Consider the following 72,089-nt stretch of genomic DNA (forward strand, 5'->3'; position numbering starts at 1 on the left):
AGCTTTAAAGATATGATCTATTCTCTGGGACACAAGACCAGCAGTGCTTTCAGGTTCTTTATGTTCACCTCTCATATTATAAAATGGGCTCTTCACAGTCTGGGTTGTGTCAGTTGTAAAAACTAGATCTGCTGATAAAGTAAAGCTCAGTAGCTCAGTTGTAAAGCAGCACAAAATTATAAAATTAAAATTAGGCCACCGTACGAATGTACAAATTTCCCCCTGGGGACAATAAAGAATGAATCTGGATTTGATTTGTTGTTGTAGCAATGCTATAATGACCATAAATAATTATTTCTCAGTCTCTTTATTAGATCACAATCAAGAAATACAGGAAATGTTTATGCTGTATTAAAACAACAGAAAAGAAAACAGCTTCTATAGGCTAAAGTTTGGAAGTATTCAGACCCCTCTTACACTTGAGCAATAGCAGGAACCTGGCTCTCTTAAACCTAAATAGAATCGAACCTTAATTCATAATTAATAATTAATGTTAAATGTTGTGTACATATCTCCTGTATTTTCTGTTTGTATGATGGCGGTGGCCTAAGGCTTTTGCACAGTACTCTATATTAGGCATGAAAATATTGCAGAGCTACAAATCCATCTATAAATACATACAAGTCAAAATGTTTTACAAGTAAACTGTTGAGAATCCAGTGACGCTGACTTATATTATACTGACCCTGAAAAGTCAGCAACAGCCCACAGTGCCAGCTAGTGGTTATTAAATGCTCAACTAGAAAGAGAGTCCTACCAGAAACATGGGAGGAAATGTTTAGTGTGTGTGAGTATGTGAGACTTACCTGTAAAAGGGTCTGCCAGGTAAACCCAGGGGGTCTATAAAGGCTCGCTCTAGATACATGAGCTGATCATTTATTATGCGCACCTGTAGAGTACTGAGACACACACACACACACACACACACACACACACACACACACACACACACACACACACACACCAAATGCCATGAGACCTCCAACTGCCTTTTTTTTTTTTTTTTTTTTTTTACACATTGCATATTTCAGCTTTTGTTTGGACACTTGAAATTAATGAAATGTCACACATACTCTCCTCTGTTGAGGTTTTCCAGGCGCTCATGAAATTCCCTGGATGCAACAGTGAAGTTCGCCACTGCAGAAAACAAGGAGTCTGAAAATAAAGGGAAAGATTTTTTTGCAAAAGTGACCGGTTTGGCTTATTCCTTTATTTTCAGCTACATTTGAAAGTTTGAATTCACTGTACATTATGTGAAATGTGTGCTTAATTAGACTGTGTTTCAAATAAAAAATAGTTTATCATCTCATATAAAAGCATGATTGGATCTATTTCACCACATGGCATAAGCACTTGCATAATCTTTGGTTCATTATCTGAGCACGCAGTGACCAAAACAAACTTACCAAATGACACCTTGTAATTCTTCATCTTCTCTGGATGCACCTGTGCCAGCTGTGCGATGTTCTGCGCATACTTCCCGAGTGAGACTGCGTACTGGTTGGCATCAAGGGGAAGGAGCTGGGAATCTGCCAGTAGGAAGATGAGCCCACCTCTCACCTGGGCCACCGCCCGAAGTCTCCTGAAGGACGGGTCGTAAAACTTGTTCACGATTTCAAAGGTTTCATACACGCTGTGGTAGACTGGATAACTGCTGTATCGCTCTGTTTTCTGAACACACACACACACACACACACACACACACACACACACACACACACACACACACACACACACACACACACACACACACACACACACACCATCTAAGTTAAGACAAACTCACATGTGAAAATGTAAATAGCACACATTACACTCACATATTTCAGGCCATCTGCATCCAGAAACACACAGATCAAGAATTTGTTGCAAGTGAAAAGTAGAAACAGACAAAAATATGCATACAGACACACCACCATGTATGTTACTGCTAACAACATTACCTTGTTCTTGGTGTACCTGGCTCGGCCCGCAGCAATTCCCAGACGGATGAAATAAGCTTCAAAATCACTGCCTGACCCCAGTTTATTGATCCTATAGCAGAGCAGAGTGGAGGGCAGACCGAGTCAGTGATATATTTCATTTATTCCCTGATTGTTTAATTGATCTCTTAAGACAGATCTGCAAATGTGTCAGTCAAAACTATTTTAAAACCCAACACTTTATTTTGCACAGAAGCTGCTTGACAACATTCAAAATGCATTTTTTAGGTTTATGTCCTATTTTACCCAAGACATGAAAATATACCATAGTAATAATGATTTAAATGTATTTTATTGAAACTGAAAATTACAAGAACTTAATGAAACCATAAAAATAAATCCTCATAACTACTTATAAAACTATTTATATAACATGACAATCTTATTAAAACTATTAACTATTAATTTAACAAAAAGCCAAAAGCACCTTGTAGCACCTATACAAAACAATACCATTTTAAAATATTTTAATTTTTGTGCATTTTGGGCCACTTTGGGAAAAGTAATCAAATTTTTGGGTAAAAGACATTTGGTTGTTTTTCTTTGCAGCTGTCAAATGTATTGTGTTGAATTGTATTCTGGTCAGGATGAAAACAAATAAAAATAAATGTCTGAAGTAGCAGAAAAACTGGAATTACTTTTCTGTAATATTCATACTTTCAGAGTTATCCAGCGAGCCCCATTGGACCCCTTGGCGGGCCGGTTCTGGCCCACGGGCCATATGTTTGAGACGCCTGGTCTAGAGTGTGGCTGTTTCTTCACATTTGCTCCGAAGTACTAGCCGTACTCAACTGTGACTCGTCTTTCTGACCGTAGTCTGTTAGTTCAGCTTCTTTTACTTTTGGGTCTTTAAATTGTTCAGAGAGTGTGAGAGTTTGTCATGTTTTTGTCTCTTCATTAGTCGCCCAGCTGGTAACTGATCAATGTTACTAAGCAACTGATATGAAACACTAGCTCTGTATTAGTGTGCGTCTGACCTGAAACTTGTGTGTTTTATAATTGGGAGGCTTTTGTAACCTGCCTGGGTGCGTCGCGGTCATTTGTCCAGTTGTCTCTCTTATGCCAACTGTCATAAAGAGAAACTCCTTCCTCTCCTTCTTCTGGACTGGATATCTACACATTTACACACACACACACACACACACACACACACACACACACACACACACACACACACACACACACACACACACACACACACACACACACACACACACACACACACACACACACACACACACACACACACACACACAGAAGGAAAGAGAAAGAGAGGGCATTAGGATGAATGGAGACTTCGGATGTATTGATGCTTTGTGTGTATTCACACCTGCACACCTGCTTGGTGAGGTCGTACACCATTGTGTGCAGAGATGGAGTGCAGTCGACCCTCAGTGTGTACATACCTGCAATTCAAATGAACACACACATACACACACACACGCACATACACACACACAAACAACCACGTGTAAAAGCCATATAACAACCCAATTCAGACTCAACATTGTTGTTAATTTGTAAATTGACACAAACATGCATACACTCACCCTCTATGGAAGAGTCTGCATTGATGTAGGCTACAGCTCTGTCCTGCAGTAGCTTGGCATTATCCTGTTGAGAAGGATGACGTGTTTTCAGTGTATGTCAATGTGTGTGTGTGTGTGTGTGTGTGTGTGTGTGTGAGTGTGTGTGTGTGTGTGTGTGTGTGTGTGTGTGTGTGTGTGTGTGTGTGTGTGTGTGTGTGTGTGTGTGTGTGTGTGTGTGTGTGTGTGGTATGGTATGCGTCATACCTCTGCCCATTCTGTAGATCCCAGCAAACCAAACTCCTCTGCATCCCAGCTGGCAAATATGATAGTCCTCCTCGGCCTCCACCCTGCACACGCACACACATGCACACGCACACACACAGTCATTATTCCACCATTATTCACTCATTCACTTGTTGAAAGAAACCCACCTTTACTGAGCAACAAGCCAGCACTCCTGACAGACACACGCACGCACGCACGCACGCACGCACGCACGCACGCACTCACACACAGACAGTCATTATTCCACCATTATTTACTCATTCACTTGTTGAAAGAAACCCACCTTTACTGAGCAACCTGCCAGCACTCCTGACAGTTTCGTGGAGCACCGCAGCACCAGACATGGGATCAATTGCTCCAAACACCCAGGCGTCCCGGTGCCCTCCCAGAATTACATACCTGTCTGCACACACCGAGAAACAAAAACAGATGTTGATAGGGGAGTTAGAGAAAATTTATGAAGATATACTGCATCTCCTAAATTTATATCAGTAGATGTTCATTCTCTACAATGTCGCCAGACACACAGTTCTCAAAATACAGGTTTACAACAGAGCAAACAAAGTCTGTCTTCAAACAATAATTAGGTGCCAAAATTAACATTGAAACAGGTTTAGTTGCTGTAGTCATTCCTCTTGTTCACACTGGCATTTAGAGGATCCCTTTCAAATGTGATTATAATGTAAGTGATGGTGGACAAAATACACAGTTCTCATTTTGAGCCATAATGTACAAAAACATGTACATGTTAGTCAAATAAAGTGGATATCTCACACAGTTACAATCTTTTTGGTAAAAAAAAATGTCGCTCTTTGTGTCTCGACGGTGTGTTTTCCTATTCAGCTGCAGTGAATTTGGCTTTTAAAAAGACTGTAATGCTGAAAGATGGCTTGAATAATTTGAACAGCTTCATATTAGCTTCAGATAAAGAGGACTGTGGATTCTGTCCCCCATCACTTACATTAAAAGTGCTTTATGAAGGGATCTTCTAATGGCCAGAGCAGGAGGAATGACTGCAGCAAGAGAAAATTGTGATCTATCCTTTTCTTGTTCACATTATGTCCATTAGGGTTGCATTACCTGGCTCTAGAGCTCCTCTAATCCTTCCAATGACGTTGTAGATCCTGGTTACCTGATTGTTAGTGTAGATATTCATGCGAACCGTTCTGGGACAAACAAATTAAGAGAGGAGTGATACATACAGGGGACGGAGAGACACAGACACAAATAGGATATATGTGAAGAGAAGAGAGTAAAAGCATAACAGGAATTCCACCGAAACACACTGTCAATGTCATGTGTTGTTTAGGTTGTTGTTGCTCCAGAAACCCAACTGTTCAAAAGCACTAATGACCCCGTTAGCTGTTGTTGCATATGAGTGCATACTACAAGCTTTATTTGTTCAGCTTCTATGGGCTTGCTTGTATGTGTATGTATGTTTCTCACACACAGTTAGTACAAGGGCCCTCTTTGTACTTTGTTTGGCTGCATTCCACTGGGCCATTAAAGCAGAACAAGAGAAAAGGAGCAAAAAGAAAAAAAAAAGGAGGAGAGACAAAATACAAAAAGGCTGAAACACAGTGAAGACATTAGTGGAGCGGCAGAGAAGCGACAGATAGGAGACAGAAGAAGCACTTACTGGTTCTTGAAGTTTTCGGTAAAGCCTGGGCCAATCCTATAGGAGATGTTAAGAGCTCCTTTCCAGTTGTTGGGGGGCATCTGTCCTCCCATGTTCCTGTTGAATGGTGAATAATGCACATATTCTATTAATAATACAGTGTAAAAATCAGCTGCTGCATTGAAAGACCCCAATGACATTTTGAGCTCTTTTCCCTAAATTCCGGAATTCAAATAAAAATGTTCCAAGCACTTCTAAGGAAGATTTTGTGTTGAAAGAGAAAGAATAAGAAAAAGAAAAAAGTTGTACTTAAGCAGGTTTATTGCATCATGGTAGCCAATGGGATGTACAGGAATGCTGGGAAGCCCCACTCCATCCTCAAGTTTGGATCTGTAAGTATATTCTGCCAGAGAATAGACGTTAGAGAGACTCACACACATGCATACACACTAACACATGTTCTAATACTGTTTTTGTTGTTGTTTTTTTAGAAACATACACACCTTTGGCGGGATACCCAGGTGTGAGTGGGTCTCCTGCTCCATTTAGGTTAAGAACGTTTCCTCTCTGAGCTCCTCCACCAGGCAGGTTCCAGCCATCAGGGTACGGCTACACACACACACACACACACACACACACACACACACACACACACACACACACACACACACACACACACACACACACAAGATGAAAAAATGAAACTCAACTTCAAAAATGTCTCCAGTAGGATCTCTTATGTCAGCAGTGATTTATGTTATTCTTTGTTTATACAGTAGCACAACCTGTATCTATAGCAACCACAATGCAATCTGATGGTATTTTTGTGCTTTGCATATCTCATACAAGTGGTAAAGATTGCCTAAAAAGTTAAATGGGTTGAATAGATTTTGTTTTTGACCAGATATCATGACACAAAGTGACCTCTAGGGTTGAGCAGACCTACAAAGGGTTAAGGCTTTATTGTAAAATCTCTTTACAGTCATAAGCTGGAAGTGGTCTAGCCAAGGCAATAAAGTAAAATTTGGGCATCTGGACCATTAATTAATAGTTGTTAATCATAGATACTGTACTGCATTAACAGTGCCAGTTACATGAACAGGCACACACATGAACACAACCATATTTTGGTTCCAGTCCTGCAGAATACTGTACCTTGACTCCTGCAGCACTGTAATCTGCTGGATCGGAGAACATTATGATTCCTATTGCTCCGGCTAACATAGCGTTCTTCACCTGGTGGAGAAAGAGAGGGAAAGAAGGCATTGTATCATGGTGATTATATGCAGTGTGCGTGTTTTATTGTACCTTTTGTCTGCGCAGATGCTGACGTGTCATGACAATTCATCACAATACAATACTGCTGACTGGCATGAAACGTGAGAAGACTTTGAGGTGAGATAAATTACACACCACTACTACAGAGCTTTGATCAAAGCTGACACCTGCCTTAGTGAGTCAGAAGTTGAGGTTCACCAGAATTTTAGTGTAACATCCTGAACCTGGCTTTTCAGTATGAAGTCACATTTAACCACAGGTATACTTTAATAATTCTTTTACCAGCGACTGACAGCAAGTCTTTAACTTGGTTTGCAGGTGCAGTTACCAAGACTTTTCTTACCTTATTGCCTCTGAATATCTTCCCATATCTGACGATGACAATTTTCCCAGTAACATTGATTCCCATCTGCCTCTCCAACTGAAAAAAGTCTTCAGTGCGACCGTAGTTCACATACACCAAATCTCCCTAGAGCGAGACACAGAAAGTAGAGACGTCCTACTGATTGTGCTTATATTTGATATCCAGGATTGCCTCTTTCACTTCGGCTAAAAGCAGCAACACTGTATCAGTATAATCATGATATTGTTGATTGTGTGTGTGCACCTCAGGTTGTCCTTTAGGAGAGAAGGCACTGTATGGAGGTACGATGTTAGGAACATCCTCATAACCTTCAGGAACGGGCTCAGCTAAGGAAGTGTTTACAACCTGAGGAAAGAAGATGACATCAGAGGATGACGTCAAAAGAAAGGAGATTAAATTAGATGTGATGGCACTTCGATGTCCATGGTAAACAATTTGACTCACTGGTTAACAAAATCATAATCTAAATGTCTTATATAACAAAAAAATGTAGTCGATTATTTACAGGCACCAGTTGATCCTGGTCAGCTTTTGAATGACTCTCAGTATCTACTGTGCATGTAGTGTATAGTAATACTGTATTAGCTGGAATATACATCTTTATGGTGTTTAACGTCCTTAATACATTCGAGCAGCATGACGTATTTGACATAGGAGGGCTCAGATGTTTTTGTTGATTACATGTCTTTTGTATTTGATCCCTTCTATAAGCGTCTAGGGTTTTTTAAAAATGAAACTTGCACCATTTGTTTTTTCTTTTTTTTCTTCTTTTTTTTGTGCTTTTTTTTACTGTGCAAATAAATGAATAAATAAAATATTTTCCCACAATTGAGGCCATGCAATAAAGTGTGATCTGTCTTCTCATGTTTGCTTCTGTGCTGTATCATTATCTCTACTCATAAGACACACACACACACACACACACACACACACACACACACACACACACACACACACACACACACACACACACACACACACACACACACACACACACACACACACACACACACACACACACACACATACAGGTTTATCTTGCAACAAAACTATAAAAGGGACCTTGGACTTGAATGAGCTGTCTTGCAGTTTTTGCAGCAGGGACAAACTGGGGTTAGGGAGAAAAATACTCTGGAGTTTGGACTGAATTAGTGTTATTGTACATGTACGTGAGAAAGTGTGGTGGGAAAGGTAAATGCGATGAATGGAGTAGTTCATCAGAGTGCTTGCGGTGCTAAAAAAAGAGATAAGGATCACAAACTGTTAGGGCAATCATTAAACTAAAACATATTTCTAAATTGGTTACCTGCTGGGAATACATGTACAACACATAGTAATTTTAAATAATGGTAGCTGTAATGTGAACCAGTTCATAATATTGTTATTTGCACAGGGTATGACTGCCATCCTAAGGCTATAATAGATGGGAGCAAACTGTAATAATATATTTGCACCAGTAACAAGTACAGAAAACATGTATTTGACCTAACTGTTGAAATCATACCTGGCCAAAAGAAAGCCTGCCCGATAATGTGTTTATTTGCTGTGTGCAGTTTTTTTTCCATGCATGTGATGTTTTAGCTTGTGCTGTGTGTACACTGTACCTCATGGCCTAGTGCATCTACTATGGAGATATAATTGGGCTGTGATTTGTTGGGATAGGACAACAGGACGTCATAGGGCACCAACTCCACTGAGTCCAACCCAAACTCCTGCCACTCTTTTTTGAACTGCTCTGCATATTTCAGGTTCTGCTCTGTGCCGGCCAGGTGGGGGAGTCTTGTAAATTTCCTGTGAGGAGAACATCAGCGGTTAGTGTTGAGGAGGTAGCAGTCACTGACCCTAAACTAAATGTGGTTAAAAAGGTCTTGACAGCAATCATTTTGACTAACAGAATTAACTGGAGAAACGGATGCTTTTACTGAATAGTTACAACTTGTAAAGCTGCAGCCATCTTAAAAGTATTTTTGTTCATAATTGGTTTTCCCGATTAGATTTAAAAAGCAAGCTGATTAAAAGCAAAAACAGAGCATACATGCAAAGTAATCATACTTCGCACAAGTGTAACATTAACGATGCATGGCTCTGTTTTTTTTAAAGTGTCCACACAGCAAAAGCACTTTACACCTGATGCCTTTGCCGCTGCTTGTGTGTGTGTGTGTGTGTGTGTGTGTGTGTGTGTGTGTGTGTGTGTGTGTGTGTCAACATAACTAAATAAATGAAAAACACTGACATTTAGCTTGTAGCACTTTGTATGTTAACGTGTGACTTTGTGAATATAACAACATTCATGACATTCAGTCGAATAGCATGCTCTGTTAACAACTGCAGTTAATAGTTTTTCCACTCAGTTCTGCAAAAACATGATCTATTCCACACTGTTTGCCAGCATCAGTGTAGTCCAATGTTTCAGTGATGCTACTATATATGAACAAAAGTATTGTGAAACCTGGACATTACACCTACAGGAGTTTTTATGATATCCCATTCTAAGTCCATAGGCATTAATATAGAGTTGTTCCCCTCTTTGCAGCTTTAACAGCTACCTCTCATCTGTTAAGGGCTTTCCACAAAATTTTGGAGTATGTCTCAGGGAATTTTGGCACATTCGTTCAGAGGAGCATTTTTTAGGTCAGGCACAGAAGGTCTGGCTCGCAATCACCGTTCTAGTTCATCCCACAAGTGTTCAATTGGGTTGAAGTCAATGTTAATGATACCGGAGGAAGTTTGGACCTCTGCAGTTATTGAGCCAAAAGAGCATTGGCGACTTTTATGCACTATGCATCTCAGCACTTGTTGAAACTGCTCTGTGACTTTAAATGGTCTGCCACTTGGCTGAGATGCTGTTGTCCCTAAACGATTCCACTTCTCAGTAATACTGCTTACAGTTGACCGTGGAATATATAGTAGAGAAAACATTTCATGAACAGACTTATTGCAAAGGTGGCATCATATGACATGATCCATTCTTTCTCAAATGTTTGTAAATACAGACCGCATGGCTAGGTGCTTGATTCTTTACATCTGTGTCAATGGGTCTGAATGAAACACCTGAATTCAATGATTAATACTTGATATAGTGTATGTTTATAGCAGCTGCACTGATGGATGTTTTCATGGCTCAAATTCAGCTTCAACTATTGGGTATTTTTGGAAACTTTGGGATTTCCAAACAAATATCCAGAATCCATCCTTAAGGGCCTATGATTGCCAAATTTGACAGCATAGTTGTTGAGATATTTAATACTCAACTAAAGTATTTGACAAATACGTTTTTGTGTGTCTTTCATTGGACAAAAGGAAAACACTCTTCCATGAGAACTGGAGCATGTTTTTCTTGCTCCCTTTAACTGGTTATGTTAAGTGTACTAATGGTACAAAGGAGAGGTTTAGTGTGTTGGTAGTGGCTGTTACCTGAGATGCTCTCTGATCTGGTCTGCCTGCATTTCATCCAGAAGCTCCCTCAGATAATGGCTGGAAGCACTGGTGTTTGATGTGTTTGAGTGTGTAGGCTTTGCAAACCAGCCTACACACACACACACACACACACACACACACACACACACACACACACACACACACACACACACACACACACACACACACACACACACACACACACACACACACACACACAGTTCAATAACAGTGTCAGTTCTTAGAGAGAACTGTGGTTATAGACACCATCTGCTAACCTGCTGTGAGCAGACAGATGTGAAAGGTGCCAGAATAGTGATGAACTTAAGTTCTCTCTCACACACACACACACACACACACACACACACACACACACACACACACACACACACACACACACACACACACACACACACACACACACACACACACACACACACACACACACACACACACGATGGCAGCAACACACTTTCAAGATTCAACTTAAACAGCGTTGAGATGACAACTTATCAGGTTAAGTTTTCAGCAACATGCAACATCTTAACTATCCCATTATTTTACATTAATTGTTGACTAACATTAGTGTCTGCTTAAAGTCTCTGTTGTATTATCATGTCTTACCTATGATGAAGCCCAGCAAGACCGAAGCTGTCACAATCACAATCCACCAGATCCGAGGGATTGATCTTCTCTCCTTTCTCATTTTAAAGCAGCAGAGGCTTCCACACACTGACACAACTTACTCTGCAGAGCAGGCTCGCAGCGATAAGAGACACACAGAGTAATTTGTTTAAGTAATGCACAGTAGGGGTAGAGTGAGACAGAGAGAAAGAGTGAGCAAGGGAGGGAGGAGACAATCAGTGACTGGCAACTGGGAAGTGAGAGAGGCAGTGAGTAAAAAGTTGGAGAGGAATACAATAGAGGGAGCTGGTGATTTATTGTCCTGCATGTCCAGTAGACGGATGACTTGTCTTGTGCACCTTCACTGCTCCTGTGTTGACTCAGTATTGCTCAAAATGAAAGTACATGGTAAGGAAAATGCTTCCAAATTAATTTCAAGATTCAAGAGTCAAGCATGAATCTGAATTGTTGTTATCACAGGATCAGAATATATACCTGTTTTCTCTTTACAAGCTCAGTTCCTGTTAAAAATGTTAGGATTAAAAAATGATCTTTGAAAATCAAGCTCAGCAAAAGATCTTTTTGCATGCTCTGCAGTCCGTAGTTTTATTTCTCAACCCTCTATCTTTCTGATCCCTCTCACAGCTCTCTCATAGTGTCCTTGTTGTCATTTCACTGGGCATCAATTAAAATGTCAGCTGTTCACATCACCTGGTCTCATCTAACTAATAGCATCGTGACACTTCATTGTCAGCTTATTATATTGCAGATGTCCTTTTTAAATATGTTTTGTCCCTCTTTCTGCTTTAGTGCTTTCTTGGTGCTGTTTTGCACACCACTACACCTCTCCTACCACCTGAAGAGTTTGATAGTAGAAGGCTGTTTTCACATTCATCTGCTGAGAGTGGAAAGTTTCTCTGAGCTCATTGAAAAGCTGACATAAAGGCGTTGGGAAGTTGGGAAGTAACAAAGTATTTATAGTTAAGTAGATTTTTCAGGTACTTTACTTGAATATTTATTTTTCTGAAGACGTTTTACTTTTACTCCCTACATACATCTGAACACAAATATTTGTGCTTTCTCCTCCTAACATTGTCAAAACAGGCTCATTACTTTCAACCTCGGTGACTTTATAAACAGAAGACATGACGTGCAAAAAAGTGATAGATTTTTTCTTTTTCTTTTGGTGTGTGCCCCCTCTAATAACAAGAAAGTCCCAACAATGTGTGCAGACAGTGCAGGAATATGACCAACACATGCTTTGCACAGTTTACTGAGGTCGATTATAACAGCAGTCTGTGACAGTGAGAGAGTCAGCGAGGAGAGATTAACGTGAGTAAAAGAAATTATGCTCGGCAGTGGCGAGTGGCGATTGTAGGATCTGTTGTACTTAAGTACATTTCAGAGCCTGTACTTTCTTACTTTTACTTGAGTAAAGAAGTTGAATCATTACTTCAGCTTTTACCAGAGTCTTTTTCTACACAAGTATATGTACTTCTACTTAAGTACAGAATGGGAATACTTTTGCCACCTCTGCAGTTATGAAATATTAAAGTTCCCCTCCTCTCAAAAATGTTCTTCTTGTTCCTTCAGTCAGATGTTTGAGCTTCCCTGTGCTGAATGATGTCCGTGAAGAGTTTGACAGTGGAAGGCTGTTTTCACATTAACCTGCTGAGAGTGGAAAGTTTCTCTGAGCTCATTGAAAACATGACATAAAGTGTCATGGGCCTATGAGCATGATTTGTGACATTACAGCTAGTTTGGAGCCAATTCTGGTTCAAAATATAAGTAACACAATAGTGATGTGGAAACTTGAAGCCTCCATTGCACAAACACTGAGACTGGACATTACAGTGAAGTACGAGATGTTAAACAGATAAACTAATGTCATTTTAATGATGGTACAATCATTAAACATGGAAAAAACATATCAGACACACATCACTGTTCCAAGCAGTGTATTGTTTTAGACGGACGTGGATCCTTAAAGTAACTGCATCAAATCACATTTACAGTTACACTAATTAGAGAAGTATCCATACAGGACACGAGGAGCCACTGAATGGTTTTTAAGTATGAAAATGATGTGAAGTGTAAGCATATAATTATATACTGTGACATTTGTGGCCTGATCTTAACACAACTGAACACCTCTGGAAACCTTTTGAGTGACACGCTCTCCACCACCTTCATCAAAACACTGACTGAAAGAATATGTTTTGTAAGAACAGTGTTCAACTCTCTGTACAGTTCAAAAGTAGTAGCTTCAGTAGCTGGATATGCATTGAAGATGCCTATACAGTGAATTAAATAACTTTCCTGGCAGCCGAGGGTTTATTTATCTCCAGCATATCTTGTTTAGTGCAGTTTCTGCCCTTATTAAATAAACAAAAACTACAATTAAACAACTAAATTAACCTTCTGTTTCAAGACAATGTCGGTTAAATCTTGTTAGTCATTTTATCGGGTCTCAGTGTGACTGTAGGCTTAAAAACTTACATTACAACACTACTATAGAAAGTCATTGACATATATGTTTCCAACCACGCAGGCCTCGGTTGTGCTTGACCTGTCCTAGCTCTGAGAACAGCTGTGCGGGCTGGAGGGCGGCTCTTTCATGCGGTGGGTTGGAGCGTGAAGTGAGTAGGAGGAGGCTCTCCTCCCTCAGGAATGTGGGGAGGATACAGACCTCAGCTCAGCTTCGTCCTCAGCACACTGTTTATCTGGAGGGAAACCACTGATTAAACCAGCAGCGTTGAGCTTGGGGAGGTTGATAATGTCAACAATGTTGCACATGACTGTTATTGTTTGGGTGCTTCAGTGTTCCTGATAAAAGAGAATTAAAAGTATGCTTTTGTCAAACCCTGTTTAACGTTCTTCTTGTTGCCACCAACCATGTCCCCTCACCTTCTAAATCAAGTGAATGGGAAGATGTGTCCAAACTTTTGACTGGTGTTGTATATCATATTGATACAAGTAGCTTAATAGAGTAAGACAGAAAATGATGACAAATAGCAACAGTACAAAGAAGTACTGTTTCTCCACCGATGAACCAACTCCAGCTGTATTTGTAGAAGAAGTTGAAGAAGAAGAAAAATAAAATGCCTCATACTCCATCAATACCACAACCAGAGCGTCTCATTTGTGAGACCCCTGGACCTGCTATAGTAAGTAATTACAAGTTTTATCTGTGTATGTCTTTACAAGATTAGTTGAAGTACCAGATGTGCGGTACAACCTCACATGTCTGCAGAAATGATTGGACGAACATTGTAAAAATGTCTGTGGGTTACTGTGTGACTTGAACTTCAGACCATTGCTGCGTGAAGCCTTAGAATATGTCACAATAACTATGATAACATTACTTTACCTTTAAACACACTTCTGGGAAACTATTGAGTAAAACAATGAGAGAAGAAGCACAATCGATAACAAGTGCCAAACACAGTCAAGCATATCAAGTTTAATTTATTGATTAAGAAAAAAAAAACCCTGTTTGATTAATCCAATGATGTAATCTTTTTGTTTTTCAATTTTCAATCAATTCAAACAAATCTGTTTATACATGTCATGTAGTTTAATTTGATTCAGGGGTGTTTTATGAGTTGTTGTCAAGTCCTTTACTGTTTGTTGTGTTTGTGAAGAGGAAAAAGAAACAATGAAATCTTTTACCAAAGGAAAGAAAGTTTGGGGGGAAACAGATGTGTATTAAATTCCCAATGACTCTGTGTCTTTTGGTGACTTTTTATTCCTGCAGTTTTCTCCCTGAAATCTACAGAGTTTTTTTGGGGGGCTCTTCTCTTCCTCTTACTTTGTTTTAGACCTCTGTATCAATTTACAGGATTTGTAAAATGCAGTCTACATATCTGGTTTGTCCTGTTAAGCAGTGTTTCAGGAAATACCAATATTAAAGCATTTTCCAAACTGTTAAGTTAAGGATGGAAAAGGGATTGTTCTTTCTTAACTTTGTCTTTCTTTGAGTTTATCAAGTGCCTCGTTTTACATTGCCAGACTTGTCTCCACATTATGATTGTGCTGTTCTGGCAGAGATGCAAGAAAATAAACTTTAACTTAAAACAACCTGTTTTAATGGAGCCTGAAGGCAAATAGTTCCGTGTGTTGCTGTTGATCTCAAGAATTGTCCATTGTAAAGGAGGCAAGGATAGTTTTTGTACATGGTGCTCTTAGCATTAAAACTTCAGAAAACTATCCCAGTTATTCCACCTGATCCATTTAACTGGTGGGGGCGATTTTCAGGGGAACAATGTAATACCACAAAAACAGTCCAATTGATAACAGTGTTCAAAAAGCTTTAGGATGATTATCTTTTTTTAAATGTCATTTTACCAAAACTATTCAGTTATTCAATATTCAGTTTGAAATGACTCAGGTGTTGCCGCATAAACTTGATGCAACTTACGGGGGAGAGAGTTTTCCTGAAGACGGAGAGAATAACAATGCAAATTGAGAAAGAGCAGGTCAGTTTAACCCTTTGTTGGTCTGCTCAGCTATTTGGTGGAGGTCACTTTGTGTCATGATATCTGGTCAAAAACAAAATCTCTTTAACCCAATTAACTTTTTGGGCAAATCTTTACCACTTGTATGAGGTATGTAATGCACAAAAACACCATCAGATTGTATTATGGTTGCTATAGATACAGGTTGTGCTAGTGTATAAACGAAGAATAACATAAATCACTGTTGACATAAGAGATCCTGCTGGAGACATTTTTGAAGTTGAGTTTCATTTTTTCATCTTGTGCACGAACAGAATGAGTCAACAAAACATTTCAAATCAACAAAAATGTTTGAACAAATGAGATCTGTAGAGGTCTGTAAAATATAACATTTATGGTCAATGAGAAAAATAATCCATGTTTTATGTTGTCATGGCCTCAAAGAGGTTTTTTTGTTTTATAGATTAACTACATATAGGTAAACAGGGCTCTGTACATGCCAGTCAAAATATTTTACACCAAACAAAAAAAAAAGGTTTCTTTACAGATTTCAGTTTGTGCATGGGGGAAAAGGCCAAACTGTTGCTAAAGAGTTGGAAGCACACTAAAGGTCCATTTAGTACCTATTCTCAAGCTTGTTTTCTATTTGAACAACCATTATTAGAGAGACGATAGTGACATGCAACAGATTCCTAGAGAAGATTCATTTGGGAACGATGCAGTTAATGTAACTCCTATGTTTTTCAGCCAGCCCTGTTTTGGAGCTTTTGCCTATATTGCATGATCTTCTTCAACAAATTGATTTTGCCCAGTTGTCATGCAGATGTAGATGTTCAAATTCCTATTTTTTCTAATCACTTGAAGGATTTCATGTTCTTGCCATGCTCAGAAATAATGGAAATGTGAACATCTCCATCTCCATGCCAACCGGACGATGCCTGTCTGCTGATGAAGATCATGTGATATGAGTGAAAACTACAGAAAAGCTACTAAATGGACTTATACGGTAAGATTGTTTTGTCACTTACAGTTTTAATAAAACCATGAAAAACAACCCAGGCCTAAAGTAAATTACATTTTTATGATATTTACATTTTTCCTCTGCATGCACATCCCTTTGTAATATTAGACATCAAACAGCTACAGTTGCATTTCTTCTTAAAGACACTAGATGGCGCTGACAGCTCAGAGGATAGCATGCAGTACCAAACGCATCTCATTGTTTCCAAAATGTGTCTTTGCTTGAGGAGGCAGTCACATTGTTCATTCTCCTTAAAATGAAGAAATCATTAAATAGACATTTTCACCTCTGAACAAGAAAAGAAACTGCTTTGACCTCTTGGTGACACTTGGATGGAGACATATTCTTTTAAAGGGTTAATGAATTATAAGTAATTGCTTCATTAATAGTTACAACATAATTTACAGTAGTTACACATAAAGGATATTTACACAATTACAAAAAACGCCTGTCTTAAGATAATAATCAGGCACCCAAATGTAAATGGATCCCCACCAAAAGTACTCACAATGTAAGTTAAGAGGAGCAAAATCCACTCATGTTGAGCAAAAAATGTTTATTAGAGGATATATGAGGCTAGTTAGTCAAATAAAGTGGATACCTTCCACAGTTACAGTCTTTTTTTAGTAAAAGCTGTGCAGCTGTAGTGGAAAGATTGTTACAAAAAGATAGATTTTGGCACTACGACACTGTAGCTTTAAAGCATATTGATGTGATTTGACTCATTTTTTATCTTAGATTAAACTTTTACATACTTGTATCACACTGTGGATTTTGCCCCCCGTCACTTACATTATGAAGGGATCTTCTATTGGTCAGTATGAACAGCAGGAATAATTACAGTCAGGAATACATATTTGAGTGTTTATTTGATCACTTGACTGTCACTTGAATTGAAACATTTTAAACCCATCCTCTAATTTATCTGTTTTAAGCTCCAATAAGAACAACTTTTGAAAAAATCCCATTGACTGGTGTTTATCCTTTCAATTTGGGAAAAATGCAGTTCATAGTAATCTATTTATATATACTAAGGGCTGATCACAAGCGTTAACCCTTTGATAGAGGTCACTTTGTGTCATGATATCTGGTCAAAAACAAAATCTATTTAACTCATTAACTTTTTAGGCAATCTTTACCACTTGTATGAGGTATGTAACGCACAAAAAGACCATCAGATTGTGTTATGGTTGCTATAGATACAGGTTGTGCTAGTGTATAAACGAAGAATAACACATATCCCTGCTAAGATAAGAGATCCTGCTGGAGACATTTTTGAAGTTGAGTTTAATTTTTTCATCTTGTGCACGAACAGAATGAGTCTCTAACATGTTTTTAAAAAAAGGTTTTGAACAAATGAGATCTGAATGAGGTCTGTAAAACATAACATTTAGGGTCAATGAGAAAAAAAAATCCACGTTTTATGTTGATTGTTTAAAATAGCACTTCATTGGTGTGACCTACAAAGGGTTAATGGTTTTAGTAATCAAGTCTGCTGTTGTAAATGTTAAGAAGATGTTAATCTACTGATGTTGGTCCAAATCTTCAAATTGGACTAATTGAACTTCTCACAACCTGGCAACCCAAAGTTTATCTGATGGTTTATAAAGCATCCATTCAACATTTATTAACTAAGCCATTAATTAGAAGGAAGCCTTTATAACCTGGTTGCACCTCAATTTATCATGAAATCACACAACAGTGCTGGTTTATATAGGCGCTCTTCATTGGGACAGTAAGTCTGTGGCGCTCTCTAGTGGCTAAAAGGAGCAGTGCAGCTGGGTAGAGCGATTTTTATTGTTCTCCTGTGGCTTTTTTGATAATCTTTATTAGGCCTAATGTCATTTTAATATGAGTTGCGGCGATGCTGTACAGTTGACCTACATGTTTGCAGTGAAGCACGGAGAGACGAGATGAACCGATAGAGAGGAGCAGTCTGCAGGCAGGACAGAGCAGGCACCGGCCGGTCTGCACACACACACACACACACACACACACACACACACACACACACACACACACACACACACACACACACACACACACACACACAGAGAGAGAGAGAGAGAGAGAGAGAGAGAGAGAGAGAGAGAGAGAGAGAGAGAGAGAGAGAGAGAGAGAGAGAGAGTTGCAGGGAGGACGGGTGTTCCCCTTTCAGCCACACCGGGGGTTTGGTTAAAAGTTTTGGGCAGCTGCTGAGTCGCTTGCAGGCATCATGGTTGTGTCGGTGCGGAGCTGGCTCGCCAACGAGGGAGGAAAGCACTTGGTCCTGGTGGGAAAACGTTTTATCTGATGTTCTGATTGTTTTTAAAGCCGTCCAGCTCCACTTCACACCGTAGGCTGTTTGTTTTACCTGTTTATGACCTGTTGCAACGCGTTTTTTCAGACAACTCTTGTTCTGTAGCAACTTTTCACCTTAAAGGAGGAAAAGCAGTAACAGATCTGAACATTCATAGATACATTGTTAGTCATTGTGTCAGTGCTCAGTAAGAGGGGGATTTATGGCTTTATGTCTGTATCTATAGAGCCTGCTACATTCATCATATGCCAATGTTTGTGATGTTGTGAGATTAAATGGAAAACCTGACTTGAATTGCAAATGTGCATTAAATGTTAATTGAGGATAACTACTATTAACTACAAGGGAAAGAACCCACACATTTTTATTTGTATTTGTTTACTTGATTGGGTTGTTATTAATACTGTCCAACTTGTGCTGTTTGTGTGTGTGTGTGTGTGTGTGTGTGTGTGTGTGTGTGTGTGTGTGTGTGTGTGTGTGTAGATGCTGTGGTTGGGAGCAAACACCTGGCTGTTTGTAAAGACCTTCCTGCTCTACTCCACTGGACAGCAGTATCACTACCTCTACAAGATGCTCGGGGTAAGACATGCTGATTTTTTGTTTATTTAATTCTATAAATTGCCACAACATCATTGGAAATCTTTGGTCTGCAAGGAAGCTTGATGATACTGACAGAACCATTTTTAAAAGCTCCCACCAAATGAAGCAAGGCTATTAATAGGTCAAAAGATACGTTTCAAAACTAGAACAAAAGGGCGTTTAATGGTGCTTCATCAGAAAGCTTCATAACAGTGCAGTGCCTTTGGCTTGACTCAAATTAATACCAAAACTCTGAGTTCACTTATGGGTGAAGGAGGTCAACAACAGGCATCAAACCATTTCCATAAACATGTTTATCTGTGTGTGGGTCCTTGACATGAAAGAAATGTAACTCAGTGTAATTTGTAGCTAATTTAGAGCCACTCTATGCTTTCTTTTGGTCAAAGGTTGCAACCCACATAAGATCTGAAAACCAGACGTTTTTAAAGATACATGTAACTGAGGTTGTTACTGTTGTACCATCTGTTGTACCATCTGTCACCTGGTACATGTACTACCATGCATTGCATTGGTGAAGCATATTATTTATTATATACTTCATAAAGATTAAAGTGGATCAGCAAATAAACTCTGATGCTGAAGGTTTTTGTTGTTGTTGCACTTCTTAAAACCTGCAGTGACTCATGGGCATATCCAGGCTTGAAGATTGTAATCATGTAAGAAAAGATTCATCTAGATTTGAATTTGCCGATGAAAAACAATAATATAAACAAATGAAATAGCGGTTTACATTCGCATTCACAGAACGTCTTTGAAAGCTTGATTCTGCGGTTTGCACTCTTAAATATCATTTATCATCAAATAGCATGTGTCTAGAAAGGGTCACATGACTCTTTGTAGTGGCTGCCCAGATGACACCAGTTAAGCCCTAAGTTTTATCTCTACAAGGACCGAATCTGTGCTGCTGAAAAATCCCACTTGTACTGTTTTTTTGAGTTTCCTCTTCAGATTTCAGTTCATATCAACGCAGCGAGTTTTGTGATGGACGCTTGTCTGTCATTTGTGTATCTTTAATGAATCTGAATTATGGCTATACACTCTGTGAGAGCAATTAGCTACCTGAGTGTTTGTGTATGTGCTAACTCAAGTGGCAGCCAGTAGTGACGCGTGCATGCATGGGCACACACACACACACACACACACACACACACACACACACACACACACACACACACACACACACACACACACACACACACACACACACACCACACACACACACTCACACACACACACACACACACACACACACACACACACACACACACACACACACACACACACACACACACACACACAGTTAGGAATTTGATGGTTGCTGGTTCATGTTAGTGCTGGTGTAATTGTTGTCACAAGTTCATGGTGCTGTGTGTGTATGCGTGTGTTGTGTATCTTCTTGATGCATTTTGGTGCATAAAAATACCACTGACATTACCAATGTCCAATCATCTGAGACTTTGTAAGCTCAGGTGACTCCACTATCTGTTTCTATCGACAGTAGTCGGTTGTTGTTACATATTACAAATACGGTTAAAAAATTCATCGAAATATCAACAGCAAAAGGCACAATATGTGTCAAAATATAATTTTAAATTATATTGTTGTGTTTCAGAGACATCCTGACCAACACGTCACATTCTATAAACTGAAGATAACATCTTAATTTTGTACAGATCCCTGAAAAAAATCACACCATAATCATTTTGATTTAGATTTTCAATTAAAATTAGAATAATGATGTAAAAATGATGACTCCCTCTAATATCACAGATCATATCTCAATTGGAATATCAGTCACAATAATTGCAATTAGATTTTTTTTCTTCCAAATTGCTCGGCCCCGATTACAAATACACAACAGCATTCTCTATTTTGTCCCTATTTCTTTCCAATTTCGATCAATTTAAAAGAAAACTTGTTTTTCAGATACATGTGTGAATTCTTCAGTTTTGTACCATTCAGTTCCTGTAGATACAAGCAATTGGGGCTGCAACTTTTCAACTTTCATTATTGCTTCATCTGTCCATTATGTCTTTGATGAATTGATTTGCTGCTGCCATTTACCAATGTCCAAGATGCATCCCAAAATGTATTGTTTTGTCCTGACCAACAGTAAAAAAGAAATAAAGAAACCAGAAAATATTCTCATTAAAAAAGCTTGAACCAAAACATCTCAGCATTTTTTCTTTAAAAATTACTCAAAGTGGTTAATTGATTGCCAGAGTATTTGGAAATGAATCCTGCATCTGAGAGGCTTTAAAAAAAAGACCTGATTCATTGCAGGTGGATGCTTTAAAGTGAGAAAAACTTTGCTAAAAACTTCTAAACCTGCTCTGCTAAACCATCATGCTCACTTCTTGCAAATGAGATGACCAAAAACATAAATTCATACCCTGTAAGGAAATTAAGCCACAAAAGAAAAAAAAGTGACACAAACTAAAAACATCAAAGGTATGTATTAAACACAACACCAGCTGACAATTAAAACATGCTGCAGCAGTGCAATGAAAAATGTGCGAAAACAATTCAACACAAAAAACCCAACAAAAGGATGTATGCAGAATGTAATAAGGGGAAGAATTAGAAGTGGCAGCAAGCAGCATGTGTGAGCTATTCATGTGCTGCCTGTATGGTGGGAGGCACAGAGCGGAGAGGGGCAAGTGTGGGCACGCCGCTGGCTTTGACTGAATGCCTTACCAGAGGGCTTAAGTTTGTGTGTGTGTGTGCTTGTGTGTGCACCTGCATGTATGTGAGTGTGTGTGTGTGTGAGTGTGTGTGTGTGTACCCAAATTGGGAAATGTTGTAATGCTGCTGAAGGGAATTTTCGGTGTTACTTCAAAAAGCCGCTTATCTCATTCACCTGTATGGTTCATCTGTGTGTTTGTGTATTGGTGTGTGTGTGTGTGTGTGTGTGTGTGTGTGTGTGTGTGTGTGTGTGTGTGCATGCGTCAAGGATGTACAGAAAGCAGGATATCAGATCTCCTGCTTGTGGTTTTGCCGTCAGCTGCTTTTCTATGGGAAGTTGTGCTGAGTGTATGTGTGTGGAAAGTTTTTAAAGGGTAAAAGTATCAGACTTTTTAAGACTTATTATAAGCAAATTCTAACTTTCACCTGTTTATGTGCTCTATTTCTATCTAATTGTCGTGCCTCGTGTCTGCATGGCCTGGAGATTTGCTCAATTGGCTCATCTAATTGTTTATAATTGGTGCTTATTCAGTTATATAAAAGCATGCAAACTATCGGTTAATCATATTTTTACACCGAACCTCCTGGAAATCTATATTTTTGATACTTAAACGATTGATTTTAGGTGGAGTGAAAGTTCGGGCTACACTTCAAAACATGAACTGCCAGACTCTCCTCTGATATCCCTCGTCTACACACTCATACCATCTTCACCTCTCACGCGAGTTGTTTCAGTTTCTTAATCAGAAGAGACGGCATCAGCAGTGCACACAGAGGCTGCCAAGAATGAGTTTAAAAGTACATCAGCATGAAAACATCCGTGATTATTGAGCTGTGTTTGCAGTTTTGTAGTGCTGTTGGCAACCCTATCATTTAACTTCCACGTAACTACACTGAATCCATCCTGGTACCAGGTGTTGTATCATTCAGAGAGGATGTCCCATGAGGAGGCAGTGGAAATGTATCAGTACGCTGTCTTTCACTGCCTGATGCTGGTAATAAACAAATGAGGAATCAAAGAAGCCAAGAGTGTTCCTCACACGGTCCAGTTTTGCTCCCATTAAGAGTTTGCCAAACATCCATCTCCATCTCTTCCTGTTCTCTGCATCTTCCTCTCTTGCCATCAGCCAACTGCATGTCTTCCCTCACCCTATCCATAAACCTCCTTTGGCCTTCATCTTTTCCTCTTACTTGGTAGCCTTATCTTCAACATCCTTCTCCCAAATATAAGCAGAATCTCCCCCTCACACATGTCCAAACCGTCCCAATCTCACCTCTCTTACTTTGTCTCCAAACTGAGCTGTACCTCTAATATAATCATTCCTTATCCTGTCCATGTTCGTCACTCCAAATGAACATCTGCCACCTTTAGCTCTGCCTCATGTCTTTTCATCAGTGCCACATTGCTGGTCTTACTACCCCCCTTCTGTTGCAGATCACTCTGCATCTTAATCTGTCAGAACCATATCACATTGCATCAGCTGAATCCCCTGGCCCCATTTTAGTAATCTACCTAACAATGTGTGTGTGTGTGTGTGTGTGTGTGTGTGTGTGTGTGTGTGTGTGTGTGTGTGTGTGTGTGTGTGTGTGTGTGTGTGTCTTCCAGCTAGGGCTGTGCATCAGCAGGGCGTCTGCATCTGTGCTGAACCTGAACTGCAGCTTGGTGCTGTTGCCCATGTGTCGCTCCCTGCTCACCTTTGTCAGAGGAACACATCAGGTAGGAAAAGGACTGAGGGCTAAAGGGAGGTAAGGGAAGTTTAGTCCAAAAAGTTATTATTTTGTTTGTAAACCTATTAATATATAATGCATTTTAGTTTCCACTGAGGTAAAATAGTGAGATTTCTATGTAAAGATACAACCAACTACATACAAACAACTTTAAAAGCATATTTTTGTGTGTTATGAATAAGGATGTGTGTGGAGACAAATTGGAAAATAGGCACGTTATGTTTCAAATATAACTCTGTTTTTGGTCTTAAAACACTTACTCACACACACACACACACATGCAGGTATCAAGCAGGAAGACACGCAGAATCCTGGATAAGAGCAAGACCTTTCACGTGGCCTGTGGAGTTGCCATCTGCATCTTCTCTGGTAAAAACAGTCACTTATCACTACAGCTCATATGTCTGCATGTGAGCCTTTGTGTGTGTGTGTGTGTCAGTGTGTGCGGATAAATGGACACAGGCTGGCTCAGCATTCCTGGGGTACCAGCTGTGATACCCCTCCAGCTGGTGGTGTGTGTTCTCAGTTTGTACTTATATATGTGTGTGCGTGTGTGCGAGTCTCCTCTCATGGCATCACAGGAGCCTCGAGGAGCTTTGTGAAGCTCCAGTTTACTTCTTTCTCTTATTCTTCAGTGTCAAGACTTTTTTCTCCTCATCAGTCTCGCTCCATATCTGTGTTATTACAGAAACACGTGTCTCCTTCCCTCATAGAAAAAAAATCTATGAGCAAATCACAATTAGCCCACCCACTGTGTGCTTTTTCTTGGCCGTGATTCAGTCATTGTTTTGAGCTGCTGTTCTGCTGTAAATTGTGATTGCTGATGATTTTTGGAATGTACTGTCCCACTCAGTGTGGTCTGGTTGCTAAATAGTTGGTTGTCTATCCATCCCAAGAATTGTTCCACAGTCACGATACAGCGGCTCTGTGCTCAGCTTGGAGCTAAACGCATCTGCATGCCAACACGCTTACAATGCTACCATGCTAATTAGACCTGCAGCCAATTAATCATAAATAAATACATTTGTTAAAAATTAATCAGCAACTATTTTGATGATCGAACAAAAATGTAGCTTCTCAAATGTTGACATTAGAAGCTTTCCTAAGTCTGTACCAAATTTACAGTTAAATATTTGTGATCTAGATATTTCAGTTTGAACCACAAATGTCATCCTGCTGGTGGCACTAGGGGAGCAGAAAAAATTAGGGGGATCACCAAAAGAGCGCAGTAAGATTAATCCTCTCTGCACCATGAACCACGTTTCATGGCAGTCGATCAAATAGTTATTGAGATTTTGTCAGTCTGGAGCTTTTTTCACAAAAGCAATTTGCAAGCATGTAAATGGTGCCAGTGTCCTGTTTCACTCACCAATTACAGATACAATTGTGAGTCCCACAGTCCTACAGTTCACTCTCTTGCTCATGCATGGACCACAAGTATAAAGGGTTTCTTTTGTTTAGTTGAATGTGTCAAAATCACAGCTTGCATGTTGCAGATTTGGTAAAACAGGCTCCTGGACTGACGTGGTCGACTGACTGACTGACTGACTGACTGACTGGCTGACTGACTGACTGACTGACTGACTGACTGACTGACAGATTGAACTGCCATCCCTAAATCTGCAGTGCTAGCGTGACTAATAATCCAGAACCACAGAAGTAATTGAACTACGGGAACAGGCGTCTGCACTCTTTTAATCATCACCGTTCCCCTCAACTCAACAACTCAGCACACCCATCTCCCCTCAGGCAATGTTCTCATGTCCGAATAGCGGAGTGCCAAAGTTCTGAGACAAATGACAATGGAGACAGAGAGATAGAGAGATGGAGAGAAACGTATACTGAGACAAGAACAAGAGAAAGAGAAAGAGAGAGAGAGAGAGAGAGAGAGAGAGAGAGAGAGAGAGAGAGAGAGAGAGAGAGAGAGAGAGAGGGAGAGGGGGTGGGAGGCAGTGGGAGTGAGGAAGGATGTGGGTGAGAAAAAAGGACCCTTGTGTCTCATGATTACGCCCTCTAATTCCATCAGCTGTCGAGCGGCTGCGTGGTTAGCCTATGATGTCAGGGAGGTGTGTGTGTGTGTGTCTGTGTGTGTGTTTGTGTGTATCAGTGAGTCAGGAGCATGTTTTGCTGACTTTCTGCTGAATAGACAAAGGAATGTTTGTATGAGTGTCCGCTAGTAGTTCATTTTGGCCTTTATAATTAAGTGTGTGTGTGTGTGTGTGTGGGTGTGTGAAACAGAGGAGACGTCCTGTGTGTCTCCTGATGTCTGTGCACTGCCAAAAAGCACGTGTGTACATTTTCATACAGTACTGTCTGTCTTCTTCTTCAGTTGTACATGTTTCTGCACATCTGGTGAATGTCGTCAACTTCAGTGTCAGCTACTCAGACGACTTCCCGGCTCTTAATTTGGCCCGCTACAAGGGAGAGGTGAGGCACGAACACACAATTGTACTGTTATACTTGTGAGCAGCCTTTATGAGATTATGTAGCCCAAACCATCACAATGACTAACCTGGCCTGGGAATTGTGGCAATGAACTAGTTCTGACCGCATCTCAAGAGGCTCACAAACCTGCAAGATGCGATTACTGTAATTGTACAAATAGGGACACAGCATGCACTTTTGGACAAACCCTCTTAACCCCACCCTTTTTAGGAATTGAGAAATGTCTGCAAAAATGTGCAAAATGCAAAATGTGCCGCAATTGCAATAATAATAAAAATGATATATGCATATATATATTTGTTGTTTGTTTTGCCAGGATCCAAAGCTCATCATTTTGACCACAAGTAAGCCTGATTATTCTTTATTTCTTTCCTACGCAATAGCATGTGTAGACTTGAGGTGTGTGTATGCTGGTATGGGCTTTCCTTATGTAACAATGAATGTGGTAAATGTGTTACTGATTAGAGCGGCTTTATGCCAAGAAGAGAAGTCTTGTTGCCTTGTTTAGTTCTCACTGTCTCTCTTTTTATATCTTATATCTTGTCTTAGTGGGTAATATAAGTAAGGCCTTGTTGGAAAAAGATTACTTCCTTGCGATTAAACTGTTTCTTATCCTTAATAGCATAGTTTGGAAATATCACTGTAAAACAGTGTAAAACAGCTCTCTGACAGGCTGTGATCTGCTTTAGTCCCAGGGATCACTGGTGTTCTGTTGGTTCTCATCCTCTTCCTGATGTTCACGTCGTCTTCCTACTGTGTACGGTAGGTCCAGCAAACCACCTTCATCATAATCATCATCTTTCATGTTCATACAGATAGGTGGCTAATTGGGCTTTTCTGCCTGTGGCTCAAAAATTAATTCCCCCCACAGAGAGCCATTATAAGAGACAGCTCAGCAAAACTATTGACAGGACACAATGAACTGCACACAAGTGTCAGAAATGTTATGAATTTTTAGGCCATGAAGATTTAATATTTGTAAAACTTTCCCAAAGCCCAGAAAAAATGTTTTTCATGTGTGTGAAGTCATCTTGTCTCACTTTTTGGCGTGTCCGCTGGATGAGCAACGTTCATTGGAATGAATATTGGATCCTGGTATCCACATCATGTTTGTTTGTTTGGCTGTCCCTGTGTGTCTCTGTCTCTGCTGCGTCTATCTTTGTGTATATGTCTATGTCTTTTCGCCTGAACTTTTGACTCATCTTGTGTGTGAGTCTGTGAGAGAGAAAAATGAAAGATGGAGACGATAAGGAGACATGCTAACAGAGGTCTATTGCAGAGCAAATCCCCTCTTAAGTGTTCCACTCAAAGCTCTGTCATTACTCAGGTCAGAGTGGGTCATCCACTCTGCATGTATGTGTATGTGTTAACCCGCTCAGGTGTGTGAGATTCTGAGCAGGAAGTGTGTGTGTGTGTGTGTGTGTGTGCTCTCTCCTTGCCTTCTTCAGTAATTGAACAGAGGATAAGAGGAATTTCCAGAGCACTTTAGGCTTTAGATAAGAGTCTGGAAGGCTTGAGTGGTTGGATGATGGCTGCTGCTCACCAGAGGAGAAGCCACATACTGAGTCATACTGATGCACTGATATTGTCTCACATTAATGCTTGCAATGTTATTAGCATCCTTGATTAGTTATTGTGTATTAGCATTTCAACCCTTCAACAACATTGCTAATTACATACTCCTAGAGTTATGATGAATCATGTCAGTTAAAGAAGAGACATTAAAATGTAAATCAATTAGAAAATGAGTATAGAACTCTCCAATTTTAGATTAAATATTAATTACAATCTATAGTAAAATATTATAATAAAATATATAGTGAATTTAAACCTCATACATTTAAACTACATAGGACTAATGATTTCCTTCAATCCTAATTTTGTCAACAAGACTTTAAAAATGCAAATTGAAAATCAAGTTAAGTGACTTTAGCTGCTTCTACAACAATAAATATTTTTTCAATGGTCTTCAATCAGCAAATGTTTGGACTTCGCTAAGACGTGGAGATTGAGCATTTGGTCTTACATTATTCTGTTGGACAAAACAAGACATTGGATTTAGTTTTGTCATTTTTGACTGACTTTATCAGATCAATTTCTGATGCTAAATAGACCTGATAATGAATTGATTAACAGAGAAAAAAACTGACAGATGAATTAATAATTAAAATTTGTTGCAGCCTGCCCACCACCATACATCAGTTATTATGTCTTTTTAATCTCTGCCTACCTGAATTTCACACAATTCTCATAATTTTCACTCCTGTCTATACAAAGATGAAAGTTATGCAAGCAACTGTGTTCTGAAAATAACCGTCAATAAAGAATCTATTGAACTATGAAAAGTTGCTCTTGTAATCCAAAATGTTCTGAGATAAACATTATAAAGCAATGACCAGCTAATAAGGGTTAAAACATTAAAACATGCATCCTCATGAATAAAGCTGCTCAGTCCAGTGCTGGTCCTGTACAGGAAGTTATAAACAGATGACGGTTCAGACTTCTAAAGAAGTTGCAGTCAAAGAAGATGAGTTTGATGATGTTCATTGTTTGCAGTGTTTGCAGTGTTTGTTGGGGGGTCATTGTGTGTAATGACCCCTTCAATATTGACCTCTGATGTCCTGCTTACTCAGGCTCTGAGCTGGGAGTCTGTACGTCTGGTCCTGAACAAACTCTAAACTGGCTTTCTTCTTTTGTTGTCTTTGCTCTTTTTTGTGTCTGTCATTCGCTTGTTTTCTTGTATCACATTAACATGGTTTCATTCCTCCGTTTTACATCTATTTATTGATCTTTATTGCTCTTTTAAAACACATTCTGTCTGACATAGAAGCACAAGTGTATGTTATCATTGTGTATTTGGGTGTGTGTTTTTCAGGATATCCAACTATGAAATCTTCTGGTACACACACAACCTCTTCATTGTGTTCTACATCATCCTTATGGTGCACATGGTCGGGTAAGTCTCTGTTTTCTGACTGTGTTTGTATTCCTCTGTGAGTGTGTGTGTGTGTGTGTGTGTGTGTGTGTGTGTGTGTGTGTGTGTGTGTGTGTGAGTGGGTTTCTGCATGAGTGAGCAAGTTTTTCTGCACCGTTGATACTGTTGGTCTACATCTCAACCACTGCACTCCAGAGAACAAGATAAGAGTTTCTTTCACTTACGAATGTCAGCAAATCTGAGACTCCTGCTGACAGCCGGAGACAATCTCTATCAGCAACTGTGATGTTTTACTCAGCGTTCTTCTGTAGATAAAACACCCACATCGGTTATACACCTTTATGCACTTTCATTCAAACTATGAAAAAAAAACATATTGTACTGACTTACTTTGTACAAAAATGTCATGTTGACTCATTAATATAATAATTGGCATATCATATCATTTTTCTGCACAAAATGTCTCAAACAGCTGTAGTAGCAAGGTGTGCTTGCCTGTTCTGATGCTGCAGTGTTTCGTTTTATTACAGTATGTAGTGTGCTAGATGTAATTAACATCAAGGTAACATTAAGGTAACTAAAACCCCTTAGCTATACTTGTGTCAAATTGCAGTAGGAGCCTACTATAGACCACTGTTCTCATATGTCCTCATTTGGGTTTTTTTGTGCTATTTTTGAAGGGATTTATAGTATAATCTCATGGTGTTTTATATCTCCCAAATCAGCACAACCTCTATCATCCAGTGATATCTTTAAATAAGATGTGCTACAATGTTAAATTTAAGAAATCAGACAATAATTGTAGAAAAACCATCAAGTTTTTGTACATTTTCATGATCTGAATGTGCAATTTCCCAGTACCCAACTTATTACACATGATGTTTTTTTGACCGTGTATTATAGGTCAGGATGTCTGAATTTGGCTGTAAAAACAAATCTAAATTCCCCATTTTGGAAATGTAAACATCCACATATGTACTTTGATTGGTCTTCATGATCTTTTTTCAGTAACTATTCCTCAGTGGGTGTAAAAGTTACACTAAAACAACCTCTTTTTCCTCTTTCAAACAGTGGAGCATTGAAGTATCAGACTAATCTAGAGGCCCACCCTCCCGGCTGCCTCGAAGGCAATCAGAGCAGCTTAGAGCAGCGGGGGGAGGAGCTGGAACAGCGTGAGGATGAAGAGAGGAGATGCAGAGAGGAGGCTCACTTCCAGCCTCACTACCCCCAGGTCTGAATGTGTCACGTGTATTTTGGCATTTAATTTTATTGGTGTGTGTGCCTTTAAGCGTGCATCTGTGTTGCAGTGTGTGTGTGTGTGTGTGTGTGAGTAGTTAAGGTAAGTGCTCTACATGGGAAGTGTTGGAGGGAGTTGGTCCTGTTTATTAGAGGTGTAGAGCTGTTAGGGAGGGGCTGGCATCCCCTTTTTTACATCAAGGCCTGTGTTTGTGTGTGTTTCATCCCGCGTTTGTGATTATGTGTTTGCACATGGTCGTTAAGCAACAAGTCAGTTCCATAAAATCCCCTTTAAACCCACTTGTGCTCCCGAGGCTTTACTGGACCTGTGAGCAATTAGTGTGCTGCAGGTAAGTGCCAGAAGAAAGAAAGAAAAACACCACATGCTGAGATAACGAGGTCTACAGATTTCTCCAGGTTCTACTCCTCTTTGGCTGCGTTTGATTCAGAAGCCCTGTGTGTTGTTGAGACTCATACAAAGCCTTGATAGATGAACATGACATGACACAAGAGTAAATTATAACAAGCTTTAATTGGGCAACTTCATGAATGCCTTTAAGGAGAGAAAGTGGACACCACTGTTGCCATTTGTATGATTCATTACGTTGAGATGACAAAAAAAACACACATACAGCAAGATCAAGAGGACACTGGTTTGCAGCCAGTAAGAGTCTATGACAGCAGGCGTTTGTCGTCACCTTTACTGTAGTGTGGCCATTCAGAACAAGCGTAAACATCAACATCTGCCTTTAGACGTATTTGGAAGACACGTCATATAAAATGAGTTTGTTTGAGGAACGCTAACACTGCTTCTCAGGAAGACTCCTAAAGCATCTTGGATCAGGACTAATCTTTAACTCGCTACATCATGTCAGTAGAAGCTTGTTAACCTGAAATAGAGGTGTATCATTGGTGTTTTGCTTTACTTGAGCAGATATGATCCATGGCGGCTGCGTGAGCTAAGTGTGAATTATACACAGGTGATGTATGTATGTGTTAAGTGTTCCTGCAGATTAGAAGGATTTTTATTGTTAACTGTCGGTTGCAGAGGACAGAGGACCTTCCAAAATCTCCACAACACCTGCATGTAAAACGGCTTATTTGATTCTGTCATAATAACGTGTGTGTGTGTGTGTGTGTGTTTGTGTGTGTGTAGACATGGCTTTGGGTGTCTGGTCCTCTCTGTCTCTACTGTGCGGAGCGTCTCTACCGCTACATCCGGAGCAGTGACCCCGTTACCATAGTAACAGTCATCAGGCACCCCTGTGATGTCATTGAGTTGCGAATGCTGAAGAAGAACTTTAAAGCTCGTCCTGGGCAGGTGAGGGTACCGGACATTGAGTTTTTGCTGCATCTCAGTTTTGTTGTATCGTATATTATCGTACAGTTTTTTAGACTGAATGAAGTTTTTCAGCAGAGTAACATTGCCACTGCTGAAACTAACCATTAAGAGTTTTTTCTCCTTCTTCTTTTTGTCTCCACATGCCCTTTCTCTAATCCTCTCCCGTCTTTCTTCTCTACTTCCTCGGCCATGCTGCGGTCTCTCCATCTCCTCCTGTCCTTCTCTTTCTCAGTATATTGTTCTCAACTGTCCAGGTGTCTCTTCATTTGAGAACCATCCCTTCACGCTAACAGCGGTAAGAGTTTATGCAACTGTGCAACTCGCTCCAACACATTCCTCGCTCATGACACAATGCAAACACATGTCTATACACACACACATACACACACACGCACACACACACACATATGTTTTTACAGTTACTTAAACTTTCTTCCCCCCCTGGCAAAGAACATGCAGTTCTTTGTCTCTCTCAACATCCCGCCCCCTCTGCCGCTGGCAGCCGCTTTATTGACAGCCGGATCTTCCAGTAATATTCCATCTCACAGTGTTTATTAGTGTTTTCAGATTTAGTCCAGATTGTGTGAGACAAAAGCGGAAGACAAAAGAACTACTTTCTGCTTAGACAGCATGCAGGGATGGATACACACACTTTCACACACTTTCACACACTTTCACACACACACACACACACACACACACACACACACACACACACACACACACACACACACACACACACACACACACACACACACTCACTCACTCACACACACACACACACACACACACACACACACACACACACACACACACACACACACACACACACTGTATGCATGCCTATGCCTGGTGAGTTACGGAGTTTTTAGGAGGAGGGCAGAGAATCACTCTGACAGAAAGCAGACAGACCCCTGAGGCTAGTAACGCCGTCTGCCAACAGGAAGGCTATATGTGTGTGTGTCCATGAGTGTGTGTGTGTGTGCATTGTTAGATTTCATGAAAAGAGTTGCTGTAGCTGTGTAGTGTAATTGCACACTGGGTTGTGTGTTTGTATGCATGTCTCTAGTGTTAGTTGTTTGTGCATGTGTGTGTATTTCATTGTGACTCACTGTCTGCTCTCTAACTCCTCACAGTGTCCCACAGAGAACAAGCAAACTTTTGGCATCCACCTCCGAGTCGTGGGAGACTGGACTGGTGGGTTCACACACACATTCAGAAACACACACACGCACACAAGGGTGCTGACCTAAGTACACAAGTGCACAGACACACACAGATAAAAGGACACACAAACAGACACAAAGTCTTTCTGTTCCCTATCAGAGTCGACAGGATGGGAGTCATTTCGTTCTGTCCTCATCTTCTTTCTCTCTTCACAGGATGTTTTGCCAAAAAAACTACATTTGTGTGTGTGTGTGTGTGTGTGTGTGTGTGTGTGTGTGTGTGTGTGTGTGTTTGTGCGCATGTGTGTGTGTCTGACTTGTGTGTGAGTCTGCTTCTTTACCTTGAGGCTGCCATGCCTCTCACTGTGTTATTGTCTGGCTCGAAAAGTCATATACACACCTCAACACACACACACACACACACACACACACACACACACACACACACACACACACACACACACACACACACACACACACACACACACACACACACACACACACACACAATACACCATTTTCTATATGGGCCTTTTGAGACAGTACTACTTACATATAACAGAGCTTGCTTGTGTGATATTTTACAAAAGAAGAGGAAACTTCACCAAAGCAGGATAACTGAGTTGCGTGTACATTTCTTACTTTACTGTCTTAATGTGCATATTATCATTACATTTATCCAGATGCGGATATGACAGCATCCTGGTTATTTCCATTTTCTGGGAAAGATCTTCTTCTTATTCCTCAGGGAAAATGTCAGTTTTTCCGTTACAGATATATGCTGTACTATGTCCATCCATTGTTTAAATGTGGGGGTTCTGTTTTATGCCACTTTTTAGTTTTTACTTTTATAAACAACCAGTAAACTTTTACCGATACAGTTCCCTTCTTAATACTACTTATGCCATTATCAGTCCAAGATATAATATCATGCCGCCTGCAGGGAACTCATAACCCAAAATGTCTCTTATAATAAAAAGTATACTTTTAGCTTGTCACTTGACCAGAATTTGTATTTGAAATTTTATTTAACCAGGAAGTCTCTTGAGATACACTGTTTCTTTTATGAGGGAGAATTTACAAAGTTACATAAAAAGACATCCAGCAAAACAAAACAGGATCTGTGAAACAAGAGAGATAAAACTCCACTCTTGAAAACAATTACATTCCTAATGAATCACTTTTTTTATATTAAGACAGCGTTGTCTTTCCATGCCCAGGGCGCATAATATAAAAATACACTTTTACCAAGTTCTGAGCAGATTAGATAACCAGGAATATGCCCGCTTTAAAAAGAACTTTTCCCTGCATTTTTAATGTGGTCCACCCAATTAATATCTACACATGACATACTTTTTTATTAGCTTTGTTGCTTCAAACTGCACCAGTTAAAAATCCAAACACAACATTAAAGTCACATCAAAGGCAAAAATGTCATCCCTTTGTCTTGCACAATTTTTATGCCATTGCATCAGTTCCAGTGGTATGCAGCAAACTCGGAAGGGGGCTCACTTCTAGAGGAAGTTGTGGCCCTTGGGACGCTGTGACAAATGCAAACGTGCGCAGTCATTTCCACTTGCTACTGTACATTTCCACACACAGGCTTTCAGAAAACAGGAGGAAAGGTCTGTTTGTGTTGGCCCCTTGATCTGCCATGACGCCAAACACTGAGCAGAATATAGACACCTTGAAATGTGTCGATATCTGTACAGACAGAGTGTTTGCATTATTTATGAAACTGCACATTCCTTGAGAGTTAGATCAGTGGACTAAAATCTCCTCCTCTTCTCTCCTCAGAGCGGTTCACACAGCTGTTACTTCCTGAGCCGAGGATAGACTTGGAGATCCTTCCCATGGTGCAACAGAGGAGATACCCCAAGTACGTCTTTGTGTGTGTGTGTGTGTGTGTGTGTGTGTGTGTGTGTGTGTGTGTGTTTGTGTGTGTGTGTGTGTGAGAGTGAGTGATGGGATTGACATGATTTCTCATGAAGGCTCAGAATCACAGCAGGGTCAGATGTTGTGACCTCCTGATCTCTGACCCTGTGCTCTTCCTGCTGTGTGTGTGTGTGTGTGTGTGTGTGTGTGTGTGTGTGTGTGTGTGTGTGTGTGTGTGTGTGTGTGTGTGTGTGTGTGTGTGTGTGAGAGAGAGAGAGAGAGAGAGAGACAGAGAGAGAGAGAGAGAGAGAGAGAGAGAGAGAGAGAGAGAGAGAGAGAGAGAAAGAAAGAGATAGGCGTAGATAGAGTGGGAGATTTGTGGTCAGAGGGAATAACAGTAACTCATACTTTTTGATTTTTTGTCATTTATACACCGTTACAATGTCGGATGTCTATGCTAAACATGTCGAAAGTTACAAAATGTGAAGTGAAAAATGGCACCTTCAAGTCAAAAGCCAAGGCTCTGCAGAATTGTTTGCAATTTTACCTCTACTTCCTCACCTAGATGACATCAGATTGTGTGTGCATGTCCACAAAGAACCATCCATCCCTTAGCCTTTGCTGCTAAGGTTGTTCCATGAATTGTTCACGTTGGTCCACTTGCATTTTGGCTCGAACATGTATGGATGTATTTGAAAAGATGACGTTTTGAGTCAAGAACAAGAAAAAGAAGTTAAGTCTGACTACTATAGTTTGTTTTTCCATTTTCCAGGATATTCTTAGCCTAGCGTAGCATAATGATGCAGAAGCAGATGTTAACTCATTATGTGGCAGTAATATTGAAACTATGGTGAGCATGTGAAGCATTACACTTAAGTTCTTGTACTAGATTATGACTTCGCATCATGGGTAATGTCATATTCATCGGGAATAGTTAGTAGCTCAAAAGTCTTAATGCAGAGGAATTTTCATTGGATTATTTGGTAATTTTGTATGCGTGTTTTGTGTGTGTGTGTTCCAGATAATTGTTTGAGCAGCTGTTGTAGAGATGACGGGCCTGTGTGTTTGGGGGGGGGGGGGGGGTCTTCATCAGCACACACACACACACACACACACACTGTGGGACTACATATGCAGGATGTTTATCTGTTTATGTGTGTTTGACCCAGAGTGGGGAAATATAATAATTTGTGCCCATGTTTGTCTTTGGTGTTTGTGTTTTCAGGCTTTATGTGGATGGTCCATTCGGGAGTCCATCAGAGGAAGTGTTCAACTACGACGTCAGTCTTTGTGTTGCGGGTGGAATAGGGGTCACGCCGTTCGCCTGCGTGCTGCACGCTCTGCTGTGAGTTGTGTGGAGACTAGTGAAAAATATCATACACTGAAAAACTGTGAACAACTTACAATATTTGTATGTTTTTTTTCTTTTTTCTTTCTGTCTGTGCTCCCAGTGATGGCTGGACAGGATTCAGGTTGCAGAGGTTGTACTTTGTGTGGGTCTGCAGGGAGCTCCAGTCCTTCTACTGGTTTGCTGAACTGCTGAGCGCCCTGCATCATAAGGTAAGGATACAGTCTGCATGCTGTAGCTTACATGTTATGTTAGTTAAAACATGGGAATCTACTGTGACCAGGACTAAAATAGTTATTTGCCATTTCTGAACTGAAAAAATGTCTGTGCGTGTCCTCCATTCACATTTTTTTGTAAATGAAGCCAGTGAAGATATTTCACTTGCCCCAGGCTGTTGGTACTTCAGTTCCTGCATGTGTTTGCGCTCACTCAGGTCAAAGAAAGTTTTGTTGTGTTTTTAAAGGGAACAGTGAGGTCAAAGGTTAGAAGCGTAAAAGACTGCAGATGAGGAGAGTAGTCTATTGCTGTGGCACCTGTGCTCTAACAGTAAAAATCCTGTTTTTTCAAACAACTCTCATGACAGTAGAGACATTTTAATGAAGAAAATGTGGAATGATCTAATAAGCACGCATTACATCACATTAGGTCAGTGTACTGACATCTGCATAACTTCAACACTGTTAGTTTCTTTGCTATACACATCTGCATAGGTTCACTGAAACAGTCAAGGAAGAATAAAATGTTCTTTTCTTTGTTTGTTTGTTTGTTTCTTTGTCTTTATACTGAAAATATTCAAATTTCAGCTTTTTAAAGCTCTTTATTGTATTAACGCCATCTTGTGGCTGCTAGTAATCTAACCACTCCTATTTTTTAAAGAAACCTAAAGAATAAATGTTGCAGTTTATCCTTAATGTCACTTTAAAAAAAATTAAACATGTTTCCAGCAGCAGCAAACAAAGACTTCTCCATCTCTGTGTTTGTCATTTAGCTATGGAAGGAAAACAGACCAGACTACTTTAATCTGAAACTGTACGTCAGTCAGACAGACAGCCTACAGGTAGGTGGCACGCAGACACACACACACACACACACACACACACACACACACACACACACACACACACACACACACACACACACACACACACACACAGATTTGTTTATCTGTCCGTCCATCTGTCCATATTGAATGTTCAACGCATGTCTTTTTACACTGCATGCACTAGGGGGCAGTATATACCTCAGAATATACAGAGTACGCATACTGTATATACACTTTCATACTGTTCACCTTTGCTCACAGTGGCAGCTCTGGGGAGTAAGTCAAACTGTCAGCACAGACAATGAACACAAGCTTTAACAACGTCGTTTATTCCTGCCTTCTCATATGTTTCTACATGTTGACAATCAGAATAAAACATTCCTGGTATGCTGAGAGAAATGCTTACTTGCCTCATTTACTGTAAAAACTCAACAAAGGCTGACCTTAATTGACATAAGATAACAGAAACCCAACACTACCTCTGATAATATTGATTGATTGATTGATTGATTGTATTAATGTTCGGGCAGATTTTTGGTAAGTAGTTGTTGTTTATGTGTATTTCTTTCAGTGTGTAATTGTAATTATTCACATCCTTGAGGACTTTTTTATTTGTCATGTATTTGAAATATTGAATCGACATGTGTGTTAAATGGAAAATATATGCAGGTTTTTATTCTGTCATGTTTCATTCAGAATCCTTTTTATAGTTGTATTGTGGACATACGGCTCTTTTTTTTCGATGTTCCCTTTGTTTTTCTCCATCACCTCCTCGTTAGTATAGTGGTGAGTATCCTCGCCTGTCACGCGGGAGACCTGGGTTCGATTCCCCGACGGGGAGAGTCACACTTTTCGCTTACTCACTAAGTTTACGACAAGTAATAAAAACACGTGTGTGATAAGCCAGGGGCCTTTCACAGGAAGCACAGTTACAGATTATATCCAGCAGTTTCTCAGCTTCAGGGGCTTTATTCATAAACTAGTACAAAGAGTTTCTTATAGTGAAATAATTTCCCAGAAATGAGATGTTTTCTAAAAATTTACTCTTCTGGTTAAGTAAAGATAAAAGTTATTCCCATAGCATCATAGTCCTTAAGGTGAGAAAATGTTAGGAGTAGTAAGAAAAGCTGAATGACAGGTTAGATCATGCAGGGATGTTTTGTGGTTGATGTCATTACAGATTTGACATCTTCCACCCAACACAATAATGCTATATTGCCAGAATTAAAGTGATCACAACACTAAGATATTTGGCAACTGGAAAAATTTAGAATTTGCTGACAGCTGGGGAAAAAAACAACATTAATGCTGATCAACGCTGGCCAACAATCAAAAGAAATGTATGAATTTTTCCCTTCGTTAATGTCAAATAGATTAATACCACCATGACAAATAAACATAAGCAAATAAATATAACTACTATCGGCATGTGAATTGGATATTGCACAAGTAGGCTTGTGTTTTCAAACATTCGATAGGTTACTTTTAAAGTGTGGCCTACAATTTATTTAATATAGATGCTCATTATATAAAATAGTATATGTAATTGCACTATCTTTTCTCAATAAAGACTAAATTCTATGAGTAGGCCTATCGATTTCTCTGCCAATTATCCATGATTATAAAAGAATGAGTCATACTTGTTTATGTCCTTTCCTTGCTCAGAGTTGCTCTGGTCATTTTCTTAAATCAGTCCTAAGCTAGAAATCCTTGCTATAAAGTGTTAGGCTAAATTGGGAGCTCTCTGAGACTATTTTCAGGATGACACCAGATTTGGGAAGGTTCCAGTTTTTACTCAATGCACACATTTCTATCTCGTTTGATTCAGCTATGTGAGAAAGACACCAGGTAAAATCAGGAAATGAGATACACGCCTAACACCACTTCTATAGAAAGATCCTGACCCATATCAGACCCGTGTAGGTGACCCCCATTTCAGGTCACATTTGCTCTGTGAAACAGGATCAATGCGGGACTCACAGGATTTACTGGCTTAGCACAAACAATGACGGGTCGTTGTAGGTGAAAAGAGATTTCTGCTCATCTTCCAGCAGCTGAATCAGATGCTTCTCAGTACAAAGACACAAAATATCAGAAGAAAAAAGGACTCAAAGCACAATGATAGATTAGCAACCTTGAATAATGCAAACAGACCAACATTTCAGAGTGAAATCTGTGTCTGATGTGTCTTCTGTAAATGGCTTCACACAGGGAGATAGTGGGTTTAATGGGCCTGTGGCATACAAACTAAGCCAGGTAGCTATATATTAAAAGTGTAGTCTCAAGTTGAAATGCTACTGAGTTGTACAAGCGTGGTTTTAGATTGTGATAAAGTTACACAAACAACTTCGCCCCACCTTTTCAGTCTTACTCAGCTGTTTGCACTGCTGATAACACTTAATGCTCTCAAACCGCAGGGCAGGACCGCAGCTGTATATCAATCAATCAACCAGTCAGTCTTTATTTATATAGCACCAAATCACAACAAAATTCATCTCAAGGCACTTTACACATAGAGCAGGTTTAGACCGTACTCTGTAAATTTAAATTAAAGAGATCCAACATTCCTACACGAGCAAGCACATGGCGTCAGTGGCAAGGAAAAACTGGGAGAGAGAGTGAAATTTCTCTTTATTTTATTCCAGAGCATGTCAGAGGAGAAGTTCGGGCCACTCACCTCGAGGCTGCTGGTCGGTAGACCCAGGTGGAAGTTACTGTTGGATGAGATTGGGAGGACCAATAAGCAGTGAGTAGAGTGGTGTATTAATTCAGTATTATTAAAGAAATTAATTAACTTCCCCTAATGTTACTGTGTGTGTGTGTGTGTGTGTGTGTGTGTGTGTGTGTGTGTGTGTGTGTGTGTGTGTGTGTGTGTGTGTGTGTGTGTGTGTGTGTGTTTGTGGTTGCAGTAAGCGAGTCGGTGTGTTCTGCTGTGGACCTAAAGGCATCTCCAGGACTCTCCACAGACTGTGTAACTCGTCCCGCTCCTCTGGAACAACCTTCGAATTCAACAAGGAATCCTTCAGCTGATTGTGCATCAGAGCTGGTCCTGTGCACTCTGAGGTCAAATTCAGTTTATAAGAAAATGCAACTTCTGAATGGATTTAACCACACATTTTGGGACGAATGATGTTTATTTGAATCATATTTTATCAGAATATCTTTGGCCAATCTACTTGAAATATTACACATTTATAAAAATTTCAAATCTACTATATGAAAATGGCTAAAAAGACTGGACTACTTACAGACTGTATTTATATTTTATATGCATCCTTGCCCGTGGTGACCCAAGGCCGAGCAGTACAATGACTTCACATGCAGCACGAGGCCTTTTTCTCTCGACAGATCAACGCTGACCTCTGATTGGAGCTCCAGCAGCTTCAGCTTGAGCATCAGAAGACCTGATAGCCTCTAAAAAAAAAAAAACCTGTACAATCTAAGCAAATTAAAAGAGGCCAGCTCACTGCACTGATTATCCACTAATGATGCTCTGTTTTTCTAAAGTTGCTATTGGATTTGATCTTTTTCCCCTTGCCCACTTCTCTCAGCTATAAATGTATTTTCGCATTTTGGAGTCACACGTGAGACAAACACCACCTGGAATTCTTTGGCTAAAAAACAACAGCAAGATAATAATATTTCATCTTTCAGTGGACCAGGGCCGACACGTCTAGCAAGGACCGGACAAACTGTTTTTATATGAACATTTAAGAAATAGTGGACTGAAGCATGTTGGAGTAACATGGGCAAATCAGATATGCTAACCACTGACACCAACCTGGTGTTAAAGGATTGTGTGCAAGCGTCTGCTGCAACCAACAAGCTTTACAGATACAAGCAAACCTCCACCTCAAGCCAGTATTTCTATTTAGTTTTTATTTTCATTTATTTATATTGTTTATTGTTATTTTATGTCATGTGAAAACTTCTGCAGGGCTTTGGCAATTTCTCCACAGATGTCCAAAAAAAATCTTTTTTATCTCCAGAAAGCAGTAACTGATAAGAAGAAATGAGGATATTGGTGGATTTCCAGTTGATTGATTGATGTGTCATTTGAGGGTTTGATGCTACATTTTCAGTAGTCTGTGTCATGTTTCTGCTTAATTAAACAAAATCCAGACTGTTTGAAATGTTTGTTGTGATTCACATTGCCTGCAAAATAGTCATTTTTCATCTAAAAAATTACACATTTATGATCATGTGAAGTAATACCAGGTAGTGACATTAAACGCACAAATTAGAACACAAATATTAAAACATATATTATGAAGGGTTCATTTAAAAGGTGTAATGGTCTCATGCAACAACAGAAAAGAAACAACAGACATTTTTGATAAAGTCTGATTTTAATGCAACTTGTACAAACTCATGATTCATCTTTTTTTTTATCATGATAGCATCAACATTTTACTAGCTAGAGAACAATCACAGCTGTTCTGGTCCTTTAGCACCAATGCTAACACACAAGGTGAGTTGGAGATTTGATCAGTGCATTAACTTGTATGAAAATGGAGTAGAGCTTTTGTTCTCACACATTTAAACTTTCTAAAGTGACGCTTGGCGTCACTTTAGAAAAACTCATAAAAACTCACTACAGAGGGGTTCTACTTTGTAATCCTGTTGTTGAAAATTACATAAATCTAGAAATAATGCATTTTTCTAGTGGAGAGAAAGAGGTAAACCATGAGTTTTGTTGTCCTGATTTATTTAACAAGAGGGCGATAATCTGACTTTTAACCTGAGACAGATGACCAACACAACAGACAAGCCTGATCTAAATTTAAATGATCTAAAACATGTCCTTTGCTTCTGACTTTACCTTGAGCTAAAGTGAGGAGTTGGACACTTTTGCAAAAAGTCAGTGTTTATATATATATGTTGATAGATCTATAGTCATATGTTTAAATATAATATGTTTCCTTAAACAGGACCACAGTTAAATACGATGAAATAATAAATTATATGATTGGAGCTGTGTTTCAGGTCAAGAAAAAGTTGCAAAGGAAACAACAATATCACATTTTATGGTCACTGACTACTGAGTGTCTACATATTCAGTAAATGTAACCCATGGTGAGAGCTTTAACCTGACAAACGGCACAGTTGTAAATACCCAGAAGAGACATTTTAATTTAATTGTATGAATCTCTATATGTGCATTTGAACACCGACTTGTGTTGTAGTGTACTGTTGCGTGTCTGAAAGTCCGTCAGTTTTGTGTGTGTGTGTGTGTGTACATACAGTACCTCCACAATGTATCAGCTGAATGTATAAAATATAAGAGACATTTTCCTTATCTTTGTGCATAATCCCCTTTTAACTTGTGGCAAACTTTAAGGGTCAGTTCAATTTACAACTACTGAAATGTAGCCATAAACTACTTTCTGTGGTTTGGATAAATCTGTCACTGAAACTCTCAACGTCCCAAATACACAGGAACTGAAAGAGATTTTGCTTAAAACAGTGAAAACATTTGAAAGCATTTGAAAATTCAACATACACGAGTATTTCTATAATCCCAACAGGACAATTGTCAAAATGAAATCACCAGACCTGCAACAGTGGATCTGCACTTTAGTTGATACGTTTATTAAATGTTTTTTTTCTCTTTTAATGTTTTGAGCACCATAATTTAAATTCACTTCAGCTCCATTATATTTGGGTGCAGAAGGTTCAGCAGTAGATTTCTCAAAGGCAAATATAATATACACAACTCTGATATTTAATAAGAAGTGCTTTACTAACTTGTATCTTCATCTCCTAATATAAAACGTATCAGCTCATCCATTTGCCTCATGAAAATGTCCCTATTACTTTATACATACATAGAGCTGCGTTTACAGTATCTGTGTGTGTGTTTGTGTGTGTGTTACAGAGTTGTCTGATAGGAAGCTGAACCTTCCTCTGAGCTGCTGTTAAGTAGCGGCTGTCTCTCGCCATAAATCAATGCTGTCTTCCTCCTCTGGTTACGCTTCCATTTCCTTCTTGCAACCACAATCAGTGTAGCAATGATTGAGGCAATGACTGCCCCGAGGATACTGGCTCCCAGGAGCCACTGCCAGATCTGTTGGGCCTGCTCGAGGTAAGGCGTCAGGAACTCGTGCATAAATCTCTGGCCTGTGGAGGAGACAGACAGGATAAGACAGTTTGTCCTTTGTACAAAAAAAAGAAATATTTACTGGACATGTTTGTTCTGTACTGACCAGGGTCCAACAGGTAGGCATATTCATATCCCAGAGCCTTGTTGCTCAGGAAATATTCTCCATTTCTATAAAGAGGCAGGAATGGCACCATGTAGTAGCCATCGTTGTGGCCAATAGGGGCATTGGCACTGGGGTAGTTGGATCGAAGAGGCTGGTGGGTCCTGAGCCAGCGCTCAAAGATGCTGTAGAGGAAGAAGTAGAGGATAAAAGAAGAAGAAAAAAAAGATGTGTGGTAGAGAGAGAGAGAGAGAGAGAGAGAGAGATAGAGAGAGAGAATAAATCATATGAGGAAAAAATGGAAGTAGCAAAGAGAAAAACACACATACAGGGAAAAAAGTAATATGTAGTTACTGTATATCCATTTCACACAAAGAAGCTATGAGAGAAGCTTTCATGTTATTCATAAAAAAATGAAATACAGAGTGTTTAAATATGTTTCACACTCGTAAACAGTGTTATGATTTTAATATGAATTGTCTTATTTATACTTTCCTGTAAAAAATATTAGGAAGCCTTTATCAGTCAGTACGTTAAATGTAGGGGCTGATTTCAGAAATATCTTGAAACTAAGTGGTAATCATTTTATTTTCCTCCCACTTCAGTATTCTTAACCTTTTCTGTAACTGACCTCTTCAACCTTTCCATCTTTTATTGTTTATGTTTTGTCTTTCTTCTCATTTCCCACACATGTAGTTTTTACATTTACTCATCATCATTTACTGCAGTATAATAGGAATTATCAACCATATGAATATTGTTAGCATTTTGTAACCATTATATGTTATTTTTGTGTGTGTTTGTGTGTCTATGCTAGTAGTTAGTGTTACTGTACCTGTCAATGAACGCATGGTGCAGCAGAAATATTGGGTCGTTGGCTGAGCCCTGCACTGAGGACATGGAGCCGTTCATGAAGATGTGCAAGGCGTTGTGCATGGTGCTCTGGCCGGACACTGCCATCCCCGTCTCTGTACTGGCAAAACCTGCAGGAGGGAAAGAGAGTGGAAAACGAGTATGTGAGAGAAGAGTGAGAGAAACAATGAGAGGTACTGAGGTGTAGGGAGAGGGATGGGTATAACAGATGGAAGAGCAAAAATAGAAAATGGACATAGAGGTTTACATGATGGAGGGGGTGAGTAAAGATAAAAACTGAGAGATATTTGTGAACGGGGGTCATGGGGGGAAAAAAGATATATATAGAAATGTACTTAGAGACGCTGGGAAATCCTGTTACCGTAACAACAGCTGAAGTTCTAATGCAATTGATTGGATTAAGGAAAGTAAAAAACAACATTTTGCTCTCTGTTGTCTCATCCATTGCTTTAGAACAGGGGTGTCAAACATGCGGCCCGTGGGCCAGAACCGACCCGCAGAGGGGTACAATCCGGCCCACTTTCCTTCCTGTCTTTTTTTTCTTCCTTCTTTCCTTCTTTCCTTCCTTCCTTCCTTCCTTCCTTCCTTCCTTCCTTCCTTCCTTCCTTCCTTCCTTCCTTCCTTCCTTCCATCTGTCCTTCCTCCCTTTCTTTCCTTCCTTCCTTCCTTCCTTCTTTCCTTCCTTCCTTCCTTCCTTCCTTCCTTCCTTCCTTCCTTCCTTCCTTCCTGTCTTTTTTTCCTTCCCTCCTTGCCTCCTTCCTTCATCTTTTTAAAGGTTCAATTTGGGCTGTTTGTGGCCCTCGAATGAAAATTAGTTTGACCCCCCTGCCTTAGAAAGATGCCCACATTATACTTCTACACAAGAAAACAGTGTTGATAACATTTTTATAAACCAAGAACATTTAATTATATCCCTCTCTATGTGAAATATAAAAACTAGCAAGGATTTAGTTGAAGGCATATTTTGAGCATCTGTCACATGGTTTGTGTTTCAGTGTTGGTTGGTTAATCTTACTGCACATGTAATTGTATTGAAGTATAATAATACAAATTTGTGTGTGTGTACCTTCTATTACGTTTCTGAAGCTGCTGTTGGCAAATCGGTCCAATGGTTCCCGTCTCGTACTCAGTGAGGCCCACAGTGAAATCCACATCAGCTGTTGTAGGAAGTCGCGCTGTGCGCTGTGTATCATGGTTGCCAGGGTTACGCAATAGTGGACCCTCCCCAGTAGCATTACACAGTGCCTCTCGGCTGTTGTATTCCTCTGGCTGGGTGCATATCACCTACGCACAAACGTACACACTCACAGTGAGAACTCAGAGTGTGTAGGTAGCTTTATCCATCAAATATGAATTGCTGTACTCCATTAACTGTGGATAAGGGACTGACATGAATGGAAAAGAAAAGTGGACTGAACATAAAAGAATGCAACCAAATAATATCCTGCTGTTTGCACCATTTTCTGGAGTGTAAGCATGCATGAATATTTCCTTTAAGAAACTGATGTTGAAGTATTAGAAAGTGCTATGAACTACTGCAAGATATCTGACCGATTACTCTAACTAACTAAAGGTGAGAAAATCTATAAAGTAAGATTTATCACATTGATTTTTACATTGGCTGAATCAATTGAGAATGAATTCTTACAATTGTGTGCTTCCAACCAAATCTCTCATTTCTCTGAATTAAGAGGATTGGAAACAAAACAAACCTTCATTTGTTTGCTGTGGATTTTTCAGTGTCTTAATAATGGTTAAGACAGATTTGCACATACATACTCAAACTTGCATGTTTTCACTCTTGCACACACAGTCACAAAGAGAAAGACAATCAAATGTTCTTGCCTTCCATGAAGAGAAGACAGAACCAGGGCTGATGAGGTTGGGATTGAGGGGGCTGCGTCCGCCCATCAGACGATCGGTGCACACATCACAGCTCTGAGCGTCCCTCCAGTCCCAGTATGGGAGGGTGAAGTTAAAATCTCCTGTCAGCTTCCTTATCTCATTCTCCCAGTGGAGCAGGAAGACTCTGTGCCAGGGCAGAAATGCTGCAGATTCATGGGCAAAGTCGATGTCCCTCCATACATTCCCCGGCCCTCCCAAGAAGGCATCCCGGGACACGTAGTAGTGCATCCAGACAAACAGGTCATAGGTGTTGATGTCAGAGAACAAGAGGTTCTCACCATTTTCACCCATCTCTGCTCTGGTTGCTGTGGAGATGACGTAGTCACGGCTGATGGTGTTCTTAGCCAGGTTCAGGTAGGAAATGAACTTCTGTTGCTCGGAAACTGCCAGGGTCAGGATGTTTCGGCGCACTGATTCCCGGTACTCTGCACAGTTTGAACCCCAGTAACCAAACCTGCATTCTCCACAGTTAAAACCTCCATAGTTTCCGGCACAACGACAAGTCCGGTTGAAAAAAGCTAAAGGCCAGCGCTCTCTGTCGTCAATCCCACTGTGTGGGTATTGGGGTCCATGGGGCTCATCTGAGACCTCCACCTCTGTGCAGAAACCACGGCCTGACATGGCACCGCAGGCTGAGCCATCACCATCCCACACCGGGCAACACTCTTTAGTCCGTAGTCCCTCTGAGTTGGCACACGGGCGAGGGAATTGGCACAAGCAAGTCCCAAGAAGCTGCAACAGAACTACAGAAACACACAGGCTCCTCATGGTGAACAGTCAGAGTCACTCCAGTTTCAACCACAGTAGGGATTCAAAACAACACGAACGGAGAGGCTTCACTGCAGGAAAGTTATCTTAAGTGAGAGGGGTACAAATACAGCAGTGCAAATCCAACCAAATTTAATAGCTGCTGCAGTAAACCTGAATAAATGAAAACGAGAAAGCTCTACACTGTATACCTGAATTTACTAGTTTATTTAAAAACTGCACGTTGTATAAAACGTCTACCCCGCTATGCTTCCTTCTAACCCTCCAACCTTCTTCCAACCTCTCTCTCTCTCTCTCTCTTACACCCAGCCAACAGTCTCCTGTTCTCGCCCTACTCATTGAGCCGTTTTGGGGGCCGTCCTCTGACAAAGTGTGTGATTTCATTGTGATCTCAAGCACTCAGTAAGGAACACACACGCCATCACATGCTCAGGATAATATTCCTGATTCCTCTTTCTTTTCGTCTTGAAACCAGCTGACCACCGCTCCACTATGCCCCAGGCAAAAATACATGTGTGTGTGTGTGTGTGTGTGTGTGTGTGTGTGTGTGTGTGTGTGTGTGTGCAACCCCCCCCCCCCCCCTGCCCTGCCTTATTCAAGCCTGGCTGGGAATGAATGCATGATCAAGTAAGTGTAAGGGCTGTTGGAACACAGAGAGAGTTAGAAATTTTAAAAAAACTGGGTGGGATACTGCAGGAAAGACTAAAGGGGAAAGCTGCTGAATTAGGTGATGCCAGCAGTTGTAATGTTGACTCTTTTTCAGCTGATGATCAAACAGTGGTTCTGTAAATGAAAGAGCCTTAGAAACCGTGTTACATATAATTCAGCAACATAAAATCTGGACATCATATTAAATTATAAATCACTGTTTTGTTTCATTCAGGATGAATAAAAATAAAAATGCTAGACAAAGACAAACACAATCTTTCCATTTGGATTCATGTATGAGCAGTCTCCATTCTTTGCCATGCTTTTGGTAAGTTGGAGTAGTTATTCTGTTTTGTGTGAACAAACATTAGATTTTTGACTCATCTAACACCATGTAGAGTCAGTACTTTCCACAATCACCTTAAAATGACAGCACATAACAGCGTTGAAGGCCACAGTTGCTCGATTGCAGCTGATTGATTATGATCCTTGTCTGAGTTGTACTTAAATGAAATGCTCGTGGTGGCTAAACAAAATCTTGTGACAAGCAAAACAGAAGCATGACAATTAGAGTATTAGTGTTCCAATAGTTCACAATAAAATAAAACACCAGTGCTGTCTATAAACACCAAAGCTTCCAAAAAAACCATCCGCCATATCAGTCGGTGTATACCCATAACATTAACAAAATGTGTAACATGAGGAACACTCGACAGGATATAACATTTAAAATCATGGCTGTAGCTGTGTTTTTATAGCATTTTGACCAGTTTGGGAATAAACTGCCAAATAGCTCTTATTTCTATACTGGATTTCTTTGATAAAGTTAAGCTTTTTTAAGAGCATATCCACATTATAGACTTTAATTATGACTGTATATGATGTGCACGCAAATTTAAGTATAAATCTGGTTTCGTGCTACATAAACAAAAACAGGCTGTGACAGTTTTTCTCTTGTTCCATTACAGAAGAGAACATATTTTGGTTGCTTTGCTTTGCTTCAACATTGACCCTCGGGTAGTTTGTGTAAATGAGAAGTGATTTCCATGCGCCACTGCCATTGCACACAGTTCACAGGCAATGATTTTATTGTGGTACATTCGCTTGTGCATCTGCGTCATGCAAATATAGAGTAGATGATTTCATAGGTATTATGTAAAGATGACTATATTGATGTTATTACTAATTTGTGTATTGCACAAACAGCTAAAATATTATTGTGACTATCAGTGGAGAAGGAAGGAGGAAGTAATATTCACATTTTTATTTAAGTACAAGTAGCAGTAAAAACTTTTCAATTCAAATCTTACTCAGGTACCAGTACAGAGAAATTATCAGCAAGATTAACATAAAGCACTGAAAGTAATCATAATGCAGTGGAATGCTTTGTCAATGTCACATTATATTATTGGATTATGGATTATAATTAATATTGTGCTACACTACATTGTAAATAACATTTCATATTGTAACAGATGGAAAATAAAATACAAACTAAATTTACATAAAGTACTTTAATCTATGAGAAGGCATCATGAACTGATCACATGTTTAGAAAATCTGAAGCTTCAAAGTAAATAGCTAACTATGTAGCAAGTGCTATCAAATAACTGCAGTTGAATAAAAAGTACAATAATTTTACAGTTACCTCAAATTTGTGCTTTATTAAGCCACAGTTCTTGAGTCAATGTTGTATTCCACCACTGGTGATTATGGAGGCAATAAAAGTTGTTTTATGTGATTAATACTTTGTACCTATTATAGTACCTATATATATAGTACCTATTATATTATGTATAATATGTTAAATTAAATGTTACAATGTTTAAACAACGATTTAAAATGCTTTGAGCACCACTATACTCTTATCACAGACTACAGTAAATCTTTGACAGTATCATCATGTGTAGCCCACCACATGGTACAGCGTGACGATCATCTGCACAATGCAAGAATGTACAATATGTGGAAACAGACAGAGGAAAGAAGTGAGAAAGACTTTAATTTCATATGCATTGCCTCCTCCGGTTCTGTAGACTAGTACAGTCGGGATCAGAGCAGACAGTCATTGCGCAAACCTCGGGATCACAAGCCGGTCACATGCTGCCGCAGCCAGGCACGGGATGCAGCTTATCCCGCTGCAGGAACGCAGTGGAGCGCACAGGAATGACCATCACAGGATAAACCTGTCCGCAGGGCTGAGAGGGTGAGACTGAGTGACTGTGTTTGTGTGTGTATGTGTAAGTGTAAGAAAGAGAAAGACAGGGAAAACTTCTCCTCTGAGCTTTTTAAGAATTTCACCTTCTGTAAAGCTCTCAAGTTACAGCACCTCCTCGATAGTTCAACAACCACGTGACATCAAGTAAAGATTATCCTGATTGAGACCTTCTCATAAATATTTTTTTGTGTGTGTGCGCCTCAAAACAGACACTAGAGGGCAGTATGATCCGTTCATTGCTTGAAACACAAGGACACCGCAGGGTGAGTGCCTGTCATGGTGAGATTATTTAAGAGGTACAGGGATGGAGGTGTTTAACTATCTCAGGTGCCCTTTGTTTGTATGTGTGTGTATGTATGTTTATATGTGTGTATGTATATCTATGTATGTGTTTACATATGTGTATATGTATGTATGTGTGTATGTATGTGTGCGTATGTATGTATACAGTATATGTATGTATGTATGTATGTATGTATGTATGTATGTATGTATGTATGTATGTATGTATGTATGTATGTATGTATGTATGTATGTATGTATATTTGTATTTATGTATGTGTGTATGTATATATGTATGTATGTATATATGTATGTATGTATGTATGTATGTATATGTATATAGTTATTTTTATAGACAAATATAGCAGTGATTTATTTATTGATTACAGTAAATATATTTTGACATTACATAATATATTTTAGTAAAAATGTGTTTATTGTATAATGGTATGAACTAGTAATTAAACGATGTGCATTGATATAGGAAATAATCATTATATAGATTGTATATACATATATATGAGGAAGCTGTTATTCTAGCAATCATTGATGTATGAAGTATGGGTGGGATTTAATAAGTGTTCACTTCTTCCCGCTCCCTTTCGGATGTGGTTGACAATCTTGCATTTCATCATGCTTACTGTGATGTGTGAGTTCACTGTTTTCAGTTTGACCATTGTGCTTTCTTTTTTTCATGTTTGTTTTAAAAATCAAATCAAAAAATGATTGCACGCAGTTAAAAACATCCTCCTCATCAGTTTCATTGAGACAAGCTGGGAGGAAAAGAATTGATAATCTGACCAACTAGTGCTTCCTTGATTTCCCCCCCATTCCAGTAAGTTTATCCATATGTACAGATGAAAGGTGAATCTGCCTGATTTCTATTACGTTAGCTGAACACAATTTTGGTTGTTGCCTAAGGAGATATTTTTTGTCTGTAAGAATGAAAATCTGAATATCTGCTTCAAAATCAGAACACTGCGTTTAGTCTAGGGGTGATAGAAAGAGAAAAGTGTTGGTGTAACTCTCAAGGGTTGTGTGTGTGTGTCAGTGTGTACTAGCTGAGATAAAAAGTGCTGAAGTAGTACAGTCAGAGGGTTTGACCCAACGACCTGCATAACCTCATGCTCTGCAGCTGCATTTAGATAGATAGATAGATAAATAGATATATAGATAGATAGATAGATAGATAGATAGATAGATAGATAGATAAATAGATAGATAGATAGATAGATAGATAGATAGATAGATAGATAGATAGATAGATAGATAGATAGATAGATAGATAGATAGATAGATAGATAGATGTTTTCTACTCTTAGTGCTGCACCATTTTCTCTGGATTTTGCAAATATTCTTATATCATGTCTGCGGGATAAAATTAATATACTGCTGCAGCATCCCCAGTCTGTCCCTTTTATCAGGGCGTCCTGGTAGTGAGAGACACAATGACAGCTCTTCAACCTGGGCTGACAGTTTACATCGACACCGAGACTGCTTTTAATTTGTATGCACTAAGACTCTGGAACAGCCTGTCGCTGGATCTGAGGACACACTCCCTTTTAAAGTGTGTTTACTTTACATTTCTCTGCATATAGTATGAAAAGTAAACACAGTGGGTTATTATGGTATAGTGCATACTAAACCTCAGTGCTCTACAGTAGGCTCACCTCTGAGATTTATGTCATTTATCTTCACAATACGTTTCTAATTTAGGCAAAAACAAACAAAACAAAAAACATTAATGCAGGTAGGTGGACAAATTTGCTTTATGTTAAAATGTCAAAACAAATGTTTTTATGGTAACTAATATTATTTTAACAAATGGGGATGTAGATGTAGTGAGGGATTTTAAAATGTACATAAAGTCCATGTAAATGTAAATCATTGACTTGTTTCATAAGTGTCAATATCTGATGATGGCATCAGCAAAAGAACCATTTTTTTGCTGATATGAAGATGGTCATGCTTATTAGGAATATATATAGAAAGTCAAAAGCTTGCTGTTTAGAATAGTTTACTTAAAACAAATATTTGACATTAAAACTGTGTGAGCGAATGTTTTATAACTGACGTCCTTGTTTCTCTCTTGGCATTACGTAGTTTTTTTCTCTCTATTTGTCCTACTTAGAGAGGGAAAATCACAGACAAGTGAAAACCCTGTAAATCAGCTATGTGTCTATGGCAACTTTGGGTATCCACTGTTATTTAGAAATAAATATAATAATTGATTATTGATTTGCAGACTGTGACACTGACTGTTGTCCTTTTGTTTTGTGGAGGAGCACACACACACACACACACACACACACACACACACACACACACACACACACACACACACACACACACACACACACACACACACACACACACACACACACACACACACAGAGTGCACGTATAATTCATAAGGTGTCCTTGTAGCGAATGTTGTGTCACTGTAATCTTATTTTATCTTCAAACTAAAGGACCTGTCGCTATGTGATGCACTACACTGTATCCCACACACTCTGCTTAACAGTGTCAGTGTCAGATTACGCACATACATTGTGGTAACTGGACTGATTTTCATCTACCATATATTTCAAGACAATTCCCACTGGTACAGCACACTCTGCTGTATCGCACATCATTGATTTGCCTCAGTTTCATCAATATTAATTCACTTATTGATCCAACTTTGCATCAATCAAGTTTCAAGTGTCTATTGTAGTGATGAATGAGTGGCATTTGTATGTGTGTATGTATATGTGTGTGTGTGTGTGTGTGTGAGAGAGAGAGAGAGAGAGAGAGAGAGAGAGATAGAGAGAGAGAAAGAGAGAGAGAGACATCAGATGAGACAAACTGAGCTGATCCATTTGCTATTTGTTTGATTTTCCTGTTTTACTATACCAGTGAAAAGGTTGCCATGGAAATGTGACCCCAAGTCATTCTGGCGTTTCAGCTAGCCTAAAGAAAAACAAAGACAAGATGAGATGTGACAGCACACAGAAACTTCCTGTGTCTTGGAGTCATCATGCATTGTGGGTGTTAGTGTGAGCAAACAAAGAAACTCTGAAAATGTGTGTGTGTGTGTGTGTGTGTGTGTGTGTGTGTGTGTGTGTGTGTGTGTGTGTGTGTGTGTGTGTGTTTAATCAATTGTTTGATAGTGCATCATTGATCCTCCTCAACTCCAAATGTTTGAAAGCATCACATGTTGTATGAACTGGTTTTGGGTTCATGTGGTGACTGGTAGATGCGTCACATGATGTGGATAAGTGAAAAGCCGCTGCCAGGTGTAAATTAAAACAAATGTCCAGATCTCCTGTTAATTGTCTGAATGTTAATCAAAAGGCTGAGAGAGTGGAAGTGGTGAAGGTTCAGCCTGGACATCAAGAACTCTGAAGGGAGCTGTCTTGCTCCTGATTTGGGAAATCAAACTATGACAAAATATTAAAAAATCCTCTAATCAAATTCAGATCTGTTTACACTGTATGACCAATATTACCGAAGATACAGTAAGTCGCTAAGTAAGACCATATATATACATGTATCTGGAACCCACTGTAAATAGTAGATTTGACATACTGTATCTATCTCTTCACTAATAATAGTAGACTAATTTGTTTATTGGGACCATGCACATAAATAAACATAAATGTTACCATTTGATATACAAAGACACACTGAACACAAAGACACAAAACTGTGAAATTGTGCAAAAAAGAGTGGACAAAGTCTGTTTATGCATGCAATTGCACTCATATGTTTGCATGTTAGCACATTTGTTTCATGTCAAAACAAGATCAGAAAAGTGAAACAGAATGAGAGAGATAAAGGTCAAGGGTTAGTACAGCTATCACTTCATCAGATAAAGCTGCATCCAGCCTGCGTGTGTGAGACAGTGCCAACCTGTGCAGTTGTGTTTGCCTGTGTGTGTGTGTGTGTGTGTGTGTGTGCTCTTTTAATGGTCTACTAATCCTAAATGCATTTGGTGGGCAAATTAATCCAAGCCTTGTCATAGCCGAGCTCTAAACCCCCCCATCTATCCCCATGCTCCCCCTCTCTCTGTCTCTCCCCTCCGATCTCTCGTTCTTCCTCTGGGCTATACTCTCTATCAGTACCCGTCTCCAGATGGTATCTTGGAGGTAGGTGTGATATCGAGAGCCAGAGAGAGGGGGGGGGGGGGCACGGGACCTGTGACGAGAAAGGAGGCTCCTCATTGGAGCGCATGTCGCGGCGGAGAGAGATAGAGAGAGAGAGGGAGAGAGAGGGAGAGAGAGAGATAGAGAGAGAGAGAGAGAGAGAGAGAGAGAGAGAGAGAGAGAGAGAGAGAGAGAGAGAGAGAGAGAGAGAGAGAGAGAGAGAGAGAGAGAAGGTGTTCATTTGTTGCCATAGTGAAAAAGTAGATTATCCACAGCGAGCATGATGCCCTGATGGACGCATGAGAGATGCTGTGTTTCTCCAGAGACATTCACCTGCCCTGCAGCTGCAAGCAAAGGTATGTCACTCCAATCGCAACCGGAACCTGATTTTTTTGCACTTATTCTGTTTTCCTAAGTTCACTGGAATGAATATCAAAGTGACAACAAACAACAAGGGGGAATATTCCTCAGATAACCTTATTTGACGTTTTTATGTGTGGGAGAAAATATAATGTTGCTCTATAGGAAACAGTGTTTTTGGATAGCGACATATGGTATTTTTTTTCTTTAAAGCTCTTATAATCCTTTGTAGTTTCACTGCAAGACTGACGTAACATTATGTGTCTTAGTTCTATATCACTGAAGTTGCTTTAGCCCATCTGTTGGCATACAGTAAGTCACATTAATACATTCCCCAGAGATGCGAAAAGCACAAAAAAGGGGGGTTTCCATCATTTCTGTAATGGTATTTTTTGTTTACTGTGTCTATTAAAATGAAACAAGACAAAAAGTTTCCATCCCCATTAAAATGCACAAACAAAAAAAACCTAAATAGCCAATGGTTGCAGGCAGTATGGTAGACTATATAGCAGCCAGTGTCAGTGTTATAATGGCTGGAGTCGTTTGCAGGGGAGCAGAAGGTTTTCATTAGATTTGTAGCTATTGATTTTTTATCTTTAATGATTTGGTGTCCGAGCGTCTAGGTGGACGCCAGGCAAAGCCGAATAGGTTAATGGCTCTTTACTCCTGTGACCGCTATGAAACTTCAAATGTTATCGATCCCACATCCACTGCATCGTTATCCTCCCAACCCTCAGTGTCACCTCTGATGTCTGTTTGATCAGAGAGGAGGAGGAGGAGGAGGAGGAGGGAGAGATGCAGACAGTCCGCCTTCATCCTACACCCTACAGACTGTCATGGTCACGCAGGAAACACCAATGACAGTAGCTTTTATTTGCAGCATGGATTTGTGTGCTTCTCCTGATCAATCAATGTATTAGGAATGATTAGAGCCATAATTTATTGAATCAAAAACAAAACATAAAGAACTAAAGACAGAGAAGGAAAATTGAGAAAAATGTGCTTGCGTGAAAGAGACAGACACACAGAGGAGGAAGACAGAAAGTAATAGTCTAGTTACACAAATCGATAGACAATGTTCATCTTGACACCATTACACTCCCGGTGTTCTTTCTTTCGCTCTTTCTCTCTTTATTATTCTCTTTCTGCTGGTTGGAGCTCAGCTAACATAATATTGTTAACCTTGTCCAAAAAAAGGAATTGTGGTCGATCATAAAAGCATATAGTCTACTTGAACTGCATGATTTCAATTTAAAAAAATAAATAAATAAAAGTGACAAGTGGGAGGAGAGATTGAGGCGTCCTCTGCTCTGATTGGCTGAATCACAATCCCCTGCTCAGGTGTTATGATTTTTAAAGGTACTCCCATTGAAATATCTTCTAGTTGGTTATGGTTAGACATCGTAGAGATAATTTTGTTAGGGTAAAGGTACAATTTGGTTAAGGTTAAAGAAGAGGATTTGGTGTTAAGGCGGAGGAAGGTCTGGACATAAATCGACGAGGAAACAAAAATGGACACAACACCTTGTCTTAATTTCTCAATACAACAGGTAGGAAATATATGTTAAAAACTCAAACTAAAAGACCCGTAGGCTGATTCTCTTCAGTGTCAAATAACGCCACAGGGTGTGTGTGGGGGGATGAGAGGAAGTCTGGGCAAAATTAGAGAGAGGTAAATGAGAAAAGATGAGTAAAGGACTGTAGGGATAATGTTTATAAAGATGAGTTGGACAGGGGTGAATGAGACGTAAACGAAGAGAGGGTATAAGAGTAGCAGACAGGAGTGTGTCTGTGTAGGTGTGTGTGTGTGTGTGTGTGTGTGTGTGTGTGTGTGTGTATGTGTGTGTGGAGGAAGAGGAGAGGGGAAAAAAGGGGTTGGGTGAAGGAGAGAGGTGTTTGAGAGGGGGCTCAGGTGTGCGTGACTGGAAAACGGAGGAAGCTCGGAAGCTGCACAGCAATCTGAGGCAGCTCCGTTTGTGTGTAAGTGAGTGTGTATATGCGCGCGTGTATGTGTGTGTTTGACATTGGACTACACAGTATCGTCAGGATCTTTTTTCTTCTTCTCTCCACTGATAGTAACTTGCAACCTAATTATCAAGCGGGGCTGTGCCGTTGACGTCAAACAGACATTGCTATAAGGTAAGACATATTAAGATTATGCACAAATAGCCTTTATACCCTTGAAGAAAATGATTCATTTGATATTCATACGGAGACTTACCCTGGTGCTTATTCTCTACACGTCTGCTCAGAGTGATTTTGTACTTATACTCCTGTTATTATCCTAAAAATGACTAATTTCCAGTAACATTTGGACGATCTATCCTTGCCTTATGTTTTAAAGGTTATACATCCAGTAACCGTGTATCGTCGCAAGGAAAGCAGCCAGTTGCACTTGATGTACACATATATAGGAGATACCAGACATGCCATTGAGACAGTGATAGGACCATAAACCCGGTTTTTATCGTTGCATGATGTAACTGTGTTCATTTCAGACAGTGTCTCTGTCATGTTTTGCACCATTCAATAAAAATCTTGTCTCAGTGTGTTTGAGTCGGTGCAAATGACTTGACTCTGATCTAATGTTTGCGGCTGACGGATGCAGCGCTGCACCACCAGGCATTGTTGATGTCTGTGGGTCGTTTTTTTGTCTCTCCTTGGATAGAAACACTTTGATCAGACGTGTGTGTGTGTGTGTGTGTGTGTGTGTGTGTGTGTGTGTGTGTGTGTGTGTGTGTGTGTGTGTGTGTGTGTGTGTGTGTGTGTGTGTGTGTGTGTGCGCCCGTGATTCATTAAATATTGCAGCAATCAATGCACTCATTTATTGGAGCATTAAAGGAGTATATATGAATGAAACCACAGATTGAATTAAGGTCGCTCCAAACCGATGATTGAGTCTAGGCTATCAGTGTAGACTGCTGTTGAAACATGACAGGATGAAGTGATTTAAGGTCAGAGCTTGTTGGAGTTGTGCAGGCGCCACTGTGGCACACCTTGTCTGATGTCGCTGCTGCAGCAGGTGAAGTCTAAACTGTGCTGGGACTTCCTGACGACTATGACTATACATGTTGTTGAGACTTATAACACTGCCATGGCTGATGCATCTGATGTATATATATATATATATATATATATATATATATTTATTTATTATCCTTATTTAGCCCGATTAATTGTTGGATAAAAAAGGGGTTTGTAGCAGACAGGGACCCAAGAAATGATGTGACATGTTTGGAAGATTCATTGACATTTCACCTGTCTAAATGAGTGTTTGCCTCTCCTGTTTGTCGTGATGTCCTCTGTCTGAGCACCAGGAACAACAGCTACTAGTGGCACTTAGGTATTAATCCTGGAAACAAGGCAGCAATTAGTTGTGATGGAAATAAGCCTTTAAACCTATTAAAACATACTGAAACGTGTTGTTTCCTGGAGCTCAGGTTAAAAAAATAGTACCTCTAGTTCACTCGGGACATTGAGGCACGATGAGGCACATTGTCAGCAAAAGCCTCCCTTACTGGAGAATATTAAACTGTGTACATAACAGAAAAAAAACCCTCAGTGTGACCCATTTTTGTTCCAGGCAAATAATGTGAGGGCTACTATGATATGGTATTTGTTGATGGTTCGTGTTTCTATGGACATTCATGCCCCCGTGTTTTTTATTGCAAAGGGGAATGTGGTATGTCTTTTTATCCACAGAAAGAAATTGACATCTCTATTATGTAAAGATGTGAATAGCCTACTATAGATCACACCACCTCTTATATCTGCTGGTATTTCAATTATCTAAGGCTGGCAGGTCACTAGGAGATGTACACACTTCAAAAGGGCTGATTGGTGATTAGACCAGAAATAGAAGCTATTAGTATGTGTCATACAATGCGCCTGCCTTTTTCTATTAGCATGTTTATGTCTGTGTGTGTGTGTGTGTGTGTGTGTGTGTGTGTGTGTGTGTGTGTGCTTGTGTGTGTGTGTGTGTGTGTGTGTGTGTGAACATGTCCGCTCAGTGTGGACTCAGTATGGAGCCTTTCTTTTATTTTGCCTCATTTTACCATTAAACAAAATTAAGTCAGCTCTGTTTTTTGTAGTCATCAACAAGCTGCTCACGTGATGAAGAGTAACTGCAGTCTATTTCCAAAAGTCCAGAGGCTGCCCCCCATGCCCCATTATTAATTACAAACACAAACGTCTGTGCGTCATACAGAAGAAGATAAAGGGAATAAATGTGTTTGCATATGATAGATGCCTTTAAATAAATTGTAATGGTTACTGTCCCTGCTTAATGCATAGTAAATTAAATGCTTTCCCAACAAATAAAACAGCATGTCAGCACTAATGAACTTCATTGAATTGAAACTAAGACATAGAAGGAGGGCGAGTGTTTATCTCTGCCTGTGTTGTGTGTTTCTGTCTCTGTAGAAGTTGGTTTGGAAGTGTTTGGAAGGTTGATTTTATAATGCCCCTGTGCATAGTTTGGACTGAATGAGAGATATAAATGCCTAATGGCGTGTGCGGGATGTTTGTTTAGGGAATGAGGATTTTCTTTTCTTTTCCTTTCAGCTGCAGTTAGGCCCACGCAACAAGAGATGGACACAGAGGGAGAGCGTGACAGAGAGACATGACACATCATGTATGTGATTGAGCGTGTAAGAGAGACACACTGCAGGATCACACATTAAACAATGGCTTGTCATTGTCGTAAAAATGTAGGGCTGCATGATAATATCGGCACATCATCGGTGTTGCCTGATAAAGACTTTAAAATGACAGACCATCTCCATCTCAGCGAGCTAGCCTCTCCTGTGTGGATCCAACTGGACCACATACCTCCAGCTGTTACTCAGGTTAAAGTTGGAAGAAGCAGTGGGACCTTCAGGGTGAAACAGTTCACAGAGGAGCTGCTGTGTTTGGTCACACAGACAGGAAACACATCGTCCAGTGCTGCCAACAGTTTTCAGTGGGTAGTAGCTGAAGCCTGCAGGAATAGTCAGATAGTCTAGATGACATCACATGCTTATTTACATATCTGACGTTATGACGTAATTTTACACATGCAAGATTTTAAAATAGCTAGACTGTAACTTGCTATTTCATTAGCCATTTTTCTTGTCAGTGTGCATCTGAAATCTACCTCTAATAATAATATTTGTGCCGGCTGTTGTATTGACTCTAACTGAAGGATCATGAATAGAGCGACAATCACGTACTGGAATAAATTCACCATCGTTAACTCTGTTTTGACAAAACAAAATCAAACTTAGATAGCAAAGTTAAGTCATTTAGAATAAAATCAATAGGGATCGATGATTGATTAATAGATGCACACATTCACAGCTCACTCACAACTCTTCCTGATGATTGGTCCTTCGAACGTGCTGCTGCTGCTCTGTCTTGCCCATCGAACAGTCAACCCAGAAAGCCACATTAGCTCTCATTCACTGACAAATACTGGCGACTTTTTTCAAGGAGGGTTAAGATCCAAAAAGTTGCTAGATAGCTGCTATTTTGGGGGTAAAAGTAGCCAAAAGGGTCTGAAAAGTCACCAAATTGGCAACACTGACCTTAGCTGACAGGATGTACCACTCTGTTTTGAAAAATCTTATTTTTGGTTTACAACCAGAGTATTAGGTGCATTACCGCCACCTTCTGCTCCAGAGTGTGGACCACAGATTAAATCTTATCCATTAATCCTGTCTGTCTAACACACTCAAAGAAAACTCGACCCACTTGACAGGTTCATTAAAGTTTTAATGCTGAGCTCCTGAACTCCAGTCTTACTTGCTATTATTGCCTTTCTTTATCATACTTAGTACAACCAATGATTACATGTTTAGTAGTCAACTCAGCCAGGTGGAAATAACATGCACATATATTGGCATCTGCACTCAGACAAAATGGGTTGTAGTGCATCCTTGATTTTTGGTGAGTGGGAATGTTTGTATGGATATGGTTAGGAGCGAAATTTCTTTTTTTTGCCGCTAAATAGAGAGGACGGGAGAAAGAGGCAGCATTGTGTCATTAGAGACGGAGTGTGTGTGTGTGTGTGAAAGAGAGCCAAGTTTTATTTGACTTGTTCATTATTGGAGCAGCCGTTAGTCGTGTTGCCATCCTGACACTGTCATGTTAATTAGGTTCAGTGAGCCACTCCGTCCCTCGTCCGTTCTTTTTATCGCGCTCTTCTTCTTCTGTTTCTTTTCTTATCTCTATCTCCTTTTTTATCTCTTCCTCTATTCCTCTATACCCCCCCTTTTCTCTTTCCTTCACCCACCTTTCTGTATCTTGTCTTCTCCCTTTATCTTTTCTCTTCATCTTCCCTCTGTCTTTCTATCTAACGCTCTCTGTTTTGATTCCCTCTCATCCTCCTTTTATTTTCTTGGTTCACTTCACCTTCACCTCTATCTCTCTCTCTCTCTCTCTCCCCTTCCCCCCATCAGCTAACCAGCAACATCCCTGTCACAACCTTGATCCTGTTTTGCATAAGCAGTAGATGCCATCCTTTGCTGTCTAAACTGTCCCTGCTCCCCCGTTGTTTACAGTCAATTAAATCGCATTGCAGTGAAAAAAAGTATTCTTGTAGCTCTGAGGTTAAGCAAATTATAAGACTTGGCCATTAATGCAGAGGGATGGCTACTTAAACGTTTGCTCAGGGGAGGAAACTTGATTTCCCCTTTATTTGTCTGACTATGAAATACATATGCATGGTGTGTTTCTTGTAGCTAGATGTGTCCTGTATGTCTCCACTTAGTGTTTGACTTGCCCACATTTTGCAAAGGAGGATGCTTTGCTGTTACCTATAACCTGTGTTTGCACTTCATTAAACAAATGCATTCTCTAATTTATTATAACAAGGAAATCATTCAATAGTCTACCTTCTTTCCTACAATAAAAGAGAACAAAAATACTCCTGAAGACACAGTTTTTCCCATATAAAGGGTGTTTGGCATCCTTTGTTTCCATCTTAAGAACAATTCAGACTGTAATGATAATGATGCATGGGGGCCCACTTTGGAGAGAACTCCCTAAAAGAGGGTATTAAAGTAATGGGAGCAGTGGGAGAAGAGAGTATAACACACCAAGTTTGATTTGGTTAGAGTCAGTGCAGGGCAGAAATACCGCGTAATGACATATACTGATGGATTTTTTTCTACTCATTGCTTTTCAACAGTGGAGTTAATCTTCAAAGACCAAAACAAAAAAGAAATTAAAGAGAAAAATGGGACTGCCAGTGGTTTTTATGCGACCTTGTTGGCGTTGTAGCTTTACGAGGGAGTGCTTAATAAAACTTGTCAGGCAACCACGGCAGCTGTGAGGTTTGATAAGATGTTGCGTTTGTGTTATTGATATTATGTTGACACAGTGGTGACTGTGGTGATTCTGCTCAGTCACAGTGATTTAGAGCTGTTCCCCAGGAAGAACAGGGCAAGGCCAAAAGGTTGGGCCTGTGTTTGGAAAGCGTCCATACATAAATCAACTAGAGCTAGTACTTCAGTCATTACATTATGCTCGATAAAAACAAACCAACTCTTCATCATATTGGTCACTATAATGGTCTGTTATTTGGATTTCATTTGCACTGATGCATCAACTAGATTGACATTTGCTGTGAATCGGGCGCACACATCAAGTGAGAGTGAATAGAGAGGACGGTACGAGCTCAGGTCTTCGTTTACGCAATTTTTCCTACTTTATAATAATAGCTGAAAAACAAGAAGCTCTATTTTCCTGCAGGTCCAAAGCCAGTGGTGGAGAAAACACTGTTTCTTTAAAATGGCATTTTTTACGTACGTTTTAAGAGTTTCTAGCACTCAGACTTCTGTGAAATCACAAAACACCTTTCATACAGTATATGTTAAGTTTTGCCCCATTTAGATTGCTACATGTTACAGAGTAGACATCAGCCACATTTTCCAACACTACATATCCTATATGCTGGTCTTTCTGCCTGCTTATACCAAGTTGTATTCCTCCTACTTATTATGAATTTAGCCCCTCTTCCAAGTTCTGCTGAGCTGTGCCTGGATTGCACCTTGTTTACGCCAATGGTTACCACAATTGCTTGTCATGCGCATGTGTGCTTGGGTTTGCAGCCTTTTTCAGGAAAATAGGGCCCAAAGGTGCAAATTAAGATGGGTTATACATGACATTAAGTAATTGGACCTCATTCATTCAGTGTAAAGGTTTGCTATGTTGTGTACTATGTAATGAACTCACTTTATCTCAATACATGCACATTAATGGTACCTCTGTCAAGACGTGGAGTTTCCATATAAAAATAGGAGCTGATGGAAAGGTGGAAACTCATTTTTATCATTTTATAAATGCACCTATAGTATTTGTTTTGTTATAAATGGAAGAAAATACTAGACAAGCTTGTGTTGGTGTTGTGGTGTTTGTGAGCATCGCACCAACTGAAAAGTTTGACTTCTAACGGTTTCTTTTCTGCTCGCAGGTTTATGTGAACGTATCTGTGTCTGTCACCTGTTACCGTGGAGACCAGCTCTTCCTTGTAATTGGGGGAGCCTGGACTGTATCAGCCAATGAGACTAAGTCCTGATTTTCTTTTGAATTTCCCAGGTTGGACTGTGGCGCCTGTCTCAGCTGTTGCAGTGATGGTCCCAGCTTGAAATCCCAAGAACAGTCTGGAAAAAACGGAGTGAATTAAAGTCATCCATTAAAAGAAAACTCTTGCCATGGCCAGGAAAACGGTTTCTGGGAGAATTAGTTTCCTGTGACGACAACCTTTAGATCTGCTGCTCTGTGACCTAAACTGACCAAGACGATGCTTTGGCTGCTGCTACTGCTGTCCATGTGGATGGGGCCTGAACAAACGGAATCTGCTCACGCTAATGAACGGCGAGTTGTTGCACACATCCCTGGTGACATCATCATTGGAGCGCTGTTCTCCGTCCATCATCAGCCTCCTGCCGACAAGGTCTGTTTTTATGTCTGTGTTTGTGGTGTGTCTGCTATCGAATGATTCAGTTTTTATGACTCTCTAGTAGGGCTGGGCAATATAGCTGAAACATGAATATGATAAAATGCTTCATTTCAGTCGATATCCTTATATAAAAAAAGTTTGAATTTAACCCAAAAAAACAGTTTACTGGCGAGCTGATCTGTTCTTTTTTAAATCCTCACCATCTGCACTCATTTTTTCACTCCAAGCTGTTCCTGTTGTTGTGTCACATGTCGATGGTGCAACCGAACAACACACCTGTTAATGATTGGCTGTTTGCGTGTCACTCGTAGCATGCTTCATTGTCAAGGGATTCGATGTTTATGAACCAGGGAGGGAGCATGCTTGTGTTTTCTTCATGCAAACAAACCTTGTGTATTTGTTATGTGCTTTCATGGTGGTTTGCATTAAAATTAAGTTATTGAACATTCAGTCTGTTCATGCTATTGATAAAGTGTCTGTCGTTGGCACATATTGCTATTGTTTTTATCACCGAGGTCTACCTTCAAATATAGTCTTGGCTGGATGTGAAGGAAGCAGTTTGAAAATGTTACAGACGTTAAAACAGAAAATGTATAAAATGATGGTCAGGGAAATGATTGGTAATATGTGGCAAAATTGCCCGCCTATTTTGCAGAGAGTCATAATGTTTCTCTGCTTGTAAAGACCCGAAGAACACAATCAATTTGTAGAATGGGCACTTCTGTGTGACTCCATGAACATTCAACCTCCATTAGCTGCCCCAGGAACCTGCAGTCAACCACTGACATTTAAGTTGTTTTTTTTCCATCTCATTATGGATAATTGCAAACAGGAAAAAAAACAACTTATGGACATGGCAGCCAAATACATATAAAGCAAATGTTAGTCCAACAGTGAAGCAACAGTGTGTTAAAAGCAAATTCATCCAGTTTACTAAGAATTAAAATATGCCATAATAATTAAAACCTATATCAGTAAAAACAGTTCTATCTTGATTTGATGTCTTCTTCTGCCCCGTCTGCATAGGTCCATGAGCGCAAGTGTGGCGCGGTGCGAGAGCAGTACGGCATCCAGCGGGTGGAGGCCATGATGTACACCTTGGACCGCATCAATGCCGACCAGCACATCCTTCCCAATATTACTCTGGGTTGTGAGATTCGGGACTCCTGCTGGCACTCAGCTGTAGCTCTGGAGCAAAGCATTGAGTTTATACGGGATTCACTGGTCTCCTCTGATGAGGCAGAGGAATGGGGTGGAGGAGGCCCCTGGGGAGGAGGAGGGGGAGGAGGAGGAGGAGGAGGAGGAGGAGGAGGAGGAGGAGGTGGAGGTGGTGGTGGACCGACGATGAAGTGTGCAGACCCCTCTGCTACTCCCATGCGAGGGAAGAAACCCATTGTGGGTTTAATTGGGCCAGGGTCAAGCTCAGTGGCCATCCAAGTCCAGAACCTTCTACAGCTTTTCAACATACCACAGATTGCCTACTCTGCCACCAGTATGGACCTCAGTGATAAGGTGGGAGCATTTAGCTTCAATTTAATTATGTAGAATTACAGTGTTGTAGATGCTTCTGGTTAACTCTCCTTATTATTGTTTTATTTCCATTCTATCAGAGCCTTTACAAGTACTTTATGCGGGTGGTACCTTCAGATGCCCAGCAGGCAAGAGCGATGGTGGACATTGTAAAACGATACAACTGGAGCTACGTGTCTGCCATACACACTGAAGGTACAACCACCCACACACCCTGGCTTTGACTTTTAAACTCCTCTTCCAAGCTCAGACAGGCACACACAGCCTCTGTCTTCTTCATTGTGTTTTTATCCTCCCTCTGTGTTTTCTCACGAAGAATGCATGATATTTCACTCTTTGCTCCGAATTACATTTATTTATCTTACCGTATTACCATTTGTAAAGAATTTTGCGATGCTTCACAAAGAACTTGTTGAGAGAGAAACTAGAGCCAGGGACAAAAAAGCAGAACATTTTTCCTTCAAACAACGGGAGGAGTATGTTCAGTACAAACACAAGAGGAAAAGACGAAGATAACAGAGAGAGAGAGAGCAATGTAACTGACAAGATCGGTCATAGCAACAGTGAAGCAGAAAGGGAGGGGGAATGTTTTTTTTAAAGAGATGAGTATTCAGCTTACAAAGGGAAATCTGAAGAAAATGGAATTACTGTAGCTGGGTTGAAGCTAGCTGGGAGCCAAACAGTTGATGAAGCAGTAGTATCCTAAAAGAGTAGATCTACAGGTAATGGCTGAATGACATAAGGGGAAGTGGGGTCACATTAACAAGTGTTGCCATGCTGCTGTGAACGTCTGGGGAGAAAGGGGAGACAGACATTGTGCCAGAGAGCATAGTAAAAAGGAGGAGTGTCAGGTGTCATCAGCCTCATTCAGTGTCTTGTCAAAATAACAAAAAAACAGCCAGGGATTGAATGATGTCTGTATTTATATGAACTGTTTCTTTAAAACAGCTGGTAGTAAGTTGAGTCAGTGGGTTTGTTGGTGGGAGATGTTGCAGATAGTGTGACAGCTACAGGAAATGGAGGACAATGGTGTAACTCTGTGCATGTGTCCACCTTCTCTCTCGGTGGACAAGTCACAAGTGTTTGTGTGTGATAAAGAGCGATAAACACATGTGTACACACACACACGGACACGCATTGAATGCTCTTGATCCCGGCCTCTGGCATTGCCTGAGGGTGTTACATCAGCGTTTGTATTGAAGTATGAAACACAAGTGTGTGTATTCCTTGTGTGCATGTATGTGAGTATGTACATCTGCATGCTGAATATCTATGCAAATGTTTGTGTCTGTATGTTAATGTAGGTTGGTAACGCACAGGAAGAGGAAGAGTGTGTAGAGATTATAATGAGGCAAACAATGTAACACAATGCAGCAGGTGATGTCAAACTACATGTATAAAACATGATGTATATGCACAAATGTAGAGCGATTTGTGCCTAAGACTTTTACAAGTTATGCATTTCTAATTAAGTATTTACCTCAGTGTTTCTCTTCTGTTTCAGACAAATTCAACTATTTTTCAACCTTATTCTTATATTTTTTCCAATCATTACTATTAATCATGATAGCATTAAACCCACTATTTTTAGAGATTTGGAAAATGTGGCGTCCGGCAAGAATAACCTTGTTTCAGGCAAGAAGCTTTGAACAGATTTACCAAAAACCCCCCAACACCCTTCACTGAAACTATACTTACTATAAACTAGAAATGATCTGAAACACATTTCTTTAATTCCAACCAAAAGTAAACATCAGTAGTAATAATAGTAACCTAGAAATCTCTGTGGCTGTTGTGGCTGATATTGCCTATCATATATAGTTTACTAACATGTATATTTTACATTCAGTACATATTTTATTGGTAGTTATTGGAGTTAAGTGTATTATCATATTTAACCCTTTAACAACCTGCCTCACTTCACCAGTCTTAAATAAGATTGAAGAAATGTTTTATGTAATATGTTTATGTAAAATGAATGAATGAGAAATATAGACAGGGAATATTAAACATTAAACCTAAGTAAAAACATTTATTCATGTAAACTTAGTGTAATTATATAATTGTTTGCACTAATTCTCTCAATTTAAAATTCAAAGGGGTTTCTTCACGTTATGTTCTTCATGTTAAAACAAATGTGCAAATCTGTCTACATTTGCTTATATAAATGTTGGGTTACAGACACCATGCATATTTGTAACCATATGATGTCAGAAATAACATTTGCTTTGTGTGTGACATTTAGTTTTCTCTTGAGATTAATCTCCATATGAGCATGTGTGTCAGAGCTTTCTGGTTTGCAGCTATTAATCCTAGCGATAAGAAGGAAAGCATGTATGTTTACAAACGCGTATGAGTGCTTGTGTGTGAAAAATCTGTGTGTTTGTCAGGAAAGTATTGATCTTTGTATTTCCTCAGACAGGCGGGTTAGACCTTGGGACTGGTGTTCAAGGTTGGGTGCTGCCTTCTGAAACACTCGAGAAACAATTACTCTCAGACACTGAAAGCCAGAGAGAGAGAGAGAGAGAGAAAGGGTGGCAGAGAGAAGTCAGAAAGAATTAGGAAAGGATAGGGAAGCGAGAGAGAGAAGGAAGAGGGGTTAGGGATAAGAAAGAAATAGGGAAGGCATTGTGGGAAAGAAGGAAGAGGATGAAAAAAGAGGGGGATACAGCAAGGAAAGGTTTGTTGAGGAAAAATGGAAGAAGAAAAATGGAAGGGGGGTGAGGGACAAAAGGGAGAAGAACATAATGGGGAGAGCAAGGACAGCGCTCTTTGTGTGTGTGTGTGTGTGTGTGTGTGGACACTGCTTGAGATAGATAAGAGAGTGTACCAGCGCTGCAGATTCAGAGAAAGATGGGGGTGAAGTTTATACAGACTCATTAATTCTCTGCATTAACATTTTGCATCTGGAGGCAAGAGAAGATGGAAACCAATATGCAAGAATCTGAATTATACATGTAATAACAGTACAGTAATTACACTGACGTAATGAAATAATGTTATTGGAGGGGTGGTGTGGGGGTGCTGAAGTATTTCTATCTCATTGGGGATAGTACATATCGAATTTGCCCAAACAGATGTAATTTGTAGATTTCACAATAATTGATTTTACAATGCGCATGTTATGCAAAGAAGACTTTTAATTCCAATTGTTGGCACAACCGCTAAAAGTCATGCACATCCCAGTGCTTTTCCTGGATATTTAGGAACTCTATGCTAGCAACATTCAGTTACTAACACCCCATAACCATGGATGTATTACAAGAGTTGGATAGGGCTCCGCCGCTCAGCCTTGCAAATTGTTTCGCGTTATTGCAGTGAAAAATCCCCCAAAAAAAACATTTTCCCCATAGACCACCGCTGTAAAAGAGACATCTGTAAAACTATCAACAGGATACCTTTTACTGCAAACAAAGATCAATTATGACTCTTTCTGTTATGAATGTTTGATCAATGGACGTTTTATATTTGTAAAAGTTTCTTGGAGCTGAGAAAAGCAAAAATCTGTGACGTCATCACAATGTAAAGTCTATGGGCAGAGTTGAAACTTGCAGGTGGGTGCAATTCTTATAGGACTGAATTGGCGCCACTTTTGGTCCAGTATCCAGCTGCTATATTACATCGATGCCCACATTTTAAAGGATCTGCTTTTGTAACTATGTAAATGCAACCCCCATTTTTTCCCCAATTTTTTTATTTCCAGGAAAACACATTGTCTCATATACAGGTCAATACAGCATTAATGCATCTGTTATCTTAGTGTGACTGATTTAAATATTTAGAATATACCATAGTAGAATAAATGCAGAAAATGCATACTTATATAAATATCATCAGTTCAAGTTTTTCAAGCTAAAGGATTGCTATTGAACCACATAATTCAGATTTAAGTCTAAAACCCAAATCAGACACAAAAGATATATAGATAATCATTAGCAGATGAACTGTGTTTTATGTAAAAATGGTATCAAGGGAAATACAAGGTGCTTGAAGTGCACAGCAGCACATAGTGTGTTTCTGCTCAGTTCCTTATGTGACTGATACACCACCATCATGGACTGAGGTGTTAGCATTACTGGAATAAAGGCTTTGTGGAGCACTTGGACAGACCAACCTGTAGCTAAAGGTTCTCCTCTGTCTCACTAAGCGCTCTGAAGGGAAAGGGACATATTGTCAAATGTCCTTTTATCAGCATTCTTCTTTCATCCACTATTGTTCACTTCCATAATTGGTCATATACACTGTACTGCATAGATCAAGTGTTTGCATATTCTGCACGATATCTCACATTTCTATCTCACTCTGATGTCAGTCGTGCTCGTTTCACTAAGGGGGAATCATTATCATTCTCAACCACACTGAGTTTAGTATTCCTTTGTCTCAATCCTTCTCTCATTCCTCTGTGTGCTGTTCAATTCAGTTCAGCTCAATGGGTTTTATTGACATGAAATTTGACATGTGTCACCCAAGCACGCTGCAACAGAAATTGATCAATCGCTCAATAAATGTCTCTCAAAAGATGTTAATCCTCTCTCCTGCTCCCTCTCCCTATTTTCTCATTGTACTTTTTAAAAAAACGTGTTCTTATGGACTCTTTTGATCCTGACACACTGACACTCTCTCCCCTTCCACCTTCTTTGTAACATTTTAACCATCGTCTATGGCAGCGTGTTGCCTAAGGGTGAAGATTCAAAGTGGGTCATGGGCCAGTTTCTGGTGGGTTCCCATATAACAAGAGCTCTTTTGTGTTTTAATGAGCCTGGGTCACAGGACTACATCTACTCAAATAGGCTCTGGCTCTGGTTCTGGAGATTTACCGGCTTCTGTTCAGATAGATAGATACAGCCATCTTTCTGTCCAGGCTCTATCCGTGATATCTGGCAGGGTGTATTTTCTATTGGCACAGATGGTAGTGAGGTCACTAAAGGACAAGGCTGGCGATTTTCTGTATTTTTCTTATTGTCAACAAATCTCATGTGCAGAGGCGAACCAACAATGATACGCACACAATACTTATTGGTTCGCCTCTGCACATGAGATTTGTTGACAGTATGTAAAATATAGAAAATCTCTAAGGGGGGAAAATGTCTGATCAGTTTCCATGGTAAAGCAGGTCAAAGACATGCAGGGGAAGACATACGGTACTGTTTGTGTAGGGAAACAGTTCATTATACCAGGTATGCAATTGCCTGCACCTGTATGTTGTATGAGCACATGCATACTGTACATATGCTCTTTCAGCTGATGCACATTTGTCTAGATGTTAATGTCTGTTAATGTGATAAAATGTAATGACACACTTACTGATTTTTGTTGTGACAGCCCCAAATTGCAAACCTGTCTGCACTGTTGACATTTTTTGTGTGTGGTGCTAACCTTGACTGAGAAATACTGGTGTCAGACATAGGGTTGTTGAAAGTGATGTTCTACTTTTCTCCTTGAAGCCAATAAGCCAGACTTCTGGTTACAGACACGGTATATTTTTAGACCCAGAGTCTGTTCAGTCGAATAAAAGCATGGCGCAAGTGGAGCTCCAGTGAAAACTACACCTGTGGAGAAAAGCCATTGTTATGGTTCTAAAACTGCTTTTATGCATCCTGTCGGTAACATGGAGCTATTTTGATAGCATAGAATTGGATTACAGAGCCATGCATCAATTGAAAAAGGTGTAACAACTGATTAGTTAGTTAGTGACCCCTAAAAATAATCTAAACACACAATTAGTGGTTTGAACTGATCTAGTAACTGACATTAAAGCAGGGATATATATGTTAAATATATAAAGTAAATTAGTGATTGTGACTGCAAGCTCTTCAAGCTTATACAGTATAAACTCCAGTGAGTCTGTTCAGTAATCACTTAAATGGATTTTATTGAGCAAACATTGAGTCATTATGTCCAGTGCATCTTTCTCCATAGACCTCCGAGCTACAGTTTATATTTAGAATCTAAAATAATTTTAAGTAACTTTATAATGAGGTATATGTTCATCACAAACTTTATACATTCCTGAATAATGTAGACTGATACAAATGTCATACAGAGGTTGTGAGTAGTGTGTGCATGTCGTTATGTGTTTGTGTGTGTTTTACCAGCTGTGTGATTCTGTCACTTTGTGGGTGACACAGTATGACTGTCAGTGAGACTGTTTGCCCCAGGGTATTATTACTGTTTTTTAGATTTATCTGCACTCTAGATTTATGGCACTGATGCGGAGGGCTGAGACCAATAGGGAGTGGACAAGGAAAGGAGAGGGATTGTGAGAAATTGGTGGAGAGGGCTGGGAAGATGCCCTTTACTTAATGAAGGTTTCAATTTTTACTACATGCTGTTTTCCCCTGTGGTGGCAGGAGGGGATGAAGGTTGAAAAGCGGAAACAGAGAGGGGAAAGGGAAGGCAACATGTAATCGTATGTACTGTAATAGACCTCTGATAAGAGTGACAAGACGATGAGGACGATAATTGAGAAGGATGGAGGAAGGGTAAGAGGGAGAGGCGAGGGAATGAAATGAAGGGGAAAAACACACACAACCGTCTTCCTCTGCATCTTTAAATGTACACTGCCTTTTTTACAGCTGTAGAGAAAAATGCTAGAGGAGGAAGGGAGGGAGCTCCACAGAGGGCGAGCAGAAGACCCGTCAGCTTTGCATGAGTTGCATGTTGTAATATGTTGTAATATACCAGATGAATAACAAGAGAAGATCAAAGAGTAAGAGGGTAGAAGAGAGAGCAGGGATTTTTGTCCTCTTTTGTCTTTTATGTTTCAAGCAAATTCTTACTTTGAGCTGTTTTTTATTCTTCTTCAGTATAATACAGGATGCAAGCATAGTAACTAAAGAGAGCTACAGCTTTGTAGAGGAGAGCAGCAAGAGGTAAAGGGGACAAAAAGAGACAGTGGGGAAAGAGGCACAAGCAAACAAAGTGAATTGTGAATATGTGAACTCTGTGCTAGAGGTCC

The 72,089-nt window shown here is 39.8% G+C and overlaps 4 protein-coding genes across 4 annotated transcripts in view; 2 read left to right on the top strand and 2 right to left on the bottom strand.

Moving 5' to 3' along the window:
- The window catches only part of naalad2 (N-acetylated alpha-linked acidic dipeptidase 2), a 12,917-nt gene extending 1,729 nt beyond the window's left edge, over positions 1 to 11,188 (bottom strand). Inside the window, exons 1-19 of the mRNA XM_062419098.1 lie at positions 11,098 to 11,188; positions 10,471 to 10,582; positions 8,661 to 8,847; positions 7,300 to 7,401; positions 7,036 to 7,161; positions 6,570 to 6,650; positions 5,918 to 6,023; positions 5,724 to 5,817; positions 5,436 to 5,531; positions 4,877 to 4,962; positions 4,080 to 4,199; positions 3,776 to 3,858; positions 3,533 to 3,596; positions 3,321 to 3,388; positions 3,004 to 3,095; positions 1,944 to 2,034; positions 1,407 to 1,671; positions 1,074 to 1,155; positions 807 to 899 (exon numbers count right to left, since the gene is read on the bottom strand). Coding sequence (XP_062275082.1) covers positions 807 to 899; positions 1,074 to 1,155; positions 1,407 to 1,671; positions 1,944 to 2,034; positions 3,004 to 3,095; positions 3,321 to 3,388; positions 3,533 to 3,596; positions 3,776 to 3,858; positions 4,080 to 4,199; positions 4,877 to 4,962; positions 5,436 to 5,531; positions 5,724 to 5,817; positions 5,918 to 6,023; positions 6,570 to 6,650; positions 7,036 to 7,161; positions 7,300 to 7,401; positions 8,661 to 8,847; positions 10,471 to 10,582; positions 11,098 to 11,179 — 2,030 coding nt within the window. The 5' untranslated portion in view covers positions 11,180 to 11,188. The remainder of the gene's footprint in view (positions 1 to 806; positions 900 to 1,073; positions 1,156 to 1,406; positions 1,672 to 1,943; positions 2,035 to 3,003; positions 3,096 to 3,320; positions 3,389 to 3,532; positions 3,597 to 3,775; positions 3,859 to 4,079; positions 4,200 to 4,876; positions 4,963 to 5,435; positions 5,532 to 5,723; positions 5,818 to 5,917; positions 6,024 to 6,569; positions 6,651 to 7,035; positions 7,162 to 7,299; positions 7,402 to 8,660; positions 8,848 to 10,470; positions 10,583 to 11,097) is intronic.
- A 7,602-nt stretch (positions 11,189 to 18,790) lies between these two features.
- On the top strand, positions 18,791 to 40,436 carry LOC133980414 (NADPH oxidase 4). The gene is made up of 19 exons (XM_062419125.1): positions 18,791 to 18,847; positions 19,358 to 19,453; positions 23,766 to 23,876; positions 24,172 to 24,256; positions 26,217 to 26,314; positions 26,649 to 26,676; positions 27,022 to 27,094; positions 29,208 to 29,288; positions 30,339 to 30,498; positions 31,660 to 31,824; positions 32,078 to 32,140; positions 32,982 to 33,042; positions 34,809 to 34,890; positions 36,112 to 36,231; positions 36,338 to 36,446; positions 37,223 to 37,291; positions 38,379 to 38,390; positions 39,934 to 40,022; positions 40,186 to 40,436. Exons 1-19 carry the CDS (start codon positions 18,791 to 18,793, stop codon positions 40,304 to 40,306), a joined length of 1,680 nt encoding a protein of 559 aa, XP_062275109.1. The 3' UTR covers positions 40,307 to 40,436.
- Positions 40,437 to 43,148: 2,712 nt separating this feature from the next.
- tyr (tyrosinase) lies at positions 43,149 to 47,025 on the bottom strand. Its single transcript, XM_062418960.1, is given in 6 exon segments — positions 43,149 to 43,396; positions 43,483 to 43,664; positions 44,315 to 44,462; positions 45,419 to 45,461; positions 45,463 to 45,636; positions 46,198 to 47,025. Coding segments are annotated over 6 exon segments (1,623 nt in total).
- Positions 47,026 to 63,442: 16,417 nt separating this feature from the next.
- Positions 63,443 to 72,089, top strand: part of grm5b (glutamate receptor, metabotropic 5b) — a 48,668-nt gene continuing 40,021 nt past the window's right edge. Inside the window, exons 1-3 of the mRNA XM_062419316.1 lie at positions 63,443 to 63,595; positions 64,628 to 65,113; positions 65,212 to 65,326. Of these exons, the coding sequence (XP_062275300.1) occupies positions 63,443 to 63,595; positions 64,628 to 65,113; positions 65,212 to 65,326 (754 nt within the window). The remainder of the gene's footprint in view (positions 63,596 to 64,627; positions 65,114 to 65,211; positions 65,327 to 72,089) is intronic.

Source organism: Scomber scombrus, chromosome 5 (genome assembly GCF_963691925.1).
Source record: "Scomber scombrus chromosome 5, fScoSco1.1, whole genome shotgun sequence".
In the NCBI taxonomy this organism is placed as follows: Eukaryota; Metazoa; Chordata; class Actinopteri; order Scombriformes; family Scombridae; genus Scomber; species Scomber scombrus.

Excerpts from the sequence above, each read along its gene's own strand:
- LOC133980414 (XM_062419125.1), top strand. The coding sequence starts at position 18,791 with ATGGTTGTGTCGGTGCGGAGCTGGCTCGCCAACGAGGGAGGAAAGCAC. Across the intron at positions 26,677-27,021 it reads GCTCATCATTTTGACCACAA|TCCCAGGGATCACTGGTGTT; the intron begins GTAAGCCTGATT and ends GATCTGCTTTAG. Across the intron at positions 31,825-32,077 it reads TTAAAGCTCGTCCTGGGCAG|TATATTGTTCTCAACTGTCC; the intron begins GTGAGGGTACCG and ends TCTCTTTCTCAG.